This window comes from Eptesicus fuscus, chromosome 22 (genome assembly GCF_027574615.1).
Source record: "Eptesicus fuscus isolate TK198812 chromosome 22, DD_ASM_mEF_20220401, whole genome shotgun sequence".
Classification (NCBI taxonomy): Eukaryota; Metazoa; Chordata; class Mammalia; order Chiroptera; family Vespertilionidae; genus Eptesicus; species Eptesicus fuscus.
The window spans coordinates 38,505,648-38,575,960 of record NC_072494.1 but is presented as its reverse complement, the minus strand read 5'-3'; the positions used below and the strand labels follow the sequence as shown (position 1 = coordinate 38,575,960).

Below are 70,313 nucleotides of genomic sequence, written 5' to 3'. Positions count from 1 at the left end.
AAGACACAGAGGGGCCATCTGTCCTCTGACCAACCCCACCAGCTAGAAGAGTCCATCCATCCTCTTTTTTAGGGTAGCACAAGCCCACATCAGCCCCAGCTGAAGGTATGCAGTCCCCCTGGGTGCTCCAGGCAGGGGCTGTCATTCAGACCCTTTTATTTCCCACCTTTCGGCCTTGTACCTTTCTTACAGGCTGAGGAGAGAGACGAAAGCCACTAGAACGTTAACATGGCTGGTATATCTGTACAGAGCTGCACAATGGACTTTCTCATTCATTTCACATTTGGAGGGTAGATCCTACAGAAAAGCAAATTAAAGTTTGGAGAGGTTTAGCAACTTGAACCAAGGTCTTCTGATTCCTAGTTAGAAAATGAAAATGATTGACTAAAGTCAGGTTTGAGGGGTTGTCTGTGGGTTTTCATTCTCACTGGTATAGAATTTCACCTAAGGAGCTGGCTACATTGCACCCTGGTCAAACATTTGAACAAATATCAGTTTGGTTCATCTAACCAAAGACCTTGTATGTATATATGCATAACCCATGGACACAGACAATAGTGTGGTGAAGGCCTGGGGTAGGTAGGGAAGAGGGTGCTGGCTAGAAGGGGCCAAGGGGGAGAAAAGGAATATATGTAACACTTTCAACAATAAAGATTAAAATACATATATCGGTTCGATGTCTACTTGGCTACACAACCCCTCTCAGTTCCTAACCCCCACTCCTAGCCTCCACAGTGTCATGAAGTCTTTATTCCCAGAAAGCTTCTAGAATTGAGCAAAGCTTAATGTGGGCCATAATGACCCTAGACCTTTGCCCCGACCTTTAAGAGTGACAGAGGGACGGCCTCCTTACTTCTCCTTACTGTTGAGCAGTCCTGTGGCTCTCGATCGATGCAAGGGGAAGTTGAACGATGGAGGATTCTGGGTGCGGTTGAAGAATGTAACAGCCCCTCCTCTAAACTCCCTACCTCACCCTTATCCACACACCCATCCCCCTTCCCGGTCCCACAACACCAATTTTTCCCTTCAGGCCAAAGCTTAAAGCAGAAATTCCTAGGACAGGCGGAGCTCACAAGGGCATTTTTTGGCCCACAGAAGCGTCCTCCAAAGGGCATGCCCATAGGACTGACCGGGGAGTTAATCTCCAAGCTTGCATTCCACCAACATAGCTCCGAGAGGGAAAGCTATGTGGGCTCTTACTGCAAGAATCACAAGTCCTTTAAAGTACCGCACTTCAAAAGAACTTCAGGAGTTCCAATTCGATACAAACATGCGCATGCCCACAAGGCAAAAATACCAGTCTCCCTCCAGAGTCCACCTGTCTGCTCCATCAACTCCTACCTCTCTTGGGATGGCGTCGGTGCGGTTAAATTGTGTGTGGATTCTCCCCCTTGACCCCACCCCAGCTTCCTTAGGGGAGCCGAGGTCAAGGCTGGCTGTGTCCTCTGGCCACCCATCCAGAGCCCAGCAGTGGGAGGAGAGTTCTGTCTTCTCAGACTTCCTGGTTCGTGGGAGGTGGAGGTCAGCTCCTGGCGTGGGTGGCACCCTCTAGCTAACCGGCTGGTGATTGCAAAGGCAAGGGAGAGAGAGCCAGCCCAGCCCAAAATAGAAACCCAAGCTCCCTCCCCATCTTGCTGAAGGTGAGACAGAAAAGGGGGGCAGAAGTGAACGCGGGGTGAGAGAGGTGGGGAGAAGGTGGCTTGCTGGAAACCAGGAGTTGTCAAAACAACATTTAGATACAAGCCTCAAAGCTTGCCCGGCAAACGGGACACGCTGGAAACTTTTCACAGGAACGAGCATGTGAGTAGGACATCTTTGAGTTTCGGGAGACAAGTTCATGGGCCACTGGCAATGAGTGTGCCGCCGTGGAGTTTATTCCATGGAGACAAAGAGCAGTGATTACACCTCCCCCTGTGGAAGTGGAAGTGAGCGATGGGGAAATTTCGCACAAAAAGCCCTGGTAATGTAAAGGTGGAGGTGACAAAAATGGCACAGGAGATTACCCTCTGCACGACCCCATCCATCTCCTGACCTGTCTGGGTCAAGGCGGGTGTTACCTGAGAGGACAACTGGGCATGTCCTCACTGGCATATGGGACACTCTGCCTTTTTGTGTTTTCAGAGGTAAAAGGAGGGAACCGTCGTGGTCCCAGAACCAGCGGCCTGGCATCTCAGGCACCGTGTCCCAGGGATTCTCCTACGAAGCAGAAGATGCGAAAGCTGTGCCGTGCAGGAGGAGTAGAGAGGGGCAGCAGGCTGCTGAGCCTTCACTAACAATGACAGCCAGGCAGGGAGGGGCAGAGAAAGAATGAAGAGGGAGGAAAGGGAAAGGGGGGAGGAGGTGCAGGATTCCCAAGCGAAGGGATTTCCTTTCTCCGTCCCAGAGCCTCCAGGGAGGGGTAAATATAATTATGAACCTAGCATGACAACATAAAAAATAAAAGAGAGCTTGCCAGGTGACCATCTCTGCCGGGACTCGAACCCGGAACCTCTGGATTAGAAGTCCAGCGCGCTCGTCCATTGCGCCACAGAGACCTCACCACATACACAGCATCAGCACCAGAACTGAAAAAGCACATACCTTCTGCATCACAGAGCCATCTCAGCATCCTGCTCTCTCAGCAGTGTGGGGACAAGGACAGCTGGAAAATCTGGAGTGGAGATCTCCCCGCCGGCTCCCTCAAAGCTTTTCTCAACATTGCAGGGTCCTCGGGTCCTCGGGGGACTGGAAGAATGTGAGGATGGCCACTTGCCCAGCACCAGAATCTCAGGCTGAGGAGGACAGAGCCAGAGCCTTCGCTGTCCTTTTCTCTCCATCCCTAAGGGAGGACAGGGGAAAAGCTTTTATCTATTCTCATGCTAACTACGCAGAGCACGCCCTGCCTAGCAGCTATCTCTACCTCCACCCCTCCCTATCACTGTCGTTTCGTCCCAGTGCAGCTATTCTCAGACCCAGAGGCTGGGCAAAGCGGGGGGATTCAGGAGAACCCTGGATCCCTGAGACAAAGGAGTTGCTCCTGTAAAGAAACTGTGAACAGCGGCAGAGGCCAGCAGGGAAGCTGGGTTCCAGGAGACCAGCCCAGTTCTCCGCGTTGAGAGCTGTTGTGGTCAAGCCCAAGGAAGAGGTACTGGGAGTGTGGTGGGACGTCCCTTCAGTATCTTCACTTGAATTAAGGATGGAGGAGGAGACAGAACAGTGGTGAGTGAGTGAGTGTGTGTGTGCGTGTGTGTGTGTGTGTGTGTGTGTGTGTGTGTGTGTGTGTGTGATGAGAGAGCGCGCGAGCGAGGGCTTGCCTGCAGGGAGGAGGGCGAGAGTGGCAGCTCCCTAATGAAATACAGATGGCCCTCACACAGCCCTCTGTGAATACCTGTTCCCCTCCCCCACCTTCCCTGGCTCTGAGCCGCTGTCATTTTTCTCCCCAAGGCGGCCTAATGTAAAGAATGAGGATTTCTCAGCTGTCGGGGCTTGCTAGAGGCTTCCTAGGAAATTCCAAGTGACCATCCTTTCATAACCATGTACAGGGGCGGGCAAAAGTGGGGTTACAATTACAACACAAATAAATAACACAATAATGAATAAATAAGAATAATACAAGAATAAACCCTGTGTTTCACATACTCACATCTGTAAACTTAGTTTTGCCCACCCCTTCATAGCAGCAGGCCAGATCAAAAAAAAAAAAAAGTTCCTATTTTTAAAAGCTTCCCAGAGAAGACAAATCCATAATTACTGTTGGTTATAGGTTCCACTATGCCAGTCCTTCTGAATGCCTAATCTAAGTCCTTCTTACCTCACCTTCAGCTCGTGTATTTTTTCTATTTGATTCCCAGATACATCAAGGGGCAATTGGCCTCTCTGTTCCAATGATAATGCATTAATTTAAAGCCCTTGATTCAGTATTCACCACAGCAACTCCCACTCAAAAGGTAACAATAAAAGCAGAAAGCGGGCTCAGACTCCTTCCTCTTTCTTCTCAGTGTGTGCTTCTATGGCCCACAGCTCCGGACACACCAACTGACTTCCATCATAACACAAAATAGCTCCCTCTAAACCTGAGATCAGGTGATGGCCACGTGCAGAGCAAGAGGCAATATGAAAAGCCTCATTTGAGAGATCTTTAAGGGCCCTTCTAACTCTAAGATGATCATCACAATATCTCACACTCCCCTAACCCATTCATATGGCCCCAAGAACGAGATCTGAGAGAGAACGGGACCAGCGTGGTGCGGTCGGGTTGGGATGCAAGGAGAAGACTCTAACATCTGGGGAAAAGCAGATTCCAACCAAACTTGCCTTTCACCGAGGACCTAGAGAGGAGCTCAGAAAAGCGAAACGGATGGTGTACATAATAAACCTACAACAAGGACCCAGAGAATAGGCCTTTCTTAGCACATGGGCCCTAGACAACTCCAAGAACCTGACACACAGAACACAGTGCTAGCCAGACACTGTATTGTTTTGAGTGGCTGGTAACAAGGTGTGGGGTAAAGAACTTGTTAGGAGGCCCATGTGTCTGTAAAGAGGAAGCTCTCCTCTAGAGGCCACCATGAATCACTCAAATGCAGTACAAGTTCTCCATTCACTTCCCCCCAGGTGTGGTCAGTGGTCTCTCAGATGCAGACACACACCCTCTGCCTTTCACAAATATATTGTCCTATGCCTACGAAATCTATTAGACCTTAGACCAAATTTTGCCCAAAGCTTCATAGTCTCTTAAGAGATCATACGTTTGTTCTCTTGTATGCATACATGCATAAGCATAACCCATGTACACAGACAATGGGGTGGTAAGGACCTGGGGTGGAGGGGACGGGACAGGCTGGAAGAGATTAATACGAAGAAAAGGAGGACCTATGTAATACTTTTAACAATGAAGATTTTAAAAAATAATAATTTAAAAAAAGAGAGATCATGTGTTCTCCACAAGCTGAATGAAGAGACCAGCTCTTCAACACCCTCCAGCAGCTCCATTCCGTGTTTGCAGTGTTCTCACTTGGCATCGGGGCTACAATAGTAACAGATAAAAAGTGACATGGTCCCACCCTCAAAGGATCCTGTATGTAAATACCAATGTAGCAACTGCCCTGAAAGACATATGGGAGAAATGACAGCATTAACCTCACTGCCCACCAAATAAGGTATCCATTTTTCAGGTTAGCGACCAAGACTCTAACTCTGGAAGTAGGAAGATCCAGCTTCAGTAGCAAGCGGTGCCGCTTGCTTGCTTGAAAACCCTGAGAAAATGACTTAACTGCTCCACCTCCCCTTTCCCAATTATAAACTGGGAGCGAAAATAAATGCTATTCATAAAGATGCGCTGAGACTTCCTGGTACTTGGTGTTGTCCCTCCCGTCCTCTGTTCCATGAGTTACAGTTCTTGGTCCTACTGCCTGGGTTGCCCCCTTCTTCTTGAATAGCCTTCCTTTATCTTCCCTCACAATCCCGCTAGCACCACCATGCCTTCCCACAACAGCAATCTCTCCATTGCAGCAAAAATACTCCTCTTCAACAAGTTTTTCCAGGACCCCTATATTAACAATCTGTATCCACACAAACACTCTGGGCTTTGTCCGAGGCTGTTTTTCTTTTTCTTTAAAAAAAAAAAATGTTTTTATTTATTTTTTATTTATTTATTTATTTAGAGGAAGGGAGAGGGATAGAGAGAAACATCAATGATGAGAGAGAATCGTTGATTGGCTGATCCTGCATGCCCCTGACTGGGAATCGAACGATGACCTCCTGGTTCATAGGTCGACATTCAACCCCTGAGCCACGCTAGCTAGGCTCCAAGGCTTTTTTTTTTCAAATAAGAGATGTCTCTCTTGTTTCACTCTACCATCCATAAATCAGATAAAGCTTCTTTTTATCTTTATTGTTGAAAGTATTACTTGATAAGTGCGAATAATATCTCTAAACTAGGTTTTCAATTAAAAATAAGAAGGGAAACAAAGAAAGTGAAAGTTTTAAAGGGACAGGAAAGTTGAAGCAAGCCATTCAAAATGATGGAAGACAGTACATCTTTTCCTTCTTTTAAACCAGGTATGCCCTTTGTGTTAATGTAAGCCCTTAAAAAAGATGAGTACATTTCCCCTCCAAAATTTTTTTGTACTGATTTAATTCTCCAAAGATCTGTGACTCAAACATTACTCATGTTTCTAATTGAATACAGGTCTTTGACCCCACAGACACACTGTGATGCTGATTCATTATTTCATTCATAAAGCATTGCTGGGATACATATAATAAATGCCAAAAATTTCTCTTGTTGGCCCAGAAACAAAAACAATTACATCCCACATCCAGCTATGGCCCTACTCACAGCTTCCCTAAAGGTAACAACTAGTTCCCATTTTGTGAGGGTTTTATTAAAATTTTTTTTATCTTTCAATTACAGTTGACATATTATATTAGTTTTAGGCATAAAACATAATAATCAGACATTTATATAACTTACAAAGTGATCACCCAATAAGTCTAGTACCCACCTGATACCATACATAGATATTGTAATCTTATTGACTACTAGAGGCCCAATGCACAAAATTCATGCAGTGGGGTGAGGGGGGTGTCCCTCAGCCCAGCCTGTACCCTCTCCAATCTGGGACCCGTCGAAGGATGTCCTAAAGGCAGTCGGATGAACATAAAGGCAGTCGGACATCCCTCTCACAATCCAGGACTGCTGGCTCCCAACTGCTTTCCTGTCTGCCTGCCTGCCTGATTGCCCCTAACCACTTCTGCCTGCCAGCCTGATCACCCCTAACCACTCCCCTGCCAGCCCAATTGCCCCAAACTGCCCTCCCTTGCCAGCCTGGTCACCCCTAACTTCCCTCCCTTGCCAGCCTGGTTGCCCCTTACTGCCCTCCCCTGCAGGCCTGGTCCCCCCCAACTGCCCTCCCCTGCAGGCCTGGTCCCCACCAACTGCCCTCTCCTGCAGGCCTGGTCCCCCCCAACTGCCCTCCCCTGCAGGCCTGGTCCCCACCAACTGCCCTCTCCTGCAGGCCTGGTCCCCCCCAACTGCCCTCCCTACAGGCCTGGTCCCCCCAAACTGCCCTCCCCTGCAGGCCTGGACGCCCCCCCCCCCCCCCCCCCAACTGCTCTCCCCTGCCGGCCATCTTGTGGTGGCCATCTTGTGTCCACATGGGGGCAGCCATCCTGTGTGTTGGAGTGATGGTCAATTGGAGTGATAGGATATTAAACCAATTACTCTAGGCCCTAAGCCAAAGAATTAGAGGATGAATCCTTAAGGGGTCAATGATTCTATAATCATAGACCAAGGGATTAAGAGCATTGGTTTTACCCAATATTGGGAGGAAATGGGTCCTTCTTTCTCTCTTGCCCACCTCAGCTCTACTTCCCATTCTACCTGGAAGGACACTTGAGGAGAACATAGTAAAGTAGACTCTGTAATGGCAGTAGAAGAAAGGTCTTCACCTTGTAAAATGAATCAGTTTAAACAAAAGGTATGACTATGAAGTGCTCAATCCCAGGGACTATACCTGTCCTTGCATAGGAACCTCTGACTGACAAGTCATAGCAAGGTCAACACACAATTTATCCCACACAAGTCAGTCATTGTCTACAGGACTGGGCCTTCCAAATTCTGTCCTAAAGAACTTTCAGTCCCACGCTGAAAGCACGGTCAGAATGAAGAGGAGGCATTTTACCTTGAGTAAACCAGTCGATCTCCTTCAGGCTCAGTTTCTCCTTATGTAAAAAGTGGTAGATGAATGTCAAGGTCCTTCCTCATGCTGTCTACAGTTCTGAGAAACAGTATGAACAGTAGTCATAACGATGACAAAAATGTATTTTTTATTTTAATTTTTAAGTAAATTATTTTCTTAGAGCAGTTTCCAGTTCACAGCAAATTGAATGGAAGATTTAGAGATTCCCCATGTACCTCCTGCCTCCACACATGGTTAGCCCCTTCCCCCCCTTACCAGCACCTCCCACCAGATGGAACATCTGTTTACAATCGATGAACTTATATTGATACTCACCCAGAATTCATAATTTACATTAGGGTTCACACTTGGTGTTGAACATTCTATGGATTTGGACAAATGTATAATAACATGAGCCCACCATTTCAGTATTACATAGAGTAGTTTGCCCTAAAAATCCCTCTGTACCCCACCTATTTCTTCTTCTCTTCCCACTCACCGCTGGCAACCACTTATTTTTTTTTTACTGTCTCCATAGTTTTCACCTTTTCCAGAATGTATACTTTTTAGACTGGCTTCTTTCACTTATATTTTCAAATTTTTCTCTCATTTTATCATCAGAACTGTCCCAGCTTGTAAAAAGAGTGATTATCATTATTCTCCTTTTACAAAAGGAAAAACCTTGATCAAAGACACTAAAGTGGAAGGGCCGAGGAGAGCCCCACGCACAGTGTTCTGACCACTGTCACCAATGCAAGCAGGTGTCACACAGAACATGTTCACTAAGAGGTATAGGTGCCCTGGCCAGTTTGGCTCAGTGGATAGAGCATCTACCTGTGGACTGAAGGGTCCTGGGTTCAATTCTGGTCGAGGGCACATGCCCAGGTTGCGGGCTTGATCCCCAGTAGGGGGCATGCAGGAGGCAGTCTATCAATGATTCTCTCTCATCATTGATGTTTCTATCTCTCTCTCCCTAAAGAGGTATAGGCTACCTCATTACAATTTGTCCCAAGAAGTGAGATTTTGAGACTTTTTCTTACTTCTCTTCCCTGCCTTTGCAAAACATAGAAAACTGATGTCCAGATAAATAAAATGACGTGTTCAAGATCAGTCAGCTAGTTATTCACAAAGCTGGTACTCAATTCCAGGTTTTCTGACTCTTAGCCCAGTGCTCACTTATTCCACCATAGAATCACCAAACCACTCTTGAATACCCAATGTAGTCTCTAGGCACAGGGCAGGGAAGGGGAGGGAGCCGAAGAGCAAAATGCTTAGTATTCAGTCTTAGCCGATAAAGAGAAAAATAAAAAAGATCAAATAACCTCTTCCTGGAGTCACTGAATGCTCAAAATGGAAAAGAAGATCTTAAAATAATTAAGTCTCATTTTTAACCTAATGCATCAGTTGAATTTTTACCATATACTCTAATTACTTGTATAAATGAAAAAAGCACCAGTTTGAAAATTAAATTGATAATGCTAAGTGGTGAATGTTTGCACTTTACTTTCTATATTTCTGCAGTCTATAATTTTTGTCAAGCCTCTTCATCTATAATTACATAGATTAGTAAACTCATACCCCTAGAAATTAAATTACTTATCAGTATTATAAAAATAGACTGACTGTTACGGTCCAGTTGGCAAACTACAGACTTTACAGTCAAGACTGACCACGGTTTGAATCCCAGCTCTACAACTTCCTGTGTGATAATGTACTAAAGGGTTCCTAAACAAACGCTGAGCCAGAGGCTCAGCCCTAGCCCATTTGGCCCAGTGGATAGAGCAATGTCCTGCAGACCGAAGGATCCTGGGTTCGATTCTGGTCAAGGGCACTTACCTCAGTGGCAGGCTCCTCTCCTGCCTGGGCCCTGCGTGGGGCTCATGCAGGAGGCAAGAGGTCGATGTGTTTCTCTCACATTGATATTTCTGTCTTTTCCTCTCTCTCTCTAAAAAAAAAAAAAAAAAAAAAATCTATGGAAAAATATCCTTGGGTGAGGATTAAAAAAAAAAAATTCACAACAGTAATAATGCCTACCTTGTAAGGTCTTTATAAGCAATAAATGAGTTAAAAGATGAAAAAAATCCATAGTAGATGAGTGCCTGGCAGTCTCTATTTTTAGAGAGAGTGGGTCTTGCTCAGGCTCTTTCCCTTTACCCCTCACCCTTTCCTCAACTGCCTTCAACCTTGCAAATGCTGAAATGGCACTAAAGTCACTAATAGCTTCCTAATCATCATATTCAGTAGTCACACTTCACCTTCCTGCAGCATTTCACACGGACAACCACACCTTCCTTCCCCAAAATGCTTACTCCTCTGATTTCTGACAAACACTACCCTCTTCTAACTTCTCTCCTATTTCTTGGCCCCTCCGTATCAGTCTCCACCAGCATTGCTCTTTCTTCTTAAATGTAAGTGTTGCAAAGAGCTGTATTTATCAGACTGCCAGTCAGAATGAGAACAGCATTTTATATTATTAAATAGAAAAGAAACAATAGGACAGGACAGGGTAGGACAGGATAGAATAGGTTAGGATAGAGTAGGACGGGACAGAATTTTTAAAAAGAGAGAAAAATAACAGAAGACGTCACCCTTTAATAATAGCACACACAGTTCCATAAAATGTTTGTTTCAGTTACACACACGTATTTGTGTGGATATGTGTGCTCTTGATTGATTGCTTCGGTGGATCAAAACATTGCCCTAAAGGGTGCATTGGTCATCTTCTGTTTTCTCCCTGAATTTGACCTTAAGTAGTAGCACAGCACACACTACCAACTATGAGCTGAAAACTCTCATATCTGTACCTTAAAACCAGACACTTCACCTAAAAGCCAGATTGCTTTATTTAGCTGCTTCGACATAGCCATCCCTATATGATTCACAGGCATCTCAGTCACAAAATGAACAAATCTGAACTTCCATAAAATTTATTTATGACAGAATCATAAATTTTCCTTTTTATTCCCATATTCTACTTCTTGTAATACGCTAATTTAGTTAATGGTAGCACCACCCACCGACTCATTTATTAACTTGTTTATTCCACAAACCCGTAGACATGTGGTATATACCAAGAAATGTGCTAGGCATTTGAGACACAAAGATAATAAAGACATCATATCTGCCCTCGATAAAATCATTCAGAAACAGAAAATAAATAGAATCATAAAACAAAGTTGCCCAACTGAAGAGACACATCCAGAATACTACAGTAACAAATAAAATGGGCAAACTAACCTGGTCTGAGGGGTCTAAGAAAGTTTTCTAGAGCTACAAGGTTTAAAGTGAAAACAGTTGTTAACCTGAGGGGGGAAGAGAGATTGGGGTGGGGAGGGTGCGCGTGTGTGTGTGTGTGTGTGTGTGTGTGTGTGTGTGTGTGTGTGTTGCATATGTGTGTTGGGGAAACTGAGGAAGAAAGTCACTCTACGAAAGAGAACATCAAGAGCAAAGATGGCCTGCCGGTGTGGCTCAGTGATTGAGTGTCAACCTGTGAACCACAAGGTCGCTGTTCGATTCCCGTGGGGCGTGCAGAAGGCAGCCAATCAATGATTCTCTCTCATCATTGATATTTCTATCTCTCTTTCCCTCTCCTTTTCTCTCTAAAATTAATAAAATAATATATATGTATATTTTTTTAAAAAGCAAAGATGTAGCCCAAACCATCTTGTTTGTATAAGAAACTACAAGAAATGAGGAGTTGCTGAAGGCCAATGTCCCAGGCAGGGAGTAACAAACAATGTGTCTAGAAAGACCAGACCACAGGACCTTCATCTGTCATGTAAAGGCCTTGGATTTTAATCCTGCAGGAGCTGCAGAGGCAGGGAAAGATTCAAGTAAGGGAGACCTGTGACTTTATTTGCGTTTTAGACAGATCGCTCCCGTTGCTGTGCGGGGAATAATTTCAAGGCGGCTCTGTGAGGCGGCTTTTGCAATGGTCAAGGTAAGTTATAATGGAGATCTGGACTCCGGTAATAGAACTGGCTACACAACAGTAAATTGAAAGGGGATGATTGATTTGATAAAAACAGCATTAGAAAGAATTGGTCACCCAGGCACTTAAATTGGAAACTTGAAGCTTGTCAAAGCTTCTTCCCTTACCTTTATCTTCCAAAATTAATCAACTACCGAGTTCTATCAATTCTGCTAACCTCGTTCCATTTCCCTGGCTTTGGGCATAGTTCTGATCGTTCATCCTTTGTAATCAGAGCACTTTGAATATTTCAATACCCCCTCACTTGTCTACCGGCAAGCATTCCCGCTGTCTTCCTACTGATCGGCCATACCACAAACAGAACTATTGTGATTTTTCTTAAAGGCATCCCCACTCGATGTTTGTCCATCCATTGCCCAGAGAAGAGCCTAAAGGCCATCTTCATGTCCTTCTTTTCAGCTCCATTGATTATCATCTACCACTGATTCATGATTCATGTCCTTCTTTTCAGCTCCGTTTATTATTATCTACCACTCCCACCCCAGGTCTAATGTTATGTAATGCCAAAGTACTTAACAGTTCCATAAACAAACAAAAACAAAAACTGTCTGGTTCCATAGTAACCTGCCTTGGTAGGAGACATTTCCTCTTTCTGGAAGGCCCTACTCTTCTCCCCACCCTCACACCTGACTGGAAGACTGCTACTCCTCTGGGAAGACTCAGCTCAGTCACCTCATTTTCTCAATCTCCCCTGACATCCACCGTCACCCTAAGCAGATTGGATCACACCCACCTTCACACGGTTACACACTCTGGGCATGCGGCTACTGTCGCGCTGAGAACACTGTATTGCAATCGATTCTGGGCATGTCTATCTCCTCCCGGTTGGTGAGCGACTTGAGTTCCTTCTACCCTTGTCAGTCTGAGTGACTAGAACAGATCTCCGTCTCCCAAGCACAGAGATGGTCCCATAGTGCCCCAATTACTTATTTTTATAACGGGAATATTAGATGGAAACTGTTAAAATGAGACCTGAGAATTTGAGACTTCTGCTGTCCTACCTTAGCGTGGTAGCTGAAACATTCAACTTTCTCCAGTCTACTGACTATGTCACGTTAGATGGGTTCCCATAAGCTTAAACTCAACATAGTTCCAACAATACTAATCTTCCTCCATCCTAAAATACTACACCCCTCAAATTGGTTCTCCTGACTCCACTGTTTCTTTCCATGGTTCAGCATTTCCCAATCACTCAAACCCCCAAGCTGAGAGCCACTCCACCTTCTCCTTCTCTCTGGCTTCCCATAACCAACATCAAATGTTGTATCTCATTTTTCCCCCCAATGTTCCTGCCCTAGCACAAGAATGTTTGATTTTGCTCCTGGATTTCTATAATCGCTCTTTAACAGACCTCCTCAGATGAGCTTTTAAAAAATATATTTTAGTCACTTGACACAGAAGCATATGGTCGCTTTAAAAAATTAAGCATACAATATAAACAATTATTGCCCCCTCTTATGCCTTAAATCTTATTCCCACCACAGGAATAATAATTTCTCTGCCCAAGTTTAACATGTATCTGAATAACAGTGTTATCAGGAAAACTGGGGTATCTCTTTCCACACTGAGTGCTGGGGTTGGAGACCTTATGATATCTCAAGAAAAAGAATTTCCTGAGAATCACATGGGAGGATGAGTGATTTTTATTTTTGTAGAATTATGTCCCTGGGTTCCCAGAGTCCCATTTACCTTAACCCAGTCCTGAGAGAAGCGTAGCTGGGGTTTCAGTACCACTAGAAGCAAAGCCAGGGTCCAGAGTTTCCGTTCCACGTTGCAGCCGGGTCCAGTTGAGCATGAGGCTAGTTACCGTCCATTAGTCCATTGTGTGTGGGGCCCACATGGCCGTGGGCCTGTGGGCAAATACAGGGGAGCCGAGAGAGCATGTTCCCTACAACAAGAGGCTCAAGAGAGTCAAGAGTACAAGAGAGCTAACTCCTTTGTTTAGGGGATTAAATATCCTAAATCTCATGCCCTTGCAGTGGCCATGCTTCTTCTCCCAGGTGTGACTGACAGCAAGCACCTTCCCTATGTCACCCCACCTTGACTGGGCATGCATCTATCTCCCCTCAGTTGGACCCCTGGGGAGTGCAAAGTTGTAGCTTCTTGGCAAGGCTACCCAAATGGCATACTTATAATATTTGGCCTTCCCTCTGCTCCTTTCCTGTTATTGATAACTAGTTAATGACAATGGTATCTCTCGGATATTATCAAGTGACTACTATGTGCCAGGCACTATTCAAAGCACTTCTTAAAAAATTTAAATTCTTTATTGTAGAAAGTATTACATATGCCTTCTTCTCTCCCCCCTTCCTCCCCATTTCAAAGCACTTTAAATAGATTAATTTATTTAAGCCTCATCAGACAACCCTAGTGTATTATTAATCTTCACTTTCCATACAAGGAGAATAAAATCTTGAGAGGTTAAGCATCTAGCCCAAGGCCATACAGCCAGTAAGTAGCTATTCATTCGCTGAAACACACATTTACATATATATGAAAGGTAACATATGCAAATGTTAGAAACAGCCTTTCCCCCCCCCCCCACCCCTATTTTAGGCAAAGAGAACAATAGTATGTGTATTTTCTTTGTGTTTTTACTTACCAATATATTTATCTTGGCTATCTTTCCATGTTGGCACATAGAAATTTACCTCATTATTTTTAATGGTTATTGTTATTATAAAGTCTGAGTGTGGTATAATTTACTTAACCAATTCACTATTGAAGGGTATTTAGGTTGTTTTCCATCGCTCACTACTAAAAACAATGAGGTGAATTACCTCTTTCTATGTAAATCACGGCATTCTGTGTGAATAGATCTGTAGAACAGATTTGTGGAAATAGTGGAACTGGACACCAAAGGGGCTGGGCTGCTTAATTGAGCCAATTGAGCAGAGACAGGGTTGAATCCTATACGAGTGTTCATTCCAATACTGCAGGCAGCATGGAGAGCAGTTGGTCGCCCACAAAAATCTGCTCTGACCCCCCTCGCCAGTGGGCTGGTTATACACACACAGGAGGGAGAAGACAGCTACGTGTAGCTGCGAGCTGCAAGTGTAAGAGGGAAAGGGGAGGGGAGAGTCTGCAGTCGGCCTTCGGGAGCTCACTGTCCGATAACAAGGTGGCTAATCTTCTATGATGTTACAAAAGGCGCAGCCCATTCCTGGGACCCAGAATGGTCAGCATTCCTGAGAAAACTCCCGGAGGGGGTGGTCAGGGCCCACACAGCAACCAAATCAAAGCGTGGCCTGTCCTTGGTCTGTTCTCAAAATGTGTTTCCTTTCTGAGCCATGGACCCATCGAGGCATCTTATCTTTCTACAGCCTTGCTTCGCCCTCCAGTGCCCCGGGTCTGTAAGAAAACTTCTTACTAGTATAGTTAGTGAGGTGAGTAATTATTAGACACCTGTAGCTCTAGTCTCATTACATGTCCTTCCCCACTCTCAATAGCACTGCTGGTATTTCCATATTTAACTTTAAAAAAATATATCTTTATTGACCCCAGAGAGGAAGGGAGAGAGAGAGAAACATCAATGATGAGAGAGAATCACTGATCAGCTGCCTCCTGCACGCCCCACACAGGGGATCGAGCCCGCAACCCAGGCATGTGCCCCTGACTGGAATCGAACCTGGGAACATTCAGTCCTCAGGCCAACACTATCCACTGAGCCAAACTAGCCAGGACGCCATATTTAATTTTTATACATACTGTCAAAATGTCTCCAAAGATGCTTCACAGATTTACATTTTCACCAATAATAAATGAAGATGCTCATTTCCCCACATACTTGCCAACACTAGATATTATTCATCATTTTTAATTTTTAACAATCTAGGGTCTCTTAGTCGCTTTAACTTGCATTTCTCAAAATTCAAATGCAGTTAATCATTTTTTCAGATGTTTATTGGGCAATTTTATTTTTTCTAAGAATGTCGGCTTATATCTTGTGTCCAATTTCCTCTTCAATTGTTTTTCTTTTTCTGTGTTGTCAACATAAGAAACATTCAAACCTGTAAAAAAAAAAATTGTGAATTTTTTTTAACCAAACTGTCGAATTGAATTTATTTGAACGAAACTGTCAACAATCGCTGGGAAACAAAATCTCAACGGATTGAGATCATGCTCCAAAGAATGGCGGTTTTGCACCTTATTTTATATATTACAATTAAAAGAGAACACTGACGATCATCGGTGAGAGATTAGGGAGGCAGGAGAAAGCAGCACAGGGGAACCTCTGGGATTGGATGAAAAGTAAAAATGGCAGACACATCCTCCTTTTACATAGGTGGGTGCAGGATACTTAACAGTTAACAATGAACAGGGTAACAATAACAATGAGATGTCTGGTCTCCACCCTGGTGCATGGGTTGTGCCCCGAGGGGTCTGGAAAAGGAGGCGTTACCCTCACAATATGAAGATTGACTTTTGTCAGGGAAGATTCCAGCCCAGGACATAGCTTACCCATCACAAACTGCTTTTAGTTAAAAAGTTTTCATTTCAGACCATCTCTTGTAGTTACTTTAGGTCTCTGAGTTTTCAAGGTCACCAGACAGGCCCTCCCTGAGCTTGTCAGGTTAGCATGTGGCCCCTTTTCATCCACCGTGTATTTATTGACTGTTCTGCATATTATCAATTTAGTGCATTGCTCTATAGGCTGTAGGTAAAAAGTTCCCACTCTGTAATCTACTTTTAAACTTTGTCCACGGTGTCTACAATATATTGTTAACGAAAAAAACCATTGAAACCTGTAAAGAATTTTAGTGAGTTTATTTGAGCCAAAATGTCGACATATGCCGGGAAGCAGAACCTCAATGAATTGAGATAATGCTCCGAAGAAATGGTGGGTTCCATCTGTATTTATACATTGCCATCAAAGGAGGGACATAGGTCAGCTACATGAAATTCATTGGTGATGGATTAAGGAGGTGGGATAAAGTCAACCGATGGGAAACCCCTGGGATTGGATAAAAAGCAAAATGATGGACACATACTTAGGTGGGTACAGGAACAATTAACATGATAATGAAGGAATTTGAAGTATCTGTCCTGGCGCCCACCACATTTGGTTGTGCCCCAGGGGCTCCAGCAAAAGAAGGAAGTTACAAGTTACCCAGACATCTCACAGATATGTTATCTTAGAGGCAAAAAGGCAAATGGGCTCAGTAAGGAAGATCTAAGTTGACCTTTGTCAGGGAAGATATCGGCCTAGGACATGACTGCCCACTATAACCTGTTTGTAGTTAAATATTTAATTTTCAAACCATCCTTTGTGGTTATTTCAGGTCTCTGAGTTTGCAAGACTGCCACGCAGGCCTCCCCTGAGCTTGTCAGGTTAGCATGTGGCTCCTTCCGTTCACACTGCATATTATCAATTTAGTGCATTGCTGTAGATAAAAATTTCCCACTCTGTAATCTACTTTTAAACTTTGTCTACGGTGTCTACAATATATCAATTTTAAAAACTTGTCAGCCGTTTCCTTTATGGATTCTGGGTTTTGTGTCTTGCTTAGGAAGGCTTTTCCCACTCCAAGATGAAACATTTTTCTGCAGTTTTTTAAAATGTCTTTTAGTTGTGTTTTGTTTATAAAATTGAACACTTCAGTACATCTGAAATGTATTTTTGTGTATGTTTGGAGGGAGGGCTCAACCTCCCCCACCTCAACTGGCAAACAGATAACCAGGTTGCTCGAATGGCATTCATTAACCAGGCCAAGCCCTGGTAGTGTGTGATGAAGGTAGCACTCTTCTTCGTACACCAAGTTCTCACGTCGGTTTGTCACTATGCTCTCTCCCCTGTCCCATGCAGCTATTCGTATATTCCTGTGTAATACTTCAATGTTTTCCTTGCTGTAATTTAAAGTAACTTAGGCTAGCTGGAAAACCCTCTTCCACCCCAAACCCCAAGTGTTCACAATCGTGGCTATTCTTTTGGCTTTATTTCCCACGGGATGTTAGAATTAACTGGTCAAGTTTCATAAAATAAACTATTGGGGTTTAGCATAGGATTACCTTGAATTTACAGAGGAAGAGGAAGAAAAAAATTAACATCTTTACCATCCTGAATCGGAATGTTAGGGGCAAGAAAGGAATAGTGGGGACTGGCTATGGTTGTGGGAAATATTGATCATGCTCTGGTAACCATGATTGCCTTGTGATGGTTAAAGAAAGGACATTCTGACCTGGCTGGGAGTTGCACGCCCTCGGGACCTGGGAGTCAACCTTGGACCTGGGAGTCAACCTTGGAATGCGGTCCATTCTCATGGAAAGATTAACACCCTTGTTGCCCAAACAATGGAGTCCCACTCCAGCCTCCTACTTCCCCGCGCCTGTAATCCAATCTCCCTGTGTAACCTTTGTGCTGCCCTATCTAAGCAGCTGGCTTATGGGGGGCAGTTGAGCAGATTTTTGTGGATGACCTGCTGCTCGCCCCTGCTGCCGGCAGTATTGGAATAAACAGTCCTTTTCGGAACCTCTGAGTGCATGTGGTTTGTCGCTTCCCGCCGACCTGATTTCTGCCATAACATGAAGATTAATCTTTAAATACCAATTCAATCACATAACATTACATTAAAAATAAAATTCTTCAGTGTCTGGTTTTCAAGTCTTTCCCTGTCAAATTTGGTGTAAAGCCACCTCACCAACTTTATTACCCTTTATTCTCATCCACAAGTTTTTTCAAACTGGTGTACTTACTGTATCCTAAAAAAAAAAAAAAAAAATCCTTCATTCCCTTTGCCAAACACGCTATGCAATTAGGAGAGGGACAGAGCAGATGTGTCCTTTGTCTATACATCTTCCTTCTTAAGCACTGGCATGGTGGGCCATCCATGATCCACCACTACCCTTTAGCAAGACAAAAATAGCTGTGTTTCTCCTTATTAACTTAAAGAGATCTGACTTTGAGAGCAGAAATAGGGCATTTCTATGATTAAATAATCGATGGCAACATACTGCCTTTTCAGCATTCATAGGAGAGCACGATGTTGAATAGGGCAACAGATAATGGGATTTGAAATTTAGAGACTTACTGGCATCCAAACTCTAAAAATGCATAATGTTTCCTACAGAATCTCTGACAGATGAGATAAATATTAGAAAGAAATGAGAAAAGGTTAGAACTGAGATAATACTACCTGAGAGGAGGAGGCTGACATTCCAAAGAGATACCACCTCATACCTGTTAGAATGGCTATTATCAATAAGCCAAGTAATAACAAGTGTTGGAGAGGATGTAGAGGAGGGACCCTCATACACCAATGGTTGGATGTAAATTAGTGCAGCCACTATGGAAAACAGTATGGAGGTACCTCAAAAAATTAAGACCAGAGCTACCATATGAGTCAGCAACCCCCCTTCTGGGTATCTACCTGAAAAAAATTGAAAATAATTATTCATAAAGTATATATACTCCTATATTCATTATGCAGCATTATTCATGGTAGCCAAAACATGGTAGCTAAGTGTCCTTGGATGGATGATTCGGTAAAGATGATGTGGTACATACATACATACAATGGAATACTTCTCAGCCATAAGAAAGACCAAACACTGCCATTTGTGACAACATAGATAAATCCTGAGAATATCATGATAAGTGAAATAAATCAGATGAAAAAGGACAAAAAACATGATTTCACTCATGTGTGGGATATAAAACAAAAAGCAACAAATGAACAAACAAACAAACTCATAGATACAGACAACAGAAAGGTGGTTTTCAGAGAAGACGGGGTGAAGGAACGTTGATTGGGTAAAGGGCGTCAAATATATGATGTCTGAAGGAAATTAAACTTTGGGTGGTGAGCACACAATGGAATATACAGGTTGTAATAAACTTGCACACCTGGAAGTTATATAATGCTATTAACCAATGTTACCCCAATACATTTAATTTAAAAAATTAAAAACAGAGTCATATATTTAAAAATAATTAAACTTAATGTTTTCTGTACATGTTCTTTTAAAAAAATATATGTTTTTATTGATTTCATAGATGAAGGGACAGAGTTAGAAACATCAATGAGAGAGAATCATTGATCAGTTGCCTCCTGCACATTCCACTGGGGACGAGCCCACAACCTGGGCATGTGACCTGACCTGGAATTGAAGACCTCCTGGTTCACAGGTCCACGCTCAACCACTGAGCCCCCGGCCAGGTTTATGTACATGTTCTTAACTCAGAGGAGTTGAGAGCTAGATTGGCCAAGAAGCTGGGAAGAGGCTGCATTACAGCAAAGCGACCACACTGAGGGAGCATAGGATCAGGAATGGCGAGGGATCAGCGTGGCCACAGGAGGGCAGCAGAGAGCAAGCTAAACAGAGGCGCCCTGGGTCAGAATGAACGATTTATTGGAACTTCAAGTCTAGATCCAAGCAGTACTTTATGTATATTCAGACAGTGGGCACAGAGCAAGATTCCGTGGCACACCCCAGCAGAGCAAGGAACATCTCACACATGTGCTCCAAAGCGAAGGGGCACTAACTAACCTGCACTGATTTCTCAACTAGGAGTTTTGCGTAAATGTCCTCATTTAACCTTCACAGGGTGCCTACAAAACAGACAATAATAATGTCCAATTTTTAGCAAATGAAGAAAAAAAAAACTGACCTCAAGTAAAGGAAGTAGCCCAGTTGGTATTCAAGCCCGGTGAGTCAAACTTCAAACCCACGCTCTGTCTCACTCCTGGGCTCTCTCTTCGAGGCGCTGAGTCAGGAGTGGCTCCCTGCAGCTGGACCCGGACCTGTTGACTCTTCCCAGAGCAGGACTCACAGTCACCCCTGCAACGTCACAGTCCTCACCAGCAGCACCTCACAGGAATGCAGCGAGAACCCCTCCATGCACCTGCCCCCACTTCTGGCTCGGCCCCAGGAGCAGCAGCAGCAATGGTCAGCCGGACAGGTATGTGCATGTGGGGATGCTAGTCCACAAACAAGCCATGGGATTGGAAGCTCTGGGGGCAAATCGCATCCGATGTCGCCTGGCTAGGCAACACTACTCTAGTAGTAGCAACCTCTGGGCTTAGAAAGACCTTAGGACCAAAATGGACCACGGGTAACCACCAGAGAGCCAAAGAAAACAGATTTTAAAAAAATCAAGAATAACAGAAAAACGTACAAGAGGGCCTGGAATAGCATCTCATGTTCAACTCATAACCATCAACCTTACTCACCTACCAGGACCTGTTCTGAACCCAACTACCTGAGAAAAAAAGGATCAGAGAAGAGATTCTGAAATGATAAAAGAATTGGCAGGAGGTTAAGACACTTCGTCTCTTATACAGGAAGTTGAGGGGCAATTTAATAACAGTCTTAACGCCTCTAGGGGGACATTATTTAGAGGCTAGTGAAGAGAAAAAGGTATCTTTTTCCATGAACCGGAGGGGAAAGCCTTAAACGGCAGTGGGAGGATTATTTGGGGCCTAAGAAAAACGTTCTTGATTGCAAAATCAAAGAATGTGGACACTCTTTTCCAAACGTGCTAAGTGAGCGTGTTCTCTGTCATGCATTCATGCAAACATTTAATAAGCACCTATTATGTGCCAGGCCTTGTGCACAATATCCTTTTGGTTTCTGGTGATACAATTCTGAACAAAATTGAGGTTACTTTTCTCATTGAGCCTGTGTTTACCGGGAAAGGGGTGCAGGCGACAAATAAACAAACAAAAGAGGAATGATTAGTATAAAGAAAGTAGCAAAGCACAAGAAAGGATTGCGAGGGAAGGCGGAGGCCTCTCTGAGGAGGTGACATTTAAATCGGATGTGCTAGCAAAAGAAGCTGCACAGAGTAGGGAGGGAAGGTTCCGGTTCAGGGGGACCAGCCTGTGCGGTGGGTTAGTGTGGGCCTGAGCTCGTGTGTTAGAGATGCTAAGGGAGGATGAGTATGGCCCCAAGGTCACACAGGTCAGAGAGACAGGCGGGGGCCAGACTGCAGAGCGTTTTATAAACAAGCTTAGCGATCGCTGGCTAGGAAGAGCCAAGGAAATTATTTGCTGAAAGACTCAGCGACACATTTTGGTTTTAAAACTTAATATAACCGTGTTCTAATGGACTATCGACACGCGTGGTTCTTCCCGCAGTCAGGGGCTCTTTGGGAGGAGACGCAGGCTGTGGTGTGCTTACTGCTCTCCAGGAGTGAGCCAGGGCCTAGGGCTCACCGGGGAGCACTTGTTAACAGACAGTCTGGGGATCTTCGTCCTTAACCTTTGGAGTCAGAATCTCCTTGGTACCTGTATTATTTTTAGCAGGTGCCCCATGAAATGATTATGATCAGGCAAAGATGGGCATACTGGTTTGCAGGAACAAGCAGGGACTTTGAAGACACACCTAAATTAAGATCTCAGCTCCACCATTCCCGGAGCCTCCTTTTCATCACCTGTAAAATGGGAATAATCCTGTTTACAAGTCATAGGACTGTGATTGAAGACTAAATGATAGAGCATATGTGAAGTGCTGGACTCACAGTAGGACCTCCATTAATGGTGAATGAATATATGATACCTATGCATGAACAAAAAGCTAAATATGTATAGTTACCCTTTGGGATGTGTGCTGTTTTGAGTCTGTCATGTTCCTTCACACCGGCAGAGAGCCCAGGATCCTGGACCAGACACCAACCTCCATCCTCTGGCTCCTACTTAGCCTTCCTCCTTTCCTCCCATTCAAATGGCCTAGCTTTTGTCATCACCAGTCCCTACCCCTTCCCACTTCCACCTTCCTCTAAGACATAAATTAACTCACTCGGTTTTCCTCCCCTCCCCCTCCAGTCTGCCCTGGAGATGACCTCCAGCTGGTTGCCAGGGAGAAGGTCTGAGGAACGGTGGCCACTGAGTGCAGGCTGTTTCTGCCAGGCCCTGCCTCAGGTGACCATCCATCCCAGTTTGTCAGGGACTTCCCCGGTGTCAGCACTGGAAGTCCTGGAAAGTGCCTCAGTCCCCGGCAAGCCAGGAAAGCTGGCCATCGATCCTAACCCCAACCCCACACAACTCCAGGCTGCTGCGCACCGCTGTCTGCATCTGTGGGCTCCACCCCATGGGCCACGCTGTGTACTGATGTCTGTTTTTACAACCATGTTCTAAGTGTCATATCCACCCTACCCGTAGGTTCAGACAAGACCACACTCAGTGGGTCCTATGCAATGCCATGATACTGGATTAGTGGTCCCCGGAAGGGTCAGGCTTCTTAAGCAAATGAGATGTATCCTCCAGTCCATCCATCCAGCGCTGCCAGAATTATCGCTCTAAAATGCAAATCTGGCACTGACATTTCCCAGCTTAAAACCCTTCAATGACTCCTTGTCTGCAGAATAAAGAGCAATCTCTAGCCTAAATTCCCTTCACAATCTAGCCACACTGACTATACTGTTTTCCCCTTTCCTGCTTTTGCATATGCTGTTCCCTCTTTCGTAATGCCTGGTCCGCTCTTAATCATTCCTTAAGGTCTTCTGACAAATTTGAAAGCCCCTGACAAATGTAACCTCTGCCTCTTCTTTCGTTCTGCAGTGACATATATAATTATACTGCAGCACTTATCACATGCTTTAGTAATTATGTGTTTGCTTTGTGTCCCTACTGGACTAGAAGTTCCTTGAAGGTAAGTTTCATGACTTATTGACTCATCTTTGTATTCTCAAGATCCCAGTGTTGTTTTTTTTTTGTTGTTGTTGTTGTTTTAACATTCACACCTATTTTATGCTGCTGAAAAGCAAAGCCATTACTATCAAATTGGTTTTAGTAATCAAGTATTTTGCATCCCTGAATATTATCCTATCCTTGACCCTTGCATTATTCCTCACAGATAAAATGAGGTTCAAAATGGGTGGAAGTTGAATAGTATTTTTATTTTTTAATCCTATATAATAAAAGAGTAATATGCAAATTGACCATACCTCTGCTACACCCACAAGTCACGCCCACCAGCCAATCAGTAGTGAGTATGCAAATTAACCCATCCAAGATGGCTGCAGCCACAGAGAGCAGGAGGGAGGCTTGGGTTTCCCCGGCAATGGAGAAAGCCAAGCTTTCCGCACACCCCGGTGGGCCCAGGCCTCCACTCAACGCTACAAAGTTTCAATTATAGAAGATAAATAAATCCCAATAAAAATGGTGGCAACCAAGGAGCTGGAGAGAGCAGGAGGCTTGAGTTGCCCCCAGCGATGGAGGAAGCCAAGTTTCCACGGCCCTGGCCTGCCTTGGCCTCTGATCAAGGCTATAAAGTTTCAATTATAGAAGATAAATAAATTCCAACAAAAATGGCTGCTGCCACAGAGCGAGCAGGAAGCTTGGCTCTGCTCAAGGCTACAAAATTTTAATTATAGAAGATAAATAAATCCCAGATACCAGGGCCTCTGCTTGGGTCACCAGGAGGCATGGCCAGCCTGCAAACCACCACAGGCCCCTCACCCAGGCCGCCTCACACCCCAAGGGAACCCCCACCCTTATCCGGGACACCCTTCAGGGCAAACCAGCTGGCCCCCACCTGTGCACCAGGCCTCTATCCTATCTAATCCTATTTAATCCTATCTAATAAAGAGGAAATATGCTAATTGACCCTCACACCATCGCAAAGATGGCGGCACCCACAGCCAATAAGGAGAGAATATGCTAATTGACTGTCACACCCTCAAAGATGGCGGTGCCAACAGCCACAAGGTGGTGGCGCCCAGTCCCCTCAGCCCCACTTGGGCAACAGGCATGCAGCAAGGCCAGGCCCGCCCCCAGGCGGGTCCAGCAGCTCTGTGCGCCTGCCTCCGGAGTCCCACAGTCCCCTCATCCCCCCAGCTGCCCAGGGCCAGCCCGAGGCGCAGGCAAGCCTTGGATGGCAGCTGCTCAGGCACCCAGGGCTGCCTGAGGCTCAGGTAACCCAGGGCCGGCCGAGGCTTGCACTTCTAGCAATGGCAGCAGCAGAGGTGTGATGGGGTGTTGCCTTCCCCTGATCGCCGGGTCGCCTCCCACCCTTGAGGGCTCCCAGACTGTGAGAGGGGGCAGGCTGAGCTGAGGGACCCCCCCCTCCAGTGCATAAATTTTCATGCACTGGGCCTCTAGTAAAAGAATAATATGCAAATTGACCATCACTCCAACACACAAGATGGCTGCCCCCATGTGGTCAAAGATACTTCCCCCATGTGGACACAAGATGGCTGCCACAAGATGGCCAGCAGGGGAGGGCAGTTGGGAGGGACCAGGCCTGCAAGGGAGGGCAGTTGGGGCGATCAAGCCTGCAGGGGAGGGCAGTAAGGGGTGACCAGGCCGGCAGGGGAGCAGTTAGGCATCAATCAGGCTGGCAGGGGAGTGGTTAGGGGGTGATCAGGCTGGCAGGCAGAAGCGGTTAGGGGCAATCAGGAAGGCAGGCAGGAGCAGTTGGAAGCCAGCAGTCCTGTATTGTGAGAGGGATGTCTGACTGCCTGTTAAACGGGCAGTTGGACATCCCTCAAGGGGCCCCAGATTGGAGATTGTGCAGGCTGGACTGAGGGACACACACCCTCGTGCATGAATTGCGTGCACCAGGCCTCTAGTGGAAGAATAAAAACTGAGAGTTTATAATTTTTTTTATACACTGCAACAAAACAGCTGGGACAAAACACCCGATTTCAACTAGCATTGTGCATTTCATATAAAAATTCAATAAGCTATAAATGAATGATCAGGAGTTCTATTCTGGACACATGATTTTTTTTGTTCTTATACATTTACCAGGTGTGACTATAAAATGATAAAACTCTTGTTTGATTTTGTTTGTATTAACAAATAGACCAGAATGACACTGTTCAGAAATTCCTAGAACTACTGTTGGGGATCTGCCTTAAGAAACAACATATTAATCCTAACCGGTTTGGCTCAGTGGATAGAGTGTCAGCCTGCAGACTGAGAGGTCCCAGGTTCGATTCTGGTCAAGGGCATGTACCTTGGTTGCAGGCACATCCTCAGTAGGAGGTGTGCAGGAGGCAGCTGATTGATGTTTCTCTCTCATCAATGTTTCTAACTCTCTATCCCTCTCTCTTCCTCTCTGTAATTAATCAATAAACTATATTTAAAAAAAAGAAAGAAACAACATATTAGTCCACCCATAAGCCATTTCTTATTACTTTACAAACAAATCTTGTTTTTGTGTTACCCAACATGAACCTGATGTTGAGTAATACAACATTTATTCTTAAGACTTGGATCCTAAAGACATTTGGCTATTTTCAAAATTAAAAGCCAGTCTGAAAGGATGAGAACTTCCCACAACTGATCAGCTGATGATGTGCAAAAGGATGGGGAAGGCTCTAAAGTCAATTCCAAGAATTATAAAATGTTCCTTAAATAAGTAGATGAAAATATGTATACATGTATATTACAATGATTCACCTTATTTTGGATACATTATATCCATAAGAACATATACATACCTATAGGGGTACACAATGAAATGTGTTATATAAATACTAGAGGCCTGGTGCATGAAAACCTGCATGGGGGTTGGGGATGGGCAGGGTGGGAGAAGTCCATCAGCATGGCCTGCACCCTCTCACAATCTGGAACCTCTTGGGGGATGTCCAACTGCCAGTTTAGGCCCGATCCCTAAACTGGCAGTCAGACATCCCTCTTGCAATCTGGGACTGCTGGCTCCTAACCACTCACCTGCCTGCTTGCCTGATCAACCCTAACCACTCTTCCTGCCTGCCTGATTGCCCCTAATCACCTCTGCCTCTGCCTTCGCCACTGTGGCTTTGTCCGGAAGGTCATTCAGTGTCCAGTCTAATTAGCATATTATGCTTTTATTATTATAGATATGTTCTTCTGAAATGAAATTTGTACACTGCGGGGAGAGGGGTGATCCCACAGCTTGGTCTGTGCACTGTCTCATAGTCCAGGACTCCTCAGGGGACCGGGCCTAAGCTGGCAGTCAGACATCCTTCTTACAGTCCTGGGCTCTCGCAGTCCCAGATTCCTCGTTCCTTACCGCCTGCCTGCAGCGGAGACGGAAGAGACCCCTGCCATTGCTGCTGCGCTCGCCAGGCATGAGCCTGGCTGAGTGGTGCTCCCCCTGTGGGAATGCACTGACCACCAGGGGGCAGTTCCTGTATGAGCGTCTGCCCCCTGGTGGTCAGTGTGCATCATAGCAACTGGTCATTCCACGGTTTGGTCGATTTGCATATTAGCCTTTTATTATACAGGAATATTTCAGCTTAATCTACTAGAATTGACTAAGAATCTATTCTTTGTCCATTTCTACACTAAGCAGGATTAACAAGATTCACGAATATATCACTCCTGCCCTCGAAGATTTCATAGTTAGAGAAGAAAACCACATAGACTAATCATTGCAACACAGCAAAAGAAGTGTAACCATGGAAGTATATGGTCAGTGTGATGGTGGCACCCAGCAAGGAGTGATTCTCTCTGGGTAGAAGGCTTCCCAGAGATGGTGGCACCTCATCCATGTTTGAATGGATAAACACAAGCACGGATTTCACCAGGCTTAACAAGATGGACAATCCAGGTGTAGGGGACGGTATGTGCAAAGACACTGAGGCATGAAACCACATAGTGTGCTTTGGCAATTACAAGTCATTTGATATTGCTGGAACACGAATGCAAGTGGGGAAATGCAGAGGCTAGAGATAGAGATACACATAACCGAAAATGTGTATTTTTGTTTGTAGATAATTATGAGTGTCTACTGTCTTTCCAAAATACATCAATCAGCCCGAAATTGAAGCAATAGTAACACTCATATTTACAACATGGTTTTTATTTTCTTTTCTGAATTTATCACAGAAATGTCCCTGGTTTCCACTCGTATCTGTTCTATTCCCCGACCGCTCTCTCGCCTCTTACACGTTTCTCCCTGTGCTCTAGTTCTACCGCTCCTTCCCCCTTGTAATGTTTCCTCCCACGTCGATATGAGTCCAGTCTCATAGGTAATTCTTCTTTCTATTCTTCCTTCTGAAGCAAGATCAAATAATCTGTCCTTTTACAAGCCTTCTTGGCTAAGTCTACTGGTGAAAAATGTAGGCTTTGGAGTAAGACAAATCTGTATTTGAAACCCGGGTCTCTCATTCACCGTCTTTGTGCTCTTGTGCCAATAACTTGGCTTCTCCAGGCCTTGCTGTCCTCATGTGTAAAGTAATGTATACCGCACAGAGAGCGGGTGAATATTAAAAGGTATAATGCATTGAAGAGCTTAGTATATAGAACCTTGGCCTTTAACAGTCACTGCTAATCGTAAATTCAAATTGTCCAGTGATCTTCACGTCTAAGTCCTGTACATACATAGGTGGTTCCACTGGCGTTTACCTTGACTTTCCCTGCCTGCTGATGCATGGGAGGCGGGGCTACTGTGCTGCACAACCAACTCCAATGACGCCCCTGGGTGTGCAGGGTGGCCAGGCTGGGAAGGAGAAGGAGGCGTTTACTTTCAGTTTCTTTCTTTCTAGTTTGATTGTTTTAACTTTATAAATACACTAGAGGCCCGGTGCATGAAATTTGTGCAAGGGGCTTGGCCCTCGCAGCTGTGGCGGCTTGCCTCGGCCCTTGCAGCCCTGGCTTCATCCAGAAGATTGTCTGGAAGGACGTCCGGAAGGTTGTTCGACTGTCCAGTCTAGTTAGCATATTATGCTTTTATTATTATAGATTATTTTAATGTTTTTAAGTGTCAATGGGGTTTCCAGGCAGAGAAATTTGGGCTTTGTGTTTGTTTGGTTGATTGGTTGGTTGGTTGGTTGGTTGGTTGGTTTCTACTCTGTATTACTATTTAGTTGATAAAATCTAATAATATACTTGGGAGAAACTCAGTATGTTAGAAATCACTCCAGTTAGAATTAGGATTTTGAAAAAAAAGTATTTGTTGGTGGAAAAGGGAATGAGTACCAGCTTTCTAGTCAAGCAGAAATTAAATAGTGGCTTTGAATTCAGTATTTACAAATTGCATAATCTAGTTAAACCTTTGTTTCCTCATAATTGTAAGGCAGCTAATAATGCCAACCGCATTAGGATGCTTTCAGGTACCTGAATGAGACTGTGCACATGTAAAGTACCCAGTGCAAGTCGGCATACAGTGGGTTCTCAATAAACGCTACCGGTGATCATTTTAATTATGTGCAAGTCTCTGTCCTAGTTGCTGGCTTATAACAGGTTAGAATTAAGATACTGGTTAAAATTGACCATGGATTTGGGTTTGGTATCGGGATTAGTGGTGGGAGTCTATGATAGATTAAGGCTAAGACTGAAATTAGAATTCAATTAAGGTTAGAATTAAAACCCATACAGAGCTTACCATTAAGGATGGGGTTCATTAAAACTGGATAGTGGAAGTAAGAAGCAGAATAGGGAGCACTGGTTTAGTTGGGTGGAAAATTAAAGAGGAAAACAACGTGGAGAATCTATGTAGAATTTACTGATAAGGAACAAGGCACACAGAGAAGGGTTAGAGTGCGAAGCAGAACTGAGCCAGGTTGCTGAGTTGTTTCCCCCCCTCCAGGTGCTGCCACCCCCCTCCCAGAAGAATATGTAGTATTCACCCCACTCAGGCTGGGTCCCTCCTCTCCCTCCACAGAGGCAGCGTGGGGAGCGGAATGCCCAGGGCCCACACAGCTGTGTCCAGCCCAGCACTGGTGCCAGCTTCACATTCCACGCCCCCAGTGACCCAGGCTATTGCTGAGTGGACAGGGCATCCAGGAGCCAAAACCTGCATTCCCTCCACTCCCCTTCTCTACCCGCAACCCCCAGTTTTCACTGTGGCTCCCAGTTCTTTAATCCCACTGACTACCTACTCCAGAGTTCGTGCAAATCTCTGGGAAACACATATTGTAGCCACAGCATTTTCAAGTGGTAACTGTAGAGATCACAATCCAACATGGATACTTCTGCTTTACCTACTTTTACTTGTAGGTCAGTCTTCTTTGTAAAACCCCATTCCTGGGGTGCCTGAATAGGGCACCTGGAAGATGCTGGCTGCACAAGAATGGTTACAGATAAGGAGTTATGCCGATGTGGACATCCACATCTGCAGGAGAAACTACCCTCTCGCTCTGAGCTAGGCGGGAGTGAAGAATTCCTCCTCTTGTACAAACTCTACAAATTGGGATTGTTTCTACTTATTCCTCCTGCCTCCAAGGGTGGGGTGTGTCTCCCCTACCCGGTGCTGGTAACCCTTTACTGTACAGCTACGTGAGCACAGAAAGTGACCTGGCGTCTCCGAGTTTCCTTTTCATCATCTGTTCAACAAGGGGTATTAATTAGGTAATCTTAAAGGTCTCTTACAACTCGAATACTCTTTTATTCTGTGATTCTAAAAGCCAACCACTGCTTACAATTCCCAGGGCCTAAAGTGCTGCCAGACTGATGCTGATGATGCAGAAAAGGGAAAGGGAGCCAGGAGGAAAAGAGCATTCCAGAGTCTCATTTGCTTGTGCTTAATACTCTCTCTCCAAAACAACGCTCCTCCTCTCCACCCACACTTGGTTCTCCTCCCAGGCGGTTCCAGTCCAGGGCAGGGCTGGACCCGCAGAGCCGTGGAAGAATGAAGAGAGAACAGGCAGAAGGAGACCACTGCAGAGCAGCAGATGCAGAAGACCATTAGTCAGAGGTGCTTGGAACCTAATCCCACATCCTGCCATCCCCATCCCACTCATCCCCAGCCTCACCCCCTCACCCTATCCCCACACTAACCTGTTCTCTATTAAGCCCACTCACATGATCTCTAAGGTTTTTTTCTAGCTCCAAAGGCAATGCTTTTTATCCATCAAGATCCTTTAACTAGGATAGCCTGATCCTTCCCCTCCGACGTCCCATTCTCTTTTTGAAAACATACCTGCTCCTTGCTTTTCTCTGCATGAAAAACTTATGCCAACTTAGTCTCACCTCTTTAAGATAGTCCCGTTTTCCTATGATTTCCCCCTCCTCCACCCCATGGACCATCCTCTCCTCTCTCTTACACCCAGGTCTTTACATCCCTCAACCACACTACTCCCTCCATCTCTGCCTCTCAGAGATTTCAAGGGGCCAGAGAACCCAGGGGAGAGGAATGGTTCGGAGTCACTGGCAGGTGTCAAGGCAGGCAAGGCAGGTGGCCCAAGGTGGTCAGACACGGTACTGCCAGTGATTCTTACCAACTACTCAGCCACTCAGGGACTGTCCAAGAGGCAGGCAGAGAGCTCTTCTCCCAGAAACCACAGCTCAGCTCTAGAAGCAGGGAGGGGAAAACCGTGGGGCAGCATCTGGCCATCCTGAAGGATGCCCTTGGAGAATATTCTCTCTTGGCCTCTCCATCAGTGGCTAACATGTATATAGAGCTTTACTGTTTACAAAGTACTTCCCACATCCTTGTCCTTGCATCCATCACAGAGGCCCGAGAAAGCCTGTCGGAGAGGGAAAAAGGACCCAGACATGAAGGATTAGCAGGCTGAGGCCCAGTCATCAGCACAAGAGGGGACTGGTCCAGGAGTTGAAAAACATGGACCCAAATCCCTCCTCTAGAGACAAAATATTGCCTCATAGAGAGAGAACACACTGTGAAGATCGTGTTGTTCCATGTCCTAGTAAATACTTCTGTTTTCTCTGTTCCATGTCCTAATAAATGCTTGTGTTTCCTACTATTAACTGTCAGTATGCCCTTGGGTAGATCAGTTAATACCCTTTAGACCAGGGGTCCTCAAACTTTTTAAACAGGGGGCCAGTTCACTGTCCCTCAGACCGTTGGAGGGCCAGACTATAGTTTAAAAAAAAACTATGAACAAATTCCTACGCACACTGCACATATCTTATTTTGAAGTAAAAAAAAAAAAACAAAACAGCAAAAACACCCACATGTGGCCCGCGGGCCGTAGTTTGAGGACGCCTGCTTTAGGCCTAAGTTGTACCTGAATAAGAGGCTGGACCAAATATTTTAAAAGAATGCTTACAAATGCAAAATTATTGGATTCAGAGATTATAAAATTTAGAAGCTCAGTTGGAGCAAATTGACTCAGAAGGATCCCTTTCTGAGATACACCAAGGCCCTTCCAGAGATACTCACACTCAGGAACAACAACCCCAGGGACTTGGCACTCCTGAGCCAAGGGGAGGATGGACACCCTGCCTCTCCTCCAGACAATGTCTGGCCTCAAAGTCAAGAGCTGCCTTAGTCACATATACATTGGTCCTTAAAGGGGCAGCTTCCTGAGGGTCTGTAGATCAAACCATTCATTCAGGAATCTCACTCACTAAAACTTGAAAAAACAGGATCCTCTGAAAGATTAAGAGAAAATGGAAAAATATTGGAGGGAAGGACTGGGAGTAAAGGGGGACATAGGAAAGATTAAGGGGAAACTACTGAGCTGCTTTGTAGGCCACTTGGTTGGGGTAGGAGTCTGAAGGGAAGTCACTGCTTTGGGGGAGGGGTGATTTCCATGACAAGGGATGCAGGGAAATGTTAAGTCTCATGACTTGTGGGTTTGTTGAAAGATGCCTATCAAGGGAAATCGCCTGGGGCCACAGATTGTTGCCCTGTGCTAACTGGGTGCCTTTGGGTGAGAGGAACTAGGGATGTTCGTGTTTAGGAGGTCAAGGTAACTGGTTACCCAGTGGGATGCTGTCCCTGGGCGCACTGTTGATGGGGGACCCCCAGGGCTCTTTGGGATCGCAGTTGCCAAAGAGAAGAGGGCGGGGCTGGAGGGCCTCGGGCGAGTGGGCACACCCTGGTCCAGGCCTGCAGTGGCCGCTCCCGCCAGCTGGCCCAGGGCCATGCCAACTCCTTCCCTCCACCCCAAACCTAAGAGGGGTGCGCGCGGGTCCGTGGCTGAGCCAGCTCCCTCCCTCGGCTCCACACCCGAGCCCGGCTGGCGGAGCTCCCCGGGGAGAGGGCAGGAGGCACCACGCCGGCGCGGAGGGGGTGTGGGGGGCGGTGGGAGCGGGGAAGGCTGCAGTCTGTACCCCCCCGCGCCCAGCCCAGCCCCCCGCCACCCCCCTCCACCCGAATGGTTTGCTCCGAGCGTCCTATTTAATCCCCGCGACTGCAGCAGCGCCAGCTCCCTCTCGGTCCAGCCTCGGCCCCGGGGTTGCCGCGGCTCCTGGGCGCCCTCCGGTCGGCGTCGCTGTCCACCCTCCCCGTGCCAGCCCCCGGGGACCCGGCCGCCCGCGCCCAGCAGGGAGCCCGCCGCCAGCGCGATGGGGGCCCCCTCGGCCCTGGCCCTGCTCCTGCTCTGCGCTTGCTGCGGGGCGCCGGGCTGGGCCAACCTCTCCCAGGACGGTGAGTGCGGGCGGGGCGGCGCCGGGGGAGGGGGCGGCCGCCGGCGGGGGGTGCCCGCGGCACCCGGGGCCGAGGGGCTTGTTGGCTTTGTCTGGAACCCGGGGTTCAAGTCGCCAGCCATTGGTAGCACCCCCGTGTCTGTCTGAGCATCTGTGTCTCTGTGGGTCGTGGGTGTGCCGGGCGTGCACCCTCCTTGCACACCGCCGACGTGTGCGCGCGTGCCCCGGGCGGGGGTCTGCCCCGGCGGCCCGGGGTCTGGGTCTGGGTCTGGGTGTGGGTGTGGGTACCCGGGCGTCTGGGTGTGCGCGTCTCTGTTGGTGTCTGTGCTGCGTTCCTGTGTCAGTATCTGTGTGTGTGTGTGTGTGTGTGTGTGTGTGTGTGTGTGTGTGTCTGTGTCAGTGTGTGTTGGGGGCGGAGTGAGACAGTCAGGGCGTGTGTTGGTTGTTTGTGTCTGTGTGTCTGGAGGGTTGGGTGGCCAGTGCCACCCCCCAAACTGCTATGTGCAAAAACATTCCTGCTCCCCCACCCGCGGGGGACCGGAGTGGCCGGGGAAGGGGCCTGAGTGAGGCTGTGGAGGGGGGCGTGGGCAAGAGGGGGGGGGGGTTCTCCTTGGAGCAAAACAACAACACCGGGCGGATGGGGCCCCCGGGAAGGCAGCGTCGCCGGCGGTGGCCGAACAAACCCAGGAGGGAGCGGAGGAGGTGGAGGTTGGTTAGGCAAAAGGAAAGGATCAGGATGTTCGGGAAGCAGGATGCATGGAAAACCCAAAGCTTCCCAGAGCTAAACACTGATTTCCCCAGATTTGGGGTGGGGTAGCCCGCCTAACCCCCTAACCCCTGTCTGCAACTCACGCCTCCTTCGGTGTGTAATGACAGGCGATGAAGGGAGAGCGCGGGGAGGAAGGAGGCGGGGCCAGGGGCGAGGGGACCCGGGGAAGCCCCTCCCGAGCCTGGACCCGCTATGTAGGTCAGCGCTGTGTGGGCACCTCGGCGTTCTCAAAGGCCGCCGATGGCTAATTGGGGAGCAGGGACAGTTTATAAGGAGACAGGGAGGCAGCCAGAGCTCAGGGCCGCGGGTCCCAGCGGAGGGAGGGCAGGCTACGGAGGGACTGAAGGAATGCATCCTCCAGTCACCAGCCCAGTCGGAGCTGGGCGAAGGGTGGGGGTGGGGGGAGGGGGGCCGGGACCTCTGAGAGGAAAGGGATCCGGGGTGAGTGAGGGGGAGGATGGTAGCTGCGCCCAGCCAGATGCCAGCGAGAAAAACAGAAAGAACCGCAGGGGAGGGGAAAAGGGAGGAGGCTCCTAGGTGATGGTCTCAGTGGCCAGGAGGGATGGGCACAGGGCGGGGTCCGGTGGAAAGGGAAGGGACTGAAGCTGGGGAGGATGATGTAGAGAATTTCATGTGAAGAAAACAGGCCAAGAGCCAGAGTGCTGGAGAGAATCACTCCATCCTGACCGCCCCCTCCCTCTCCAGCATGATAAAGGGGCTTCCCCCGCTGGGGGACACTGGGATCCCCCTCCCTGCAGCGGGCTGCCTGACTCCTTCCACCCAGTATCCAGCAACACACCCCAAAGGGAGCTCCTGCCTGAGTCACCCCAGAGACAGCAGCCTCCCCTCTGCTGTGTGGATTCCCCGTCCCCAGAGGCCTGTACTGCTGACCCAACTCACGGAGAAGGTGTGGGGAGGCAGGATGGAGGGCAAGTTAAGGGCAAGGCCAGGAGAGGCACTGGGCGTTTGTCCCACAGTAACAACCCTCTGCGGGGCTTTGACTTTCAACTCAGCCCCTGGCCTTCCCGTCCTGCCAGCTGCGTTTGGGAAGTGTGGGACAGGGGTGGCCCACAGGGCAACTGTTCCGCAATGGGAACTGATGGTGCCAGGCTGGACCCTGACCAGAAAGAAGTCATCCCCGCAAGCTGTGAGCTCTTCAGTCCTAGAATGTAAACACTGGAGGACAGAGTACATCTCTATGCTAGCTCCATCTCCACCAACTGCACTCTTCTTTTCTGGTCCTCAGCTTGGGGACCCAGCTGCCACGCAGGCGTAAAGAGGAAGAGAAACGCTCTCTCCTCATATTTAAAGGATAGCCTGGATGGGGAAGAGGTCTGTTAACTAGGAAGAGGCAAATCAAGCATCCTTTTCTTCGTAGAGCATTATCTGTCCAGACAGTGGACTCACGTCTGGTGTGCAGTGTCTCAGGATGCTCGGATGTATGAGAGCAGCAACCACTTAGGATCTTTTATCTAAATTAATTCTATCTCTTAATTTTTGGATCTAACCAGGCCAGTTCTGATAGTGGGAGGTAGGCGCATAGGTATGATGCTCATTGATGAAGCCATTCAGACCAGGATCGCGTAGAAGGGATATCTGGTACCCCTCAGGTGGTCTGGTTAGGGATATCTGGTACCCCGCAGTTGGTCTGGTTAGGGATATCTGGTACCCCGCAGTTGGTCTGGTTAGGGATATCTGGTACCCCTCAGTTGGTCTGGTTAGGGATATCTGGTACCCCTCAGTTGGTCTGGTTAGGGATATCTGGTACCCCTCAGTTGGTCTGGTTAGGGATATCTGGTACCCCGCAGTTGGTCTGGTTAGGGATATCTGGTACCCCGCAGTTGGTCTGGTTAGGGATATCTGGTACCCCTCAGTTGGTCTGGTTAGGGATATCTGGTACCCCGCAGTTGGTCTGGGGCCCCTGGGCAGGAAGCTAGGCAGTTCAGAACATACCTGGTAATGTTCGACCAAAACATGGAGATATGTGGTATGAAGGTTTAAGGAAAAGATACCTTAATGCACTGATGCTTGAGTGGTCCGGGGCATGTGGTAGAGCGGCTCGTTCCACTTACTGGTAGAGTAAGAAAAACAGATTTCATGTGCTGCTGAGGTTTGTTGCTCCCTGGAGTACGGCATCCATTTCTCAGTCTCCTAAGGCCGAACAAGGATGAGAGGCTGGAGAAGGGCAGCAGTGATATCTGAGCCTGGCCATTAGTGCCGTGGCTAGAAGCTCAGGAACAGTGTAGACATTCAGAGTTTTCCACCTGCCCCTTCCTTCTCACATTTCCCCGCTCGGAGTGGCAGAAGTTAGCATCTCCGGGTGTGGGGGGAGTACAAGCCCCATGAACTTGGGTCCTGTGGTTCTGTCTCTGGTGAGCGTTTTGACATTCAACATTGTGGCCAGCCTTCCTTGGGTTCTTCCTTCTCAAGTGCCTCCTAGCACGGCGGGAGGGGATCCAGTGTAGGGAGAGATGAGTGGGCAGCCTCACTTTGCTTTAGACCAGGTCATAGCAGGTTAACCTTGCACTGCACTGCCCCACACATGAATTTCTCTTCCCTTCCCCATGACCTTCTGTTCACTGCCATCCATTCTGCAGCCCCCTGGCCAGGTGCCCAGTGGAGAGATCATGCCCAGTGTGCCAGAGGAGTCCAGAAGGCATCAGCTTGGCAGGCCTACTCCACCCACTTTCTGTTCCTAGCTGCGGTTGTCACGGCTCTGTCGTCTCTTCCTGTTCCTGTTCTCTTCCGAGTGGCAGCTGTAACTCTTGGGAAGGGTCTGCTCTCCCTCAGACAGAGGCGTTCCCTGGTACAGAGAAGCTGAGACCACCAGAGAGACACGGGTCTCCAGTTTAGCTAATTCCATGCAGAGCCAGCCTGCCTGCGGTGGGGCCCAGCTGTGGACGGTCAACCATCCATCCAGCTGTTACGTCAGATTCTCTCCCAGAGTTCTCTCTAGAACTACGCACTTTGGTTTTAGTAGTTTCCTCCAGGGCAGTGGTTTTTGGGCTCTTTTTTTTTTTTTTTTAAGATGTAAACTTCTTTCCCAAATAAATAAAACACATAAAGGGAAAATTATTCTTGTTGAAATAATCCTTAAGGCACAACCTGGAGTTCTGCTACATACGGTCTGAAATCCTGTGCCAGAGACTGACAGTAAAATGAGTCAACTCACTACTCTTAGGCTCTCTCTCTCTCTCTCTCTCTCTCTCTCTCTCTCTTTCTCTCTCCTTCTTTCTCTCTCTCCCTCTTTCCCTCCCTCCCTCTGTCTTCTCTCCCCTCTCTCCTTCATCTTCCAACTGAGGGAGAAAGAAGGTACAAATCTAATTTCAAGAGTACCTTGTTGGAGACATTCACTATTCACTTGGAGAGTGACTCATAGTTCTGCAGCCATCAAATTCTACAGATGGCTCTTTTTTGGGGGGAGGGGGTGGCTGTTCTGGTCATTTTGAAATAGCAGATTGGGTAGTTGAGCTATTGCTTTGTAAAACTTTAGATTTTATTTTGGCACTCCTTGCTGTCACTACTTTATTGCAGTCCAGATGATATGTAGAATTTGATCAATAGGTGCTTTTCCTCAAGTCACATGCTAGGGAAAAATATCTTCTTAGTTATGGGGCTGTGACTAGTTGCATTCTTTGTTGTTTGCTATTCTAGTAGAACTATACTGGCCCAGCTATCCCTTTTGTTGTCTACTTCTCAGTAATGGAGTTTCACCCAAGGATGGTTTCTAGACTCTAGATTCTCCCTGAAAACAAACTGTGGACTGGACCAGCTCCTTACTTACTAGTGAATGAAAAATATTGGGTGTTAGAACGTTTTGGTAATTATATTTCCTCCTTTGATTTCTTCATGTTAAAATGTAATCATTTTGGTTTGACCATTGGCTATAGGTCCCTATATTGGGACATTTTGTTTCCTGGATGAGGTCATGTCCTAGAAGTCCATCCATAAACTCCAAAACCAGCGGTAGTGGTGATTCCTTACAAGGGCAGAACCAGTTAATGCTCAGGGCTCCTATAACCCAAATAAAAACCCAGTTCAATCTTCTTTTACGACAAGGAGATCTATCCCTCCCTGCACTGAGAAACCAAGCTCTCAACTGTCTTGAACACATGAAGCTGTTGAGGTTTTTATAAGATAGAGGCTCAGTAAAGCTACATATTCTTCACTGAAGCAACAAGGATTAAAGATCAAGCAGTTTCTCTTTATCAAAATTTCCCTCAGCCTAAGAAAAGTGACCAAATGCCCCCATTAACATAGCAGCCTCAAAGTCCTTAAAACAAGACCCTTCTTAAGAGGCATGATCCATTTCTCCTTTTCATGTATGATCAAGACTGAAATATTCACATCAATTTTGCATACCTTAGAGCACTCTAATTCAGATCAGACTATCTGACTGCAATACATTTTGCAATACATGTTGACTTCCTCATGCCCTGTGTCTCTGAGGGGACACAGGCTTTGTGGCACTGCTTACCTCATTAGATGATAACTGCAATTTCATTCCTAATTGGTTGTAGCAAATTAAAACCCTTTCCACCACTAATACTTAGGTAATTTGTCGTAATTACTGTAGCTCATGTTGACAAATTAAGTCTGGTGGTAGTCCTCATTTTTACATACTCTTGGCTGTACGTATGACAGGTTCAAACAAAGTACTCCGGGAGGCCTATCAGAGCGAGTGATGGGTATGGCACATGATCTTAACGGAAGCCCTGGTGTCTGTTCCTTTAGATTGATTGTTAGAGAGCTGGCTGCCTTCACCCCTGGCCCCACTTGCGTCCCTGGTTCTTTGCGAACAAACTACCTGTACTTTGAGCTCTCCAAGGTGCTGGCTCCTGATGGCGACACGCCAGACTCTCCTTGTTGCTGTCCACGGTCCTGCTCTCCCTTCCTGCTTCATAATCTCTGCTCTCCACAAGACACACCTCGGAACAGTGTTGGAATCTCCCTCCTCCACTACAAACACACACACGGGATCTTGGTGATGGTCCCTGACTTGATCCACCAGGAAAAGGGGAACAAAACCTTGAGCTACATATGTGGAGAGTCCTCACAACCATCTAGCCAACTGTAGGAGGGGACAGAAAAAACAAGCAATTCTGAGGTTGAAAAGAATTGTTGTTTGAAATGTTCAGAGCACTAGAGCCTAGAGAGTGACCTCAAAGGGCCTCAAAAGAACTGGATGTTTTGTCATCGATGGACTCATATATTAAAAACAGAACTACCAATAGACATGTTTTAGATGGAGACGGGATTGCTCGTGTACAATAACCACACATACCCTATAATTGGGGAATGCAAAATGAGTCTTACTCAGTTTATAAGCACAGACATTTTGAGCTTAAAACCACTTGAGCTTGATGACCAATGCTAGCTATCCTGTCATGGAGCTTCTCTTTCCTTTTCCTTCAATCTTAGAAGTAAAAGCAAAGATAACCCATAGTGATGGGTTATCAGAATAGATACTGGAGGGAATCAGCATATGAGAGGCACAGAAAACAAATATCAAAACCCTGAGTCATGTCCCCTCTTATTACAACCATCTTGGACAGAACTAAAAGGGCCTTAAATACATTACCCATCCCATCCATCCAGAGCCCAAGTGCTTGGCCAAATCTCAGGAGATGCATCTTTAAACTGGATTCTGCTTCTCTCTGGGGGTATCTGCCAATAAGTGGATGACATCAAGGGTGGCAAGGAGCCGAGAATGCTCAGCCCCTGCCAGTCTGGGACTAGGCAGCTAGTTTCTCCCATCACAGAAGAACTGCACGAGCTTCTCTCCTTCTAAGTGCTGACTTCCCTGTGTCAATGTCTGCATAATAGTTCATGGAAAAGTTAACACCAATGAATGACTTACAGCAGAGTTTGGTTTGGGAATCAGGCTTCCAGAATGAATTTGGGGGACCTCCCCCCCCCCGTTACATTTCCTCATTTGAACCCAGGAGAAACGTCATTCTTCAAGGACAGGTAATAGAAGGGATTTATCTCCATGAGCAAGCCTTTGGGAAGACAGAATTAGGGTTACAGGAACAGCTGGAGTATCTCCCATCTACTCCTCTCCCTGTGCCCCTATTCTCACGAATAGCAGACGTGTTTCAGGAAGGATTCTAGTGCAGAGGTTCCAACATTTTGTTCAACATGTGTGTCATTCTTCTGTGTGAGCTCTTACCTCTGGGATCATTTAACCCTCTCATCTCTCTCCATCTTTCTCCTAGAGGTCTTCTCTAAGGATTTGTGTGCTGTTGTTTTTTTTTTTCTTACCCCAGCTAGACCTACACTAATTGTGTATTGATTAATAATCATAAGCACCGTTGGCTCATTTACTTCCAGTTCAGGGTCAGAACAGTCAGATGCATCACCTTGCCCTAGGCGAGAGAAGAAGAAATGAAGGCTGGTGTCTCAGCCGGCCATGTCCAAGCTAACCATGACTTAGCTCTCCACGTCTTTCATCTAGTCCCAGTTATTGGCAAGGCAGAATGAAAACTAGTACTTCCAATACCAGGTTTCACTGGGAATAAGCAGATCCTTGCTTCATACATTTCTTTTTCTTCTGTGCCCTGGCTCTCTGCTTCTATTCTGATTCTAGAATTCGGGCCAAAGCCTCAGGCAGGATAAAATGCTACAGAGGTAAACTGGTTTATTGAGTCTCTGGCTGAAATACCTGGTACTTCTTGCAAACCCAGCAAGACTCTAATAAATACATTGATGACAAGTAACTTGAGACTTAGTATAGCCTAGGTCAGCCTTTGAAGAGCCGAGGGCCAAGCTCTTCTATTATTATAAAATGCGGGGCCAGTTATACCATCTGCTCCTAATCATCTATCATCTGTTCCTCAGAAAATGCAAAAATGACAGTGGGACAATTGTGCTTACTCGTTCCTACCAATTCTTACTCTAGTTCTTAAAGATGAAATCTTCCCAAACACATATGTTTCCTCTCCCCAATGTCTATCCTGTAATATCAGACAAATATAAAAAACCCCATCACAAAGCCCCTGGGCTCACATATTCTCATTTATCCTCCATGGCTGCTTAATGCCAACGCTCTTCTGGTTTCCAAGCCCTGGAGTCCAATGTCAGTAACAGATGGACCGAGCCTCAGCCCTGGGGAGGAGAGGATCTGGCCCTCTCCTGGGGAGTGTGAGCAGAAAAGAGAGCCTAGATTTTTGCTTTGGGAAGAAGATCTGCATTTAAGCCATATGGTTTTCTGGAAGCAAGAGGTTCTGGTTATTAATGGGCTTGTGAAAATGGCTCTGTATCTGGGTCATAAGAAAAGCTGTGTGTTTATGTCTGAAAAAAAAAAAAGAAAACTGATACATGAATAGTGAAATTTGTAGTGTGCCATGTATGTTGAGGGACACATATGGAAGGGGAAAAAGAACATAACCAAGTTGGAATATATATGCACTTGGGCACAAAAATGAGTATATCCCCACACTGAAAAAGAGACCCCCAGTGAAGGTTTAAGGAGAGAGAGGAAGAGGAGGTCTTTGGGTCAGAGCAGTGCTATTTGCCACTCTGGGCAGGGACTGTGAAGTCTGTAGATTTAGAAGAATGTTTCTGTTTCACAGAAGAGTTAAATTCCCAGGAAGGCACAAAGTAAGGCCTTTTGAACAATGTGCCCCCCTCTGAAAAATACACATTTTTAAGTGAAAAAAAGTGAGGGGAATAGACCGAATTTCAGATAGGATTGGGAGCCGAGGGGCACCTGAGTAGTGTGGGCGTGGCTCATGGAACACATTATTTTCCATGTAATGTCCTAACCACTGCCCTGAACCGGTCATCCACACCCTGACAGATCGCCCCGGGAAGGGAAACCATAAAAACAAGTCAGTAAAATCAGAACCGGCAGAGATAAATGCTTTCTTGCCTGACTTCTAACAAATTAAGCTTTTTCACAGCATAGTAACCTACCGCCCCAGGTCACCAGGCTGAGAAGACAGAGCCTGTTGAAAGAGGGGCTTCATCCATGCACTCAAACAACCATTGGGGAGGGTCGGTGTAGGCTCTGGAGCCTGGACTGAGATCTCTCACCCTCAGGGGATCAGTCCATCCTTTCCTTCTCCCTGATGCCTCTGGGCTCGCGTGCCCTTTTGCAGCCCCGAATTTCCCACAGCTACTAGGAAACATGTTTTCCAACGAGCGAAACTGAATTCTGTATAACAAGTGACGCTGTTATGTCTCCTTTCCAAGTATTTCCTAAGATGGGGGAGGTGGGGATTTCCCCCCCCCCCCCCCCCAGTTTTACTACATCCGTGTGAAAACAGCAAGGTACATTTAGCGGAAGGATCTAAGTGCCTGCACTTGGTTCAAGGGGCATCTCAAAGTTCAGATCAACTCTGGCCCGCTGACTCCATTGTATTAGAATGGAAATCCCAGGTCGTTCTGGTCCTGATTTCTGAGTGTGTGAGCCTGGTGGGAAGGAAATGAGGAAATGGGGCAACGGACACTCCAAAAAAACGTCTCAGGACTGAGTGATTGCAAGGCCGGCCTTAGGAGCTCACCTGGGAAACAACGGATTAGAATCAGACCCTGCGCAGGACCCCTCCTTCCGGAAGCAGCACGTCCTGAGCCACTCCTTTCCTCTGTCTTGTCTCCCCTGCTTGCCTTCAGACAGACGAGAGGTGCTCAGTCCCAGGAGCAAGGAGCTAAGGCTAGGAAGAGGCTCCTGGGGAACAGATCCCCTCCCTTTTTGTTTCCTAACCGCAGTCTTTTTTGCTAAGGCGCAGTATTGGCTGCAGAGGGGCTTGTTTTCGTTGGGGGCAAGCCCCGGGCTCCCTCCCAGCACTAATGCATGTAGAACACTGACTCAATATCAAATCAAAGCAACAGCTGTCCCCGCCTCCTTCTGTGCCACCCACTTCCCAGTCTCTGCTCCTAGGAATCTTAACTGAGTTTCTCAGGGCCTCCTCAGCCTCCTGCAAGCCCACTCTGCCTCCAGCTTTTTTCCTCTCTCTAGCTCAAGGATAAGACATGCTTTTCTGCTTTTTTTCTTTTTTAAAATCTCTTCTAGTCTCTGAAAAATCTCCTCTAGTTTCTGTCTCCCATTTTACAGTCAGGCTAGCATTCCTCCAGCTCTCCACTATGCCCATGCCAGGACACACACACACACACACACACACACACACAGCCTGTCCTTTTTAACTCCTGAGGGCAGGGAAGTGGCTTCTGCCCCTTAGCCTCATCTTTTGTGAGAGCTGAAATCTGCCTGTCAGGTCCTGGAATTTGTGAAGGTGCCATTCTTTGCATCTTCAGGGATTACATCCATAGCTCACTGCAACTTCTCTAACCTGCCCGGCATTTAGTTTAATTTCCTTGAGGTCAAGGATCCTGGGGTTTCTCACAACAATACATAGGGAGATGGGGATCAGAAAGGGTAGATGTCACTGGAAGTGAAATTACACTAAATGGAAATGTAACCTTTGAATTAGCTGGTGCAAAGACCTGCTTTCAAATGGCAACGAGTTCAGGAGGCCAGGCTATAATAAAGCTCCCACCTGCTGCCTGTGTTACTGAGCTCAAGTTCGTTAGCCCCTCTGAGCCTCATTTCTTCATCTTTAAAATAAGAGGGTTGCCCTGGCTGGTGTGGCTCAGTTGGTTGGTGCATCTTCCTGTACACCAAGGGGTTATGGGTTTGATTCTCAGTCAGGACACATACCCACGTGAGGGAGGCAACAATTGGAGTTTCTCTCCTCTCTCTCTCTCTCTCTCTCTCTCTCTCTCTCTGTCCCCCCCCCCACCCCCGTGTGTGTGTGTGTGTGTGTGTGTGTGTGTGTGCCTCTCTACCCACCCACTTCCTTCCCTTCTTCTCTCTAGAACCAATTAAAAAATAAATAAATAAGAGGTTTGCGCTAGATGCTACTTAGGATTCTGGTCAACTCTACAAGTTTATGGTTCTAAGAATCACAGAAGGGAAAATATTTTGGAAAGAATTAAGTGTAACAGAAAGAGGTGAGGAATTACTGAACTTTGGTAACAGGGGTTTAAAAGGATATCAGTTCCATCCTGTCTGGTAGAATAAAAAAGATCTTAAAAATAACCACAGCTGGCCATTAGGGGTTGTAGAAAATGACCAGACATACAAATTGATGGCAGGGTTTTAGGAAATATACAGAATATTCATGACATATTAAAGTTGGAATAACTGGGTTATTGTTTATTGTTGTTGTTGGGTTTTTGGTTGTTTTGTTTTTTTTCCCAGTGAAAAGGGGGTTAACACCTAGATGAGCTTTTGGTTTTAACCCCACCCTCAGGCCCACCACAGGCAAGCTAGCCAGCCACCTGCCAGGTTCCCTTCTCCCATCCGGCCCGGAAAAGCTTAGCCACACGCCATTCCAGGCCTAGGAAACAAAGCCTCTCATTTGCAGCAACCTGCTTAGGATGGAACCAAAAGGTGTCTGCCAGTGCCCAACAATACACCTGTTGGAGCGCCTATCAGCCCCAGGCGAGCCTAAATCTTGGATCGGCTAACAGTGCAGGTTATGTAAATCCTGGCCTCCTTGCCCATGCTTTTCCAAGCGGCAGGCTAAGCAGCAGGTGAGGGTCTTCTTAGAGGGAAGCTTCTCTTCCCACCTGTTTCCACTTACACCCCGTAAGCCTCCTGGGAGAATAAAGTAAAGCTGAGCGTGGCGACTTCAGGCCCAAGAGGCTGCTGGGAGCCAGAAGCAAAGTAGGTAAACAAGACTGCCGAAAAAGCAGACAGCAGCAGGAAGAACAATGGAGGGAGGGAACAAGGAGGAGCAAGAGCTCAGTCGTCCAGCCAGAAAGAGGGTGGAGGGGGCAGTGAGCTGGAGAGCAGGCCTAGCTCAGGGAGGCAGGCCGGCCGGCCGGCCGCTGAAGCGTGACTGAGCGCTGGAGTTCTGAAGGAAATGTGACCTGGAGCATAACCGAGCTAAGCAAGGAGATCCTTAGGGATCACACAGCCCTGTCCCCGAGGAACAGCAGAAAGAGAAGGAAATGCACAGACAATACCTGAAGCCACAGATAATCTCAGATGACAGCGTGACCCCCACCTCCGTGGCCCCAGCTTTTGTTTGATTGCACTATAATGCTGGAGATATCAGGGAGTTGGTAACTTAAGGAAGGGCAGACACAGTTCGAAAGGAATGGAGGGCAGAAAATAAGAAATATTTCGACGCTCAGTCCCTCAAAGACTTATACTAAGAAATTGCACCATGACTTCACAGGAGTAGTGTGATTTCTGCAGTCCGAGGGCATCTGGAGAGTTAAGGGAGTCCTTTTTTTGATCAGGGTATTGTGCCCTGAAGTCTCTCAAGTCAAAGTGACTTCCCAAATCTTAGAGCTTTTGCCTAAATCAGGACTCAGATGGGATTGGCTTCTGGGCATAAAGAAAAGCTCCAAGGCTGAGCTCTAATTCTGATTTTGCCATGGCTATTCTCTTCAGTGTGTGGCACAAGATTTTACTATGTGTCTGAGGTCAGGGAAGAATCAGGGCCCCAGCATGGGAGTGGGTAAACCTTTCTAAAAGTGCCTCCCCTGCCCTAGCCGGTTTGGCTCAATGGATAGAGCATCAGTTTGATTCAGGTCAAGGGCACATATCTGGGTTGCAGGCTCAATCCCCAGTAGGGAGCATACAGGAGGCAGTCGATCAATGATTCTCTCTCATCATTGATGTTTCTCTCTCTCTCTCCCCCTCCCTCTCCCTTCTTCTCTGAAATCAATAAAAATATATTGAAAAAAATAAAAGTGTGTTCCTTAGTATTCTGGGCCACAGCTCTCAGCATATTTTCCCCTTGGAGATAGCACTCCTCCACCCACCTGTCACAGTAGTCATGAGAAATAAGTAGGCTGAGATGAAGATTATTTTTAACTCTGCGTTTAGAGAAATGCTGACTCATCATCACCATCACCATCACCATCACCATCAACTCTTACTCAGGGAGCTGATTTTCTCTGCTCTGTGAAGTGGGGGTCTGGACCCAAGCACGGTCAAGGACAGTAACAATTGTGTGGGAGAGTCCTGTCCCCTTGCCCACCATCCTAAATGTTTACCTGTGCACACTGACCCTCTGGCCAATGTACCTTAGTTTCCCAAGACAGGGCAAGGAAGATATAAAACCCAAGCAATCAGGGATTGTACTGGCACAGAGCCTTCCCTACTAGCATCATCTAAATTGGAGAGATAACACATTTTTATTCATTGGAGTCAGTTATTTACTTATTCAATAAACATTTATTGAGCACTTACTATGTGCAAGGTGAAAACCTCAACCACAGGTGCCAGTGTATGCTTTAAGGAGGTACATTAGTAAGTTTCCAATTCTACCTCTGCTACTCTTAATATGAACAATCAATCAGGGCTATGTTGTCCTTTAAAATGGTGGGAATCCTAAAGATACTTGAACCCATGGGAAAATAAACCAAGAATTCAGAACCTCTAAGGCAACTGAGGGCAACCAGGAAGATAATGTTAGTTTTTAGCATAGGTGTTAGAGTGCTATGAAAACATGGGACCACAGTTTTAACTGGACACAGCTTTGATAACTGAAGAGTCCCACATTGTAAGGCTCTTAAGGGCGCACAAAATAGCCCCCAAAGGTATAGATGAAGATATGTCAAGAAATCAATAAAAAATACACCCAGTGGGTACAGATTGTACCACCATCACCACAAGCATTCATTTCCAACTTGCTACCCTGTTGTTTTTTTGATCACATTGCAGGCGAATACTGTTTGGGCGAGCCACCCTTGGCCAACAGTCTTCCCCCTGGAACCCTTGCCCCACAACCACAGACACAAAGGCCTGCTCTGTGAAAGAAGGCAGTGTCATGAAGACGTGCGGAAAGCCTGGGCTTCATGGTCAGAGAGATCTCAGTTTAAAGCTTGTCCCATCTCAACACTTTTGAATCCATCATCTAGACGCGTTACTTAGCTTCTCTTAGCCTTAGTTAGTCTCTGAGTCCTAGTGAACTCATCCTTAATGTGTAGAATACCACCTAAATGGGTCATCCTGGAGTAATGAATATAGAACAACTAACTTGGATCTTGAGAGACAGAGGGTGGCCGATGCATATTGATCCTCATCACCTTGCACACTTCTGGAACTTCACCTCTGGATTGGCAACCCTCTTAGATGGCGTATTTGTTTTTACTCTCTTGTGTTTGCTAGCTCTTCACTGGCAGATGTTGAGCCTAGTTCTCACAGTAGAAAATGCTCACTCAGCCTCTCTGTCTCATTTATTAAATACATATTTTCAAGCACCCTCTATGTGTAACATGCTGTATTAGGTCCAGTGCTGGATACGAAAATGAATCAGATATCAACCCTACCTGCATGATCTGAATAATTTTGGAGGGAGCCCAAACATGCAGTACAAAGTAGAGTGATGCATAATTTAAGGAAGGCAGATGAAGTGTTGTAACTCAGAGAAATGAGAAATTATTTTCACCGGGGACAATCAGGGGAGACGTTTTGAAAGTGATGCCACAGAAAATAGGCCTCAAGGATGAATAGTGCTTAGATGAGTGAAGATGGGTGAAGGGCATTATCAACAGTTATTGTAGGAATGGGGATGTATGCAAGAAAGCAAAGCGGCTACAAAAAGGATTCCAAATAGAGTCACCTGTGTGGGATACGGGTGAGTGAAGGAAAGGAAATACACAGCTGAGAGGCACATTGGCGTCAGCCTGTACAGGATCTTAAAGGCTAGGCTAACAAATCTGGATATGATCTGTAGACAATGGGAAGTTCGTGCAGGGAAATTATATGATCAATATGACCACCTATTTTTCTATGACAGGGTCCTCCCCTCACTAACGGTCCTGTGGTTTCAATCTCCTCATTCCTTCCAAAGCCCCTCCCTGAGAAGAATTCTCACTGTTTCCACTTCCAAGTCCACGTGGCCCTCTCAGAGTCCTCTCAAGTTTTCCTTTCCAGTCTGACTCTATGGATGGGATGGTGTTGATGTCGTAAATAATTGGCATGATCTAAATTCAAAGAAGGCACTAGCCTTTCACAACCCAGGAAATAATTTCTTCTACTTATCCTGTTGATAGAATTATAATTACTCCTCTGCTCCCACGGAATGGCCATTCATAATTTATCATTACAGGTGTACAATTTTACACAAAGAGAAAGAAAACTTAAGTATTTCGCAAAATTAGAGGAAGAACTATCACCCCAGGTGCAGAAATAAAACAACTAGCTCTTAAGCAGTTTCTTAAAACACTACAAACCAGAGTTCCCTGTTAGCCTACAGGGACGACACATCAAGCATATCACAAATATGCCATTTATTGGAGATCATTTGTTTAGTTATCAGTCCCATCACCTGAACAATTTAGTTAAATTTGAATGACCCAATCACCATTTCATTTATTCATCCTATGCAAAAAAAAAAAAAAAAAAAAAAAGCCAGCAAAATGCAGGAGGAGGGAAGGAATGGAAGCAAGTTGAACAGAAGTGAGAATGCAGAAAAAAAAGGAGCAGGAGAGTAAAGACTAAATCCATGCTGTGGGACAGAATACCCACTCTGCCTGATTAGGAGCAGGCATAGCACAGTGCCAACTGCGACAGAATGACTGACCAGACCAATTAAATATGCTAGGGCCCGCTATGAGCTAAATTTCAAAGGTACAGACATGAATAAGGTAAGCCCCCTGCTCTCAAGCAACTCAAGGCTTAAATGAGAAGACTGAGAATTAAACAAGTAAATTGCAATACAATGGCCGAAATGCTATAAGGCAAAGGAGCTGTTGAAAAGCTTTGAGAGTACCAGCAGAGAGAGAAGGAGGGTCCTTGAGAGTTGTTATGTGTTCGCTTTTAGGTGAGTCCCTGAACCTCTTTAAACCTCGTCTCTAAAAAGCGATTATGTCTAGTTGCTTATCTTTCAAGGTTGTTTTGACATTCAGTGAATTCACGGTTGAAAATCCACTCTGCAAACTGCAAGCCCTATGCCGGCGTCTGAGATGGCTATTTCCTCTGTTCATTTGAGCAAAGGCCTACTCGGTGCTTATTTTGTGCACTTGGTTCTCTTACTGTGGGCTGAGCACTACCCTCCCTGGTGCCTCCCTTCCCTCCACCACCCCAAATTTTAGCACAACCATTTGGCTTCCTACTGTGTGGTGAAGCAGCACACCCACAAACACACAAACCACTGAAAAATAAGACGAAACACTCACCAACTTCAGGCTGCCTCCATCCTTGATGTCCACAGAAGGCAGCAGGGCGAGGTCCGGGCACCCAGGGAGGGTCTCTGCTGGGTGGGAGAGCCCTTGTCCTCCCTCTCCAGGCCCCCTGTCTTTCTCTGGTCCTCATCTTTGCTGCCTTTTCCATCAACACGTGCCCTGTCCCCTTTCTGCCTGCTTCTCTCTACCTGTAACAGACTTTCTGTTTTCTCTGCTTTACGCCCCCTCTCATTTGGGCATTAACACGTCTGTTTGAGAATAGAGTAATTTCTAAATCTCCAAGAGCATGTCTATGAGGAACTCAGGAGAGGGGGTGCCTCCATGAAGGCCTGCGAGCCCTGAAACTATCTTTTAGAGCCCCCATCCAAACGCAAAAAATCTCTTTTACTCCCCCTTCTTTCCCCCTTCTCTATCTCCTTTCCCTTCCCCCCACCTTCCCTCTGATACATCAGTCCTCTGTCCCCTTTCTTCTCCAAGGACCTAAGCCCCTGTGCCACTACTCTTTTTAGTGCCATTCTGCCCCTCCCCACACCTCCCCTACGTATCCCCTAGGTGCCCTAGGTGCCAGCTCCCCCTTCTCTCGCCCTTTCCTCTCCCACCCACCCTCCCCAGGGTCTCTACGGAGCAGGCTGCCCCAACTGAAGTAGTGCCGGAACTCCAGGTCTGGACAAGCAGCAAGCAGCTCAGAACTCTGCTCAGCAGCCGATGACCTCACTGAGTTTTGCGCACGTGATTGGCTACTTCTGGGCTTATGGCGGGAGACTGAAAAGATCCCCTTGTTTCTTTGTCCCTCTGCCCCTTCAGGTTGGATTGGGGAAATAGGCCCTTGACACAATGGAGTCGCAAAATGGTTTATGGGCTGCTTGCTAGAAGAGAGGGATTTGTTGTGCCTGAGCAGTGAGCAGAGACAGTGATATAAGTGGGCAGTTGGACTGAGGATGAAGGAGGCACACTTGAGAATTTGAGCACCCAATAGAAAGGTGAGACTCTGGGAAGGTTGTGGGCAACTTCTGCCCTCACCGTGGTGTCTGTCTTTAGAGGTAGGGTCTTAACGGAAACAAATAGAACTTTGGATTTGGATCAGGCATTTAATTTCTGGTCTTTGTTTTCTACTTATATGACCTTGGGCAAGTCACTTCATTCTGTTTCCACTCTGCAAAGTAGCAGTAATGCTGGAGTGCTGCTTTTACAGGCCTTGTAAAAGGAGTAATGTGAAAGTATTTTCTAATTATTAAACTTCTCGTTATTTTAGTAGATAATAGAGGGAAGCAGAGAGAATCCTGGATGAGGAATGAGAAGTCTTTGGTTTTCTTTAATTGTCGCTGTAGTGACCTCCCCCATGTCACATTTAACCTTTTCACACTGTGAAGTGGGAGAACTGGACCAGTGGCCTCCTCTTTTGGCGCTAACGTGATCTGATTGACTGTAAAACTTAGCGCCCTCCTTTAACTCACCCTTGGGAGGAAGAGTTTGCTTCCTTTTTCAGTACTTTAGTTAATGTCGCCTTTTTGTGAGAAACCCGCCTTTTCTTGGGCAATCTGGTGGACCTACTTTTCACAGGGGCCTAGCTCTCCCCCACCTCCACCAATGAAAGTATAGATTCCCACACTACAGCAGCGCATATGTAGGGCTCATCCTTGATGGAGATTCTCTCCCCAGGCTACTGGCAGGAGCAGGATTTGGAGCTGGGAACTCTGGCTCCACTCGACGAGGCCATCAGCTCCACACTCTGGAGCACTCCTGACATGCTGGTCAGTCAAGGTGAGAATCCAGGCCTCCTCATCTCAGTGTCTCTCAGTGCCCGCAACCATCCTCATGTCACCTCCCACTCATGTGGCCTTCACCCTGTGTTCTCCTCCTCTACTTTCCATCTGACATTGTAGTTCTTAGTTCTACACCAACATCTCTAGCACCGACTCCTTCTTCCTTTAGACCTCTGTGTCCCCTCACTTTTTTTTCTAAAAATAGAATGATTTCAGGAGTGTATTGCTCAGAATAAAGAGGTCTGGAAGACACAGTCAATGTAGACATTTTCATAAGGAACCAGGGACAATGGAATTACTAGTCAAAAATGGATATACAGCTAGCAATAAATGAAAGGCTTCCCAAATCTTTCACTGAGATACTTAAGGAATATACCACTCCCAAATTTACTCAGCCAGCTCCATCTATGGGTCATTAATCTCATAGTCATAGTTTTAATTCTAATTAGATGATTACTTGAGGGGCATTCCAATGACATAAGCACTGCATTGAGTGTCAGAAGAACGAAGTTCTAGTCCTAACTGGAATCACTGACAAGTAGGATGAGCTCAGGCCCTCACTGCACCTCCATTGTCTCATTGTCTACATGTAAAATGAGGGAATTGGATTCCATGATCCCTAAGATCCCTTTCAGTTCTAATTCAGATTCTAAACACCGAAATAGTGGCCAGGCTCTGTGCTTCAGTGTGGAGACAGCTATTCTGAAGCCCCGAGAGCAACTTCAGCACACGCACCTTCTCTACGGGGAGCACTCATTGTAGTTGGAGCTGGAGCTGCGGTGACCAAGGAAGAAAGGGATAGCAGACAGGGGAGGGGTACGGTCGGTGCCATAGGGAGCATAGGGATGGTCTGAGTTACTGCATTAGGAAACCTAGGAATTATGTTTCTTGGCTTCCTATTCAGAGGAGAGTAATGCTGGTTAAGTAATTTTGCACCATAGAAGGAATGCTGTAGATGTTTCCGAATCAGCTGGGAGGTGTTTATTTTAGTTCTGTGAAGGTCAGTGCTGTTGGGTCACAGAGTCAGTCCTGAAGATGAGGGAATCAATCATGGGAATCAGAGGCAATGCTGCGGGGGAAATGGAGCAATGACACTGGGAGGAGGAGCAAGTGTCACGCAGTCCAAGGGGCTCACAGTTGCCTGACTAGAAGGCACATTTGGGATTCAAACGGCTCATCCATATCATATCTGATTAGTCCTTTTTTGTTTGTTTGTGTGTTTAACATGACTAGGGAGAGAGGAATTCCATCACATTAGGGAAAACGAATGCTCTGACACCAGGATGGTGATGGGGTTGGTCTGTTGGGAAGCGGGTAGCACTAACATTGAAGAAATATGTTAAGGGAGCTGATGAATGAAGGGCAGCTATTGTTGGAGGAATTGAAAAGTCGGTGTCGAATGTTTCCGTTTTTTAAAGCTGTTTTGTTTGTTTGGCTTGGAGTTGTATCAGCTACCGCTTATGTAAGGGAACGTGCCAGCCAAGGGCTGGCCTGGCCTTTTGTTCGCTTTCAGTTTGGGGATTATTAGTCACAACCGCTTCTCCTGTTCTGGCTTCTATAGGCAGGTGGTGGCAGGAGGGCGAAACATAGAATGACAGATACCTATGCGAGTGTATAGACTTTTCAAAGGTGAATGGTAGACCTCTATCAGAAAAGACACATGTGGAGTGGCATGTGTAGACTTGGAGGGCTTTTATTCCTCCAAGGGTGTGTGGCCATGTCAGTTTATTAAGCAAATATCCAAAAAGTAACTGTTTTCCTGTGCATTCCAAACAAGGAAATAAGGTCCCCCCCTCCCCCACCGCCACCACCTCTATTCCTTCCCCCTGTTCCTTCCTCCGTGATGCCTTAAGAGACACAGAGACCTGGACCTTGGCTGGTCTGGATTAGACTTTGGCCCAGAAATGGGCGGAGAGACTAGGGTTTGCTCCGTAAACTAACCCTCTTCTATTCCTGCAGACAGTCAGCCCTGGACATCTGATGAGACGGTGGTGGCTGGTGGCATCGTGGAGCTCAAGTGTGAAGTGAAAGACCATGAGGACTCCTCCCTGCAGTGGTCTAACCCTGCTCAGCAGACTCTTTACTTTGGGGAGAAGAGAGGTAGAGCTGTCTCTCTCTGTGGGAACCGTGGGCTGGGGAGGGGGGTCGCAGCACCGAGGGGAACGGTCCCTGTAGCCCAGAGGCTGAGACAGGTGAAGGGATGGCTATTTGAGGGAACAACAAGCCATGGGCTCCCCAGCTGGTTTCGGAGAAACTCTGTTATTACAGCTCTGACTTGGGCCATTCATGGTCTTATGGGGTCCTGGGTGGACTTTACCCCGAAGGAGCCGGAAGAGACAGCTTAATCTAAGGGTTGACCTGTGAGTCTCACAAGGAAGCCCTCGAGATCCAACATACTTTTCTGAGGAGATCTGAGGCTGCTGTGACCAGTGGCCCGGGACAACGGCCTAAAGCCTGTTGAAACTCGGGAGCAGGATTCCTGCCCCCGCACTCCTGCCCCAAATCACACTATACCCCTCCCCCCCCGCAAAGAAGCTGACCTGGGGTGGGAGATAAACATGAAAGGTGCCAGTAAAAGCCTTGCTTCCCGCTCTCCCAATTCCCCGCTAGCCCTGCGAGATAATCGGATTCAGCTGGTGAGGTCCACGCCCCACGAGCTCAGCATCAGCATCAGCAACGTGGTCCTGGCGGACGAGGGCGAGTACACCTGCTCCATCTTCACTATGCCCGTGAGAACTGCCAAGGCCCTCATCACTGTGCTGGGTGAGGCTCCCCACCCGCAGGGTCACTGCCGCGTGCTCTGTGCAAACAAACCTCTCTGGGTGGGTCCCCCAAAGGAGTCCACAGCCAGGCAAGACTCCGAGCCTTTTGGAAAAGTTCAGCCCACGTTCCCTTTGCAATGGAACAAAATAGAAAGAGCACGGACTTCTAATAATTTCTCCTCTCCTTTCCGTTTGCTCTGGGACAAACCTCTTACTCTCTCTGAGCCTGAACTTCCTAACCTGTAACAGAAGGATGATGATGTCTGTTCCCCCTAGCTCCCAAGATTACGTGAGGGAAACAGGGGAGGTGCGTGCAGCATGTGATTATAATGTCCAGGTTGAATACCACAGTTGCTTACATGCTCTCATCCTATATTTTACCCTATATTTCACTTCTCTTCTTTGCTTCCTTGAGCTTCATACTTATTCTGTGGCCACCCCATTGGCCTCTGGGTTGTCAGGTCACATATAATGTATCTCCACACTACCATGCCTCCTCTCCCCCTCCCCCCGACCTCCTCGCCCAGATTTTTCTTCCTGGTCCTTAGGTAGGAGACCAAAGAGAAAGATACTTCGTTTTCTACCCATCATAAAGCACAGTAGGACCGAGGTATCCTCTCCCCCAGAGAGGCCATCTGAGCAGGGAGAGCCGAGTGTAACCTCATGGCCTCTCCTTCACATCCTGCCCATCCCCTGTGCTTGGTAGGAATCCCACAGAAGCCCATAATCACTGGTTACAAGTCACCGTTACGGGAAAAGGATACGACCACCCTACACTGTCAGTCTTCCGGGAGCAAACCCGCAGCTCAGCTCACCTGGCGGAAGGGTGAGCAAGAGCTTCAAGGTAAGTCCCTCCTGCCTCGGAGTTACAGGAGGAGGTATGCTGGGAGGCGGAGAGAATGAGAGAGGGAGACCCTGCATGTCTGTGTACACACAAAGCATGATGGAAAAGGAAAAAGCGGGAATGACAGATATTCTGTGTACACTCATGGGTGTATGTGTGTACATAACCATTTCACAACTTTCTAAGTTTGTCAAAGTTGAAACTCACCATCTGTATGTCTACAGTGGGGCCCACACACTATCTGTGTGCTAGGGCTCACTCTGTTTCTGTGTGTGTGTGTGTGTGTGTGTGTGTGTGTGTGTGTGTGTGTGTATGTGTGTGTTTCTCTACTCTAGGAGAACCAACCCGAATACAGGAGGACTCCAATGGTAAAACCTTCACCGTGAGCAGCTCAGTAACGTTCCAGGTTTCTCGGGAGGATGACGGGGCCGACATCATATGCTCTGTGAAGCATCAATCTCTAGACAAAGCTGACAGATCCACCTCTCAACGCATTGAAGTTTTATGTATGTCATGGGCTTATGGGTGAAGACGAGTCCGGTATGAGATGGGGTGTGGGGAAAAGGAAAGTGGTGATGGCTGTACGTGAAGAAATAGGCACAGATACTTGGGTAGGTAAAAACAAAATGAGACAAGAGGTGGGAGGATAGGCCAAGGGTTAGCAAATTTGTTCCGTAAAGGCCCCAGTAGCAAACATTTTAGGCTTTGCAGGTCATGTGATCTCTCTCTCAACTACTTACCTCGGCTGTTTTTGCAGGAAAGTAGCAAAGATAATATGTAAACAAACAAACAAACATAGCTGTGTTCCAACAACATTTTATTTACAAAACCATGTAGCTGGCAGGATTGGACCCAATGGGTAAGCTTGCCAAGCCCTGGTGTAGGCCAGTCTGATGCAACCAGTTTGTAAGCTGTAGAGGCAGCTACAGCAAATCAGGAGTCAGAAGACGAGAGTTGTAGTCTGCCCTCCACTACTTAAGAGCCATGTGATGCTAAGAAAATTGCTTCACCTCCCCGAGCTTGATTCTTTACTTGCTAAATGAGAAGATGAACATGGGGATTACGAAGGCTTCTTCTTGATCTAGCTTTTGATGGTTTCAAGAAAATGCAGGCCATAGGAAACACAATCTCTCTGGCATCATTATTTCCAGATCTTTTCCTAAGTTCTCCTTTATCTATCTACGACAGCTCTTAGATTTTTCCTGGGATTCTGACCCAACGTGTCCAGGATCACCATCACTACTCTTAACCTTTCCCAGGATCCTCCTCCCTCCATGGAATCTGCCTTGAGGATGGACAGTGAACTTCCCTCCTCTCCTGAGGAAATTTGGACATTTGCAAACAGAGCTTTTCTGAGTGGCGGAACCAAGGGGGAAGGAAAATAAAGTCCAAAGCTGGAAGATGAAGAGTTGGAAAATAATGTATCTTTTTTTTCTAATTCATCTAGATTCTAAAGGCTGGGTGTTTTTCCAAAGTAATCAAAACCCTTAATCTCTTTCTTGTGGGAGATACAGGCCTGACCTGAGGGCCATTTAAGTCAATTGCTAAACTTGTTGCAGAAACGTGAACATGAGGCAGGTCTGGGGTAGCGTCACTTCCCATTTAGCAGACTCTCAATTTGGAAGCTGACGACCCGGATTCTGGCCTCTACTTCTGTGTTATTTTCACCAAAGCATGTCATCTCTTAGTGGCTTCTGCTTACTTCTCTGAACTTTCTTGAGGATAAATGAAACAATATCGAAAGAAGTGCTTGGTAAACTTGAGTTCTATGTTGCTATAATTTGTTTCTCTGATTGTTAGTTCTGAGGGTGAGGCCCCTGGCATTGGGCTTCTTCCTCTGAGTCTGGGCCCAGGCCAGGCCTAAGGAAGCTCTCCCCTGCCGGAGTCCCAAAGACTTCTGCTAGGTACCGGCCATCTGGCCATTCCTCTCCAGGGAGCTTTCTGGCCCACCTGTGATCAGTGGTCAGTCGACAAATGCTGTACTCCAGGCACTAGGCTGGAGGTTTCTGCGGGGCCTGCTTCTCTTTGTCCCGTTTGATTTGAGTGAAACACGTTAATTAAGCTTGGTTCTGTCTTAGGGGAAGCTCGGCCTCTTTACCCATTCTTCTAAGCCAGCATCGGTTGTACTGTTCTCCGCAGCCGTGTGGACCTAGCCTCCCCAGCAGCCCTTTGGTGTCAGTGGCAGATGCCATTATTCCTGTGCAGAGCCCGCCTATATTGTGTCAGCGCCTTTTCGCAGCCAAAATATGCCCCCCATCTCTTGCTGTTTCAAAGCTCTCACTTCATTTTTGGACTGGCCATTCAAACTTCTGTTTTATTGTCTTCAACTGGTTTAAGTTCCCCTACAGAACAGAGAGGATGGAGAGATTGTGAGCTCAATAGTCAAGTTCAAGTGCATTTGTCCTGTCACAACTATGCATGAAGTCCCATTTATGCGCTGGGCAGTGTGCGAGGCACAAATGAACCGGTGGCACGCCTTCTCAGCTCTCTCTTAGACACGACTTGGGTCCTCACCAAGGACAGACCCTCCAGAGCCCTACCTCTACCAGGTGGCAGCACCAGTCCCTCCCACGTTCAATGGCAATAGCGCTCTCTGCTCACAAGACGCAGGGGGAGCCAAGTCTTGGTTCACAGCCGCGTGGCCTCCCGAGGCATCAGGGGCGGAAGCTGTGGTGTGTGACAGGAGGCTCTGGAGATCGAGGCGATCTCCTGAACACTGTGGGAGCCTCGCATTGACACCATTTCCTTCTCCACAGACACACCAACGGCGAAGATCAGGCCGGACCCTCCACATCCCCGCGAGGGCCAGAAGCTGTTGCTGCACTGCGAGGGGCGTGGCAATCCCGTGTAAGAGGAGTCATTTCCTGGCCGCCAATACAGCTCCATCCTCTCAGCTCGAGATCTTCACATAACGTCTGCCTATCGCCTCTGTACTGTCTGAGCCTCTCATTTTCCCTGACACTAACAGCCATGCTCAGTTTCTACTGCAAAGCAGCAGAAGTGGGGCACCACCCCCCCTCTCCGGGTTCCCTGCGGTTCCCATAAGGAACCCCAAGAGGTCACCCTCCCCCTGCCTCTGAGCAGCTCAGTGTCTCTGGCCCCTAGAACCTCTCGAGCTTTCATCGAACAGCCCCCGACTTCCCTGCTCCGTTATTTTTGTTTCCCTTTAGTTCCCTGACCTATTCTCTTCTGAACTCTCCACAGCCCCCAGCAGTACCTGTGGGAGAAGGAGGGCAGCGAGCCGCCCCTGAAGATAACCCAGGAGAGCGCCCTGATCTTCCCTTTCCTCAACAAGAGCGACAGCGGCACGTACGGCTGCACGGCCATCAGCAACCTGGGCAGCTACAAGGCCTACTACACCCTCAACGTGAACGGTGAGCCGCCTCCATTCCCCCCCCCCGCAGCCCTCTCTCCCCTTCTCTGTCCACCCTACACGCTCATCTTTCTGTCACCTGAGAGCACCCCAGATGGTGCTTTGGAGTGGACTCAAGGGACAACAGCCCCCCACTGGGGGCCTGAAGACTCAGCTGCAGATCCCCTCTGGAATGTGCAATAAGGAAAGTTCAGCAGGATGTAGGGCTCTCCTAGGCCTTCGTTTAGCCATGAGGACTCAGTGGCACCGTCTCCAACCCCTGCACTCACCTGGCAGCAGGAATAGTCATCCTGTGTTTACCCCCAGAGCCTCTCACGTGTGGCTGCCGGTGCATGGCCCTTTGCAACAGGCTATTCTCAGACTTGCTTCGGTGACGGGGACAGAGCGCATACTCCTGCAGACCTGGGTCAAGGCAGGACGTGGAGATAAGTTTCTACTCTGTTGAGAAATAGTCGGAATCTTTTCCCAGATACCATATCTTCTAGAATCTAGAGGAACTAGGCGATGCCTCTTCTCTGATGGTCTTACCAAAGGTTCAACCATAAAACCCAGGTCAGGAGAAGGGACAGGCTAACCCAGAATTCCCTTATGCAGAGTGGGCAGGTGATTTTTTTTTTTAATGATTTTATTGATTTCAGAGAGGAAGGGAGAGGGAGAGAGAGACAGGAACATCAATGAGGAGAGAGAACCATTGATTGGCTGCCTCCTGCATGCCCCCTACTGGGGATGAAGCCCACAACCCAGGCCTGTGCCCTGACTGGGAATTGAACTCTGACCTCCTGGTTCATAGGTTGATGCTCAACCACTGAGCCATGCTGGCCGGGCTAGGCAGGAGATTTCTTTTGCAGAACCCAATAGCAGTGGAGTGGGGTCATGCCAGAAAGTCTTATAAGCCTTTCCTGAGAATAGGGAAATGCATTGTCAGGGGAACATCGAGGCTCCCTTGAGTGAAACATCCATTAAAGCCGGCCTAATCAAGCCTGAGGAGACAAAGTAGGAAAGAGAAAATATATAATAAGGAGTCAATGAGGCATCAAGACAAGCTGAGTCGGTGGAAAAACAGCAGTTCTCCCACGGACAGGCTCCCAGGGACAAGGGACCTGAGTGTCTGGCTGGGGCGGATCTGACCCCGGGGCAGATCTCAGCATGTGGGGACTGTCTCAGCACAACAAACAGAGCCAGAAGCCTGGAGCGAGGACGGGCACTGAGGTTCGGTATCCACCCCCATATCTCCGCAGACAAGCTGGGTGATGACTGGCAGCCAGAGCAAGTTCTTGTGCCCTGTGATTGGCCTCTTACTGGTCCTCTGTGCCCCGTGCTGGAAAGCGAGTCTTGTTTAAACTGCTTCCAGTGCTGACCCCTGATGGTAGAATGAGTTACTGCACCTTCTTGCCGGAACAGCCTAAGAAATGTCGTTCCTCCTAGAGACAGGGGCCTGCCGTGGAGGACCCAGGAGGTCATGTTGCTATGGGAACCTGTTTGTCTAGGGAATTTCCGTTTCCCTAATCGCTAGGAAAATTACCCAGGATTTGTTTTTATTGTGGACTGTGTCTCACGTACTCCCGAGGAGAAGGGCAGTGGGTACCTTCCATGCTGCTTCCTGTCACTTACACCATCACACGCCTCCATCATATCATGGAGCCCTGGGATCATCCTCTCCTTCCCTCCCAAGTGGAACATGAAAAACCAGAGCATAAACGTTTTCTTTTTAAATAAGGCATAAGCAGGCACGGTGCTTAAAGCCGGCCTGATCAAGCCTGAGGAGACAAGGTGGCAGAGACAAAATATGGAATAAGGAGTCAATGAGGCATCCAGATGCAAGCTGAGTCTGTGGAAAAACAGCAGTTCTCCCATGGGTGGGAGTCACATCGATGCTGACGGTAATGTTGGACTCATCAGCGCCGCATCCTGGGCCTGGGCCCTGTCTTCCCGGGCATTTGGGACTCTGCCCTGGCTGGTGCTGTCCTGGGCATGCCTGGCCCCGCTGCGCGGTGGGCATCGATCCTTCATGGATGCTGCTATGAAGGACAGGATCGCTATCCGACGGCAGAGACATCGGCCATCCTTGGAGGCATCACGGCGGGACTTCCATAACGGAAATCTTCCACTTCCCACAGACCTGTGCATGGTGGGAAGGAAAATGCAGTCGCAGACCCTCCTGATGAGACTTGCTGGAGGGTTGGGTTTTGCTGGAACTCAAACTCCTCCGCCGAGGAAGAGCTCTGGTCTTCAGGACGGGGGTCTCCGTCTGTCACTTTTGTAAGGTGCCCAGTTCTGGGGTCCATCAGTCTTTTTCTGCTCCTTCTTTAATGATCTCAGGGCAAAGGGTTAACAGGCTGAGAAGCCCCTGTGGAGAATCCATCTCAGAATATCACGCGGACAGAAGAGTACGAGGGAGGGAGGATAGGGAAGGAATACTCTGAAAGCCCAGAGATTAGAAGAAAGAAATAGAGAAACAGAGGCAGACAGGGAGAGAGAGAGGAAGTTCAAGAGATGATGGAAACATTCAAGTGATGAACTTTGACTTTGTGAAGGTCAAACTTCAGGGCCATGAATTCAACTTAAAGGGTTAATTGGAGGAGATGTATCTATTCATGAGCACATTAATGCTTGTAGACATTGCTGTGTCCCACACACTGTGTGAGAAACGTAATAAGGCCCATCCCCTTGCTGAGCGACGCCACTCCATTGTCCCGGCCTTAGCCTGTGTCCTCTGCCGTGTGAGACTACGTGTGGCCAGGTCGGAGGTGCTGGGGTATGGGGTTTCTCAGGCCTGACTGTGTGCATTGCCCCTACTCTCCAGACCCCAGTCCGGTGCCCTCGTCCACCAGCACCTACCACGCCATCATTGGCGGGATCGTGGCGTTCATTGTCTTTCTGCTGCTCATCCTGTTCATCTTCCTCGGCCACTACTTGATTCGGCACAAAGGTCAGATGTGAGGGAAGTATGAGGAGAGGTGGGCGCGGGGAGGGAGGCGGGTCGGCTCGGGGAGGCAGGTGGGAGCTGGCTGCAGGGAGGGCCTTCGGGGACCAGGCAGCCCCTTCGAGGTCTGAGGAAGAAGAACGCAGGCGCCTCTGTAGTGATGGAGCCCCCAGGCCCCTCAGTGGAGCCGCACTGCTTTTTCATCATCCGCAGAATCAAACCTTCCCACTCAGGCAGCGGCTGCTCCCACGCTGCTCCGCCACCAGGGCTCTCCGCCTTCGGCAGGGAACAGCGAAACTCTGCATCTTCGTGCCATGTCTCGATACTCTCCTGCCTTTCTCTCTGGCCTCATTTTCCTTGACCTTCGACCTCCTTGCCCCTGGTCTCCACAACATCTCTTTTCTTGTTTCCTCTCTCCTATACGCACGCCATCTCTTCACGTGCCTTCCTCTCAGATGTTCCCCTTGTAACTTCTAGCTGCAGCCAGACTACCCCGACTGACCAAGTGCTGGCCAGCTCTCTATTGCATTGCACATGGAGCCGACAGCCAATTTCCCTAGCACCACCTTACACACAGAGACATACACAAGCACACACATTATGCACACATGTAAGTATGTGTGCACACATGCAGATACTTGCACATGCATGCATATCTATACACAGGCACGCAGACACATGTGTGTACACATGTACATATATGCATATGTATACACATAGACATACATACAGACACATACACATGTACACACACTCACACACTTATTTTTTTGCCAGTATTATTGAGATTCTCTATTTAAAGGCAGCACTCATTAATTCATCGGGGTGCGGTCGGGTGAGGGATGTTGGCAGCAAATGCACGTTCGGCTTGATGGGGAGGAATAAAGCTCTGACCTGGAGAAGCGGGCCAGGAGCAGGGTGTGGGTGGGTGGGAGGGGGCGTGGGCAGGGGGGCTTCAGAGGTTTGGAAGCTGCTCCTGGAAAGAGGAGCCTCTGTGCCTCCCTAGGAACCTACCTGACACATGAAGCTAAAGGCTCTGACGACGCGCCAGACGCGGACACAGCCATCATCAACGCAGAAGGCGGGCAGTCGGGCGGGGATGACAAGAAGGAGTATTTCATCTAGGCTGCCCGCTCACCCTGCGCCCCTGCAGGGGCCCCACGGGGACTTCTGGGGCCGTAACCAACTCGGACTTGTACAGAGCAACCCCGGGCCACCCTCCCGCTTGCTCCCCAGCCCCCACCCCTGTACAGAATGTCTGCTTTGGGTGCGGTTTTGTACTCGGTTTGGAATGGGGAGGGAGGGGGTGGGGAGGGAGGGCTGTCCTCAGCCCTTTCCTTGGCTTCTCTGCGTTTGGGTTATTATTATTTTTGTAACAATCCCAAATCAAACCTGTCTCCAGGCTGGAGGGGCAGGGGCCCTGGGGCGAGAGGAGCAAAGCCCCTGGAGCTGGAGGAGGAGGAGGAGGGGGAAGAGGTAGGGACAGGACAGGAGCAGGCTGGCTTATGGGGGGGCGCGGGGGGCTCGCACCATCCCTCCGTGCTCTGCGCAGAGCAGCTGCCTGGACTTCTCTGGGACGGGGAGGTTGTGAGCAGAGCGGGAGGGGGACAGACAGTGCCTCCCTCCTCCCCCTGTTCCACTTCCCTGGAAAAGGAACGAATGGGGTCCCTGAGGAGGGTGACCTGCAGGCGGCAGGCAGCCACGCTGAGACCCAGGGCGTCCCCATGGGGAGGATGTGGTCCCCGCCAGGAGGGATGGATTTGGGGAGACAGGATGTCGAGATGGCCCACCTGCCCTTGTCCCCCGTGATGTAGGAAGCCAGGCCCTTTACACAGGAGCTGCCCTTGGGGGTCGCGGGGCAAGGCGGCCCCTCGTTGCTCCAGCAGCCAGGGAAAGGCCACCGTCTGCTCCCCTGCCCAGGGGCCCTCACGCACCCAGCCCCAGACTGTTGCCGGGCAACCACTCCTCTTGTGGCATTGTTTACCAACTCGTCCTCCCGCCCTGTGCCCCTGCCCCTCCAAGTCCTACGCTGCCCCTCAGCCCGTCCCCCCTTCCCAGCAGCCAGGCAGATATAACCACAAAAACACTAAAAGGAGCTTCGCTGCACTGAGCTGTGTCCTGCCCAAACAAAGAAGATAATGTGAACTTTGTGAGTGTGTGGATGTGTGTGTTGTGTGCACATCTGTGTGTGAGAGAGGCAGCAAGCGGGTCCTGGCAGGTGGCGGCCGTGGAACCCGCGAAGGAGGGCCTTGGAGGACAGGACTCCTAGCCCGCGGGGTGCCTCCCCGGCGAGGCTGTTTCATCCGGGCGTCCCCATGCCACCCCCAGTGCCCATCTGTCATGGAGAAAGCCGTCCCGGGATGTGTTCGCGCTCAGCTGTCCATCGAGTCTCACCCTAAAACACGGAGCATGACCCTCGGCCCCCGTCTCCCTTCTCGGAGCTGTGGAGTCGGGGCCACGCCTTGCTGGGCGCCCTCGGCCTCTCCCCGGCCCCGACCCCAGAACCACCACTGGCACTCCTGTGCCCCGTGAGCTGAGGGCCGGAGGGAAACGTCCCTTCTTCCCGCCTCCACCCCTCCTTTTGATTGTCTGTCTTCCTCTGTGGCCGGAGCTGGTTGCCATAGAGATGAGCTGCTCAGGCTCCCTGTCCAGCCAGCCGCCCGGCCTCAGATCCCGGATGCCCCTTGGCACCGCTGTCACCCTCGCCCGGCATGTCCTCCCTGCTGACACCCAGGGGTGTGCACAGTGGGGGCAGCTGCATCCGCAGGCCTGCCCCCCCCGCTCGGTCAGATAACACCGTGTGGCTTTTCCAGCAGCTGGTTAGGGCCCTGGGCGCCCAGCAGCCCCTCCAAGCCAAGGCTCTCTCCTCCCAGCAGCAGGCAGCCGAGGGCTCCTGTCTCCTAGCACCCGCTTCGGGGAAGTTGACTTTGCCTCTTTGAGCTGAATCACTCTGTCCATATTACACAGAAGCCATATTTGTACCGGGAGTGGGGGAAGAGGGATCATTGTGTTTGTGTGTCTGTCTGGGGTGGGGGTGGGGCCGGGAGCCGGGAGGGGACCGTGTATCTTTATAACCTTTCTAACTCTCCTATGCTAATCTCAGAGGGGCACCCTCAATATATCGGATCACCGTGTCGCTTGCTCGGCTGCCTCCTTCTTGCCGCTCTGGCTCCCCGTGGGGATGCGTGTCTAAGGGCTGCTCGCCGGCATCCCCTGCGCCTGGTATTTCCAGGGGGGGGCGTGGGCCTCGCCGGGCCCCTCTCCCAAGGGCATTCTGTATGGAAACAATACAGCTCTCCGAGGGAGAGAAGTGTGCTCACTCCCTCTGGCTGGGTCCTTGCTTTCCCGAGTGTCTGGGGCGGGGCATCCGACGGCTCCCCCTGCCTCCCGCCAGACCGGAGGGGAGGAGATGGAGGTGAAGGTGAAGATGTCACCAACATCATTCCAGGAGTTTCAACAGGTCCCCCAACTCGTTTCCACTCCCCCCGCCCCCCATGGAAATCCTGAGCTAGTGTCCGGGGAGAGGAGGGGACGGTCTTGGTAAGGCACCCGGCCTCTCGCCCCCGGGCTTCCCTGCTCCACCGGCAGCGCCCCGTGGGGACAGGAAGGGGGTCGTTGGCAGGCCAGGAGTTAAAACACCACGTGCCTCCTTGGACCAACGAAACAGTGTCACCTAAGCGGGCCCCTCTACCTCCCCAGTCGGACTCGGACACGCCATTACTCATCTCTCCCAACGTCCAGGCTGTCTCCCTAACTGAAGAAGTAGAACGTGGGGGTGAAGGGGGGACGCATCAGCAGAGACCCTGGGAAAGCATCTGGGGGAAAGGGGTTACCTAAGAGCCGGCGTGTCGGCTTAGGGGTTCCGCCTCGGGAGACACTCAGTCACCACCTGGAGAGAAAGGGGCTCTCCCCCGATGAGGAGCCTGACACAGGGCTGAGGTCCCCGCCAGTGCAGCCGCTGCACGGCCTCTGTGTCCCCCACGGACACGACTAGAGGTTCCGCCAGAGGCCACGGGCCCCACCTTCCAGCCCACGTGTTCTGCTTGTTCTGAAGGTGCCTTCGCTGCACCCCTAGGCAATGAGGCACACGCCCAGTCCCCCTGCAGGGGCTTCAGTAGGCAGCGCCCCCTCCTCACAGTGAAACAGCCAGAGCCAGACACCCGGGTCAGGTGTGTGCACAGGTACACAGCACACGGCACCCCACAGGCAAATGAGCCCTTCTCACACCCCGACTCCTACACAGAGCACCCCCCCCCCCAGCTTCGCCCTCAGCATGGCAGGACCCAGCCCAGCACCACGAACACGCCTCTCGCAAACGTGGCTTTCGAACCCTCTTTCACTGGCTCAGGTTCAAGGGGTGGAGGAGCAGTGAGCGTCATCAGCTGCCTTTCCCTCCAACTTCCCAGCATGCCTCTTATCTCTGTCTCACACTTCACCCCTGGCCCCTCTTCCTTCCTTGAACCCAAGGAATCCTCCTTGCTGGAAAGCCCTTGGCTTCTCAGCCTCCCTTTCCACCTTCGGGAAAGTACCCACCTTCTGGTCCCCACCTTCTTCCTTTTCCAAGTCCAGGACCCCACCAGTGGGATCCAACCTCAAAACAGGAAGCCGAGGGCCAATGCCCTGTGTTGGGCCTCAAGTTTAGACAGGCAGTGGGCGTGGGGTAAAGGCTTCCTGCGTGCCCCCACCCCGTGCCACCCAAGGGCCCTGCCCAGAACTGATGGCCTTCATTAGTCCGGCGCTTATCTTGGAACCACAGCAGGTGACAGAGCTGCCCAGCCTCCCTGTCTGCCTGCGTGAGCCCAGCAGTGGCATGGGGAACTGCCTGCGCCCGGTGAGTGTGGGGCGGAACCCACAACTCTGCCCCTCCTACCCCTCTGCCCCCCACCCCCTGTCTTTTTCGTTCTTTCCTTCCCTCCTCATCTCATATCCCTTCCCTCGTCTCCCCTCTCTTCTTACCTCAGACCCCCAGGTCCCTATGTTTTTCCTCCTCATTTGTCTTTCAATCAGTACCATCCAGGCCCCTGGCTGCCCTCCCTGGGACTCCCCTGCCCTCCAGCCCTGCCCCCCTGCCCTCCCCTGGCTGTTCCATCCTCTGCCTCTGCAGGCTCCTCAGTCTCCACTGTGATGCCCTTTCCCACCAGCCCCACTGCATCCCCGTGTTCTCCACCCCAGGCTCCCCTCTGCCCCTCCCCTCCCCTCCCCTCCGGTCGCCTCTCATTCCCCAGAGACCAGTGGGGTAACTAGGTGTGTGATTGTCCCTCTGGGGACCCTCCAGGTGAATTCCTTCACCAACGACAATTCCAGTCACCTTTCCTTTGAAGATGGGCCATTGGTGGATTTGAATTATTCCAATTATGAGAACTACGACTACTCTGAAATGGACGAAATGGACGCAGCGGCCCCCTGCCACTCCTGTAACCTGCTGGATGAGTCCTCGCTGCCATTCTACGTCCTCGCCAGCGTCCTGGGCATCCTGGCCAGCGCGGCTGTCCTCTTCGCTCTGCTCAGACCCCTCTTTCACCGGCAGCTCTGTCCTGGCCGTCAGCTCTTCCTCACACAGTTAGCCGTGGGCAGCGCCCTCTTCAGCATCGTGGTGCCCATCCTGGCCCCAGGGCTCTGGGGTGCCCACAACACCTACCTGTGCCACCTGGCCCACTTAGTCTGGAATGGCTCCGCCTTCGCCCAAGCTTTGCTGATAGGCTGCCATGCCTGCCTGGGTCCCAAACTGGGTGCAGGCCAGGTCCCACGCCTCATCCTGGGGCTCACCGGGGGACTTTGGGGACTGGCCATCCTCCTGGCGCTGCCCATCACCCTGGCCAGTGACACCTCCAATGGACTCTGCTCCTTGGCATCCAGCCAGGTCGTTTTGAAGCTTCTGCACGCGGCCAACGGTTTTGCCATCTTTGTCTTGTTGCCACTGGGTTTACTGGGAGCCAAGGGGCTGAAGAGGGCATTGGGCAGGGGGCCGTGTCCCTGGGTTGATGTCCTGTGGCTCTGGTTCATTTTCTGGTGGCCCCGCGGAGTGCTTTGGGGACTGGACTCCCTAGTGAGGTCCAGGGTGTTGGTGCTGTCGTCCTGTCCGGCCCAGCAGGCGCTGGACCTGCTGCTGCCCCTGGCCGAAATCCTGGCGATCCTGCACTGCGTGGCCGGGCCCCTGCTCCTGGCCTTCTTCTGCCTCCGGGCGACTCGCACGGCCGTGCCCTCCTTGCCCCTCCCAGCAAGACAGTCCTCTCCTCCGGACGCCCCGGGAGGCAAATCTTAGCTCCCTTCCTCCCTGCCAGCCTGAATTAAAGTCTGTGTTGCCTTTGTGAAGCTGGTGGTTTCTTACTTTGCCTGGGGATGGAGAGGAGAGGAAGGAAAATGGGGAGAGAGACCGCGACGGAGAGATTGAGTTCACGCCAGGTTGGCCTGCTGGCTTCTGCTTCTCGGGCTGGCGTGGGGAGTAAGTGGCTGGTGTGCAAACATCCTCAGGGCACACAGGTGTTTTCTCCAGGTGTGCGGGTGCCGCCATCTCTTCCATGGGGGAAGAGAAGGGACCAGAACAGGAGGGGAGCAGCTAAACCTAAACAACCAGAAGAGATGGCTTAGCAGGTAAGGAAAGGAGAGAAACTGCTCCAGAGAGCAAATGAAGAAGAGAAACTGGAGAAAGCAAAGCAGAGAAGATCGGAGATGAGCCCAGAGCACGACTCCCCCTCCTGGCTGGCCTGCGCGGCCGTCCTCTGTGCCTTTTGTCCCCCTGACACCTGTTGGCTTTGTTTAGAGATCAGAGTGGCGGTGGGAAAGGTGGAGAGAAGCATCCTGGGACCTCACAGAGTCCAGGGGACATCTCAAGATAATTCTAGAAGCCACTACCTAGAAGTCATTCTTCTGAGGTTGATTCCTCAGCATGACCTTAACCCTCATGTGTGTGAGCATGTGCATCTGTCTGTCTCGATCTGTTAAAACTCACATCCATGTTAGATGCATACATATAATAATATGTTGACCTGTCTGCTTACTTCCCATTAGTGTGTGAATTGCACACATCTGAGTATGTGTGTGTGTGTGTGTGTGTGTGTGCTCACCTACCTCAGCCCCTCCTCCCTCTGCTCTCCATCCCTGTCCTTAGGACATAGAATTGACAATTATGACACACTTCCTACACATATGTTTTCTTTACCCCAGTTTCTGTGCCTAATCTTTTCTGTAGAGGTTGTGTGTAGGGAACTAAAAATCAAGAAGTTGTGGAACATGAGAAACTTAAAGGAGAAGAGGCCTGACCTGATTAGTTTCTGCTTAGAATGCCCCAAACTTCTCTTTCAAACCTCAACTCTTGGAATAAGCCTTTTCTCCCCACACAAATCTTTTCTTCCACCTTTCACACTATCTCTGTGCCCTGGGCACCTCTTCCTTAAATGTCCCCTGATTTTTTGGCTGCTAAGCTTGATCCTGGAGGCTTTTTCTCAACCCCGACTCAGCCACATTTAGGTGATGATTGGAAGAACAATGAATCAGCCCCTCTACATAAGGGGAATGACTTATACTGCCACCAACAAATTCACCCCCTACCCAAGATCTCTCTCTCTCTCTCTCTCTCTCTCTCTCTCTCTCACACTCACACACACACACACACACACACACACACACACACAGAGTTCCTCTCTAACTCAGTTAAAAGCTGAGGAAACGAGAGGGTACCTTACATTGGAATCCAAACGTGGACTTTCCATTTTTCAAAGGTGAGCATACCTGGCTCCTGCCCCACACCAACTGCCTGACTCTGGGCTTGGAGAGACCTAGCCGGGTGCAGGAGAGGCAGAGATGCGCTAGAGCAGTGGTCGGCAAACTGCGGCTCCTGAGCCACATGCAGCTCGCGAGCCGCGGTTTGCCGCTCTGTTGACTAATGAGTCTGCCGACCACTGACCCAGACTCTCGATTCCAATAATTACAGGCTGTTGTTGTTCCTTGTGATTAAGCCCCTATCCCAGTGGTCGGCAAACTCAGTCAACAGAGCGGCAAACCTCGGCTCGCGAGCCACAGTTTGCCGCCGACTACTGCCCTAGAGCATCCTAGGCGGACAGCACGAGAGGCCGTGCGAAGTGTCCTGGGTGGGTGCGGGGACAAACCCTCCAAAGCCCCCCACCCCCCTCCTGTCTCTTAGTAGCTCCTGGGTTAGCTGCTGATGGGTGCGTGCTCAGTGGAAGGGTGGGGTGTAGGGACTGATGGAGGTGCGGGAGGCATTCTGAAAGAGAAAGGACGGGAAAGAAAGTGAAGAACAATAACTTACAAACCTAAATGACGTTAACACGGTTCCTGAGTGTGCTCCCGTTTCCTTTTCCCTTATTTCCTTTTCAGCTTTCTCTCATGATGGCCCCTCCAACCTGTGGCCACCCTCTCGGTCCTACACACATTGCCCAACTCCCTCACCCGGGGGAGGATGGCCTCCTTAGGGGGAAGGTGAGGGTGTCTTTGACTTGCTGACTCGCTCAGTATCGACCCCAGGCGAGGGAAACCTCATTGAAGATCACTGGCCTTGTCTTAATAATTAGGCTGTCTACCCCGGTTCAGGTCTCCAGGTGAAAACCCCTCCCTGCTCAGTCCAATGAGCAAGAATCCCAGGTGATTCAGCGGCCGTCCCATCCCTCAGGAAGGAAAAGCAGAAGTGAGAGCCTGCCGCCTATCAGAGGTCAGGGCTGGTCAGATACCCCACCTCCCTAAAGTTCCCTCCTCCCCATTCTGCCCCTGCCCGCTTTGCCTGGTCCCTTCAGGGTCCCGCTTCTCCGGGTCATCATCTCAGCTGCATTTGGGGAGTCTGGAAAGTCTAAGGACACCTGACCTCAGGCACTTCTCTAAGGCATCCCTCAGAGTCCTGCTACCCAGCCCACTTAACCCACTGCGTGCCGGCAAACACTTCAACCTTCTCCTGAATCTTTTATGCAGCCCTTCAGGAATACAGATCCTGTTTTCTTAGAGCCCTTAAGCCTTTAATCTCAGGCTTGGCAGGGATGTCAGCTGTAGGAGAGTTATTGGGCCTCCTGACTAAAAAAAAATCCTCTCCTCGAGATGAAACTCAGGCAGCTGGCTCCTGGGGGCACACAACCCCCGGGGAAGGGTCGACCTGCGTTTGCTCCTTTAAGGAGAGAGACTTGTTTTCAAGGGAAGGTTGGAGATCACATTGACGCCCACTGTTCATTTATCCCAAGCTCAGGCCCCTCCCAGAGGATTTAGGAAACAAGGAGCTTGTCCTCACCCCCTTTTCCTTTCATCCCCCATCCTCCCAGCCTCACCATCACCTTCCTTCAGAAGCCACCCTCAGAGGAATCCTAATTGAAAACTTCACTGGGATTTTAAACCCAATTCATCGCCAACTCTAATTGCCAGGGATTTGCAAGAAAACCATTATAGACTATCTAATTATTCTGACATCAGCAGCCCTCTGTCTGGGCACAAGGAGAATCGCAGTTTTAATTAACAATGCATCTTGCAGATGAATGTGACTGTTTAGGTTAATTAACAAGTTCAAGTCCTTCTAAATCATCTCTGCACATCGTCTCTGTGGTTTGGGCAGGAAGGGCGTTTAAAAATAAGTTCCGCAGAAAGGCATGTTCGCTTTTATCTTTCCTGTAATTACTCGGGGAAAGGATGAAGGAATCTCCAAGAGAGAGAACAGGCACTTGGAAACATTTGGGGAATTTGGAGGCAGCGCTTTAGGGGGTTTTAGACATCCTGATGTCACACTTCGATTTAGAAAAGCTTTTAGACGTATTTGTATCAACGAGAGGGAGGAGCCCTGGTGATTCTCAGATGCCTCTGATGCATTGTCCAGTTGTTTGCGGACTTGGTTTCTGGCATGAGAACCCCAGCTTTCCCCCTCACTGCCCATTTCGCCTCA

General features: G+C 48.6%; 2 protein-coding genes and 1 non-coding gene across 6 annotated transcripts; 2 read left to right on the top strand and 1 right to left on the bottom strand.

Moving 5' to 3' along the window:
• Positions 1-2,460: 2,460 nt before the first annotated feature.
• On the bottom strand, positions 2,461-2,534 carry TRNAR-UCU (transfer RNA arginine (anticodon UCU)). Its single transcript has one exon. It is a non-coding gene; the product is annotated as a tRNA-Arg (tRNA).
• A 29,882-nt stretch (positions 2,535-32,416) lies between these two features.
• CADM3 (cell adhesion molecule 3) lies at positions 32,417-61,586 on the top strand. Of its 2 annotated transcripts, XM_054712324.1 has the most exons (10): positions 32,417-32,859; positions 50,437-50,538; positions 52,500-52,640; positions 53,151-53,303; positions 54,009-54,146; positions 54,482-54,652; positions 56,903-56,993; positions 57,351-57,520; positions 60,323-60,448; positions 61,449-61,585. In XM_054712324.1, the coding sequence occupies exons 1-10, from the start codon at positions 32,778-32,780 to the stop codon at positions 61,565-61,567; spliced, it is 1,293 nt and encodes a 430-aa protein (XP_054568299.1). In that variant the 5' UTR covers positions 32,417-32,777; the 3' UTR covers positions 61,568-61,585. The 2 variants fall into 2 exon arrangements, with proteins under 2 accessions (XP_054568299.1, XP_054568300.1); XM_054712325.1 differs by lacking the exon at positions 50,437-50,538 and having other exon boundaries at positions 32,420-32,859; positions 61,449-61,586.
• Positions 60,398-66,754, top strand: ACKR1 (atypical chemokine receptor 1 (Duffy blood group)). Of its 3 annotated transcripts, none has more exons than XM_054712327.1 (3): positions 60,398-60,448; positions 65,202-65,273; positions 65,718-66,754. In XM_054712327.1, the coding sequence occupies exons 2-3, from the start codon at positions 65,253-65,255 to the stop codon at positions 66,702-66,704; spliced, it is 1,008 nt and encodes a 335-aa protein (XP_054568302.1). In that variant the 5' UTR covers positions 60,398-60,448; positions 65,202-65,252; the 3' UTR covers positions 66,705-66,754. The 3 variants fall into 3 exon arrangements, with proteins under 3 accessions (XP_054568302.1, XP_054568301.1, XP_008152487.2); XM_054712326.1 differs by lacking the exon at positions 60,398-60,448 and adding an exon at positions 61,692-61,918 and having other exon boundaries at positions 65,199-65,273; XM_008154265.3 differs by lacking the exon at positions 60,398-60,448 and having other exon boundaries at positions 64,748-65,273.
• The last annotated feature ends 3,559 nt before the right edge of the window (positions 66,755-70,313 follow it).

What these genes read in the sequence shown, in the direction of transcription:
- CADM3 (XM_054712324.1), top strand. Translation starts at nt 32,778, where the DNA reads ATGGGGGCCCCCTCGGCCCTGGCCCTGCTCCTGCTCTGCGCTTGCTGC. An exon ending in GGGTGAGCAAGAGCTTCAAG is followed by an intron (nt 54,147 to 54,481) that starts GTAAGTCCCTCC and finishes TCTCTACTCTAG; the next exon opens with GAGAACCAACCCGAATACAG. An exon ending in TCAACGCATTGAAGTTTTAT is followed by an intron (nt 54,653 to 56,902) that starts GTATGTCATGGG and finishes CCTTCTCCACAG; the next exon opens with ACACACCAACGGCGAAGATC.
- ACKR1 (XM_054712326.1), top strand. Translation starts at nt 61,697, where the DNA reads ATGTCTGCTTTGGGTGCGGTTTTGTACTCGGTTTGGAATGGGGAGGGA. An exon ending in AGGAGGAGGAGGGGGAAGAG is followed by an intron (nt 61,919 to 65,198) that starts GTAGGGACAGGA and finishes TTGGAACCACAG; the next exon opens with CAGGTGACAGAGCTGCCCAG. An exon ending in TGGGGAACTGCCTGCGCCCG is followed by an intron (nt 65,274 to 65,717) that starts GTGAGTGTGGGG and finishes GGGACCCTCCAG; the next exon opens with GTGAATTCCTTCACCAACGA.